General features: G+C 42.0%; 1 protein-coding gene across 2 annotated transcripts; it reads right to left on the bottom strand.

Moving 5' to 3' along the window:
* Nucleotides 1-6,793: 6,793 nt before the first annotated feature.
* CCNYL1 (cyclin Y like 1) lies at nt 6,794-53,168 on the bottom strand. 2 transcript variants are annotated; one of them, XM_017946882.3, is made up of 10 exons: nt 52,561-53,168; nt 38,232-38,306; nt 36,223-36,257; nt 28,390-28,490; nt 25,312-25,347; nt 21,729-21,780; nt 20,881-21,000; nt 16,022-16,188; nt 11,953-12,115; nt 6,794-9,377 (listed from the first exon to the last, which is right to left on the bottom strand). In XM_017946882.3, exons 1-10 carry the CDS (start codon nt 52,778-52,780, stop codon nt 9,267-9,269), a joined length of 1,080 nt encoding a protein of 359 aa, XP_017802371.1. In that variant the 5' UTR covers nt 52,781-53,168; the 3' UTR covers nt 6,794-9,266. The 2 variants fall into 2 exon arrangements, with proteins under 2 accessions (XP_017802371.1, XP_017802372.1); XM_017946883.3 differs by lacking the exons at nt 21,729-21,780; nt 28,390-28,490.
* Nucleotides 53,169-67,149: the final 13,981 nt, after the last annotated feature.

Here is a 67,149-nt window from a genome sequence, read left to right as displayed (position 1 = left end):
ATTGTCTCGTGATTCACTTGATGAAGGGAGATACATGGAAGAACAGAGACTTTGCCTGAGATTGCGTTCTATTTTATAAGCCCTCCATTTATACTGAACCAATTTGATTAGAGATGACGCTGTTTTGTGTGTCTGGTTGGAGGGCAGGAACTCCCAAAACTTTATCATCCAGCAGTGGGATCTGCAACTTGGTATTGCGCTCTAAATACAAGTCAGGGAGCCCAGAAGAGACAGTGAAACTGACTGAGCTGGCTCTTCCCTGATCATCTGGACAGATGCTTAGTGAGCCTGAGATACATTGTCAGACCACCTTCTACTGATGCTGCTTTGGCAAAATGCAGATTAGCCACCAGTCTACCAAACACCACCTCATTTTAATGCGTGGTGTGTCAGTGTTCTCCACCAATGCTCTGAGACATAAGCATGTTGGAGAACATGGGTAATTAGCTTAAAATATTTGTAGGAGACAACGTAAATCCAATAAGAAGTTAGTTAGCAATATGAGAGTGTGTAATTCAACATCAAGGTGAACACTAGGAACGTTATTAGATTGATGCGTAAGGTAGTTAGGAGAGGCAGACTAGAATATATAGCTGAGTTGGCCGGGCACAGTGGCTCACGCCTGTAATTCCAGCACTTTGGAAGGCTGAGGCGGGCGGATCACGAGGTCAAGAGATCAAGACCATCCTGGCCAACATGGTGAAACCCCATCTCTACTAAAAATACAAAAAATTAGCTGGGCGTGGTGGCGTGTGCCTATAGTCCCAGCTACTTGGCTGAGGCAAGAGAATCACTTGAACCTGGGAGGCAGAGGTTGCAGTGAGCTGAGATTGCGCCACTGCACTCCAGCCTGGCGACAGAGCGAGACTCTGTCTCAAAAAAAAAAAAAAAAAGAAAATATAGTTGAGTTGAATCCTAAGAGAAGAGGAACTGTACCTTACATGTCCAGGACACGGTAGTTAGCACATCTTCCCCGTGCTTTCTTGTCATTCATTTTTCCCCATTGGTAAAAGGGACAAAGGGCAAAGTCTCAAGCTGGAACAGAGAGAAGGACTGTTGGGCTTAGAAGGTTGCAGAAATAGGCCGGGCACAATGGCTCACGCCTGTAATCCCAGCACTTTGGGAGGCCAAGGCGGGCAGATCACCTGAGGTCAGGAGTTCGAGACCAACCTGACAAACATGGAGAAACCCTGTCTCTACAATTAGCCAGGCATGGTGGCCCATGCCTGTAATCCCAGGTACTCGGGAGGCTGAGGCAGGAGAATCACTTGAACCTGGGAGTCGGAGGTGGCATTGAGCCAAGATCACGCCATTGCACTCCAGCCTGGGCAATAAGAGTGAAACTCCATCTCAAAAGAAAAAAAAAAAAGAAGGTTGCAGAAATAGGTGGGCCCAGGGTAATATTGGTAACAATGGTTCTTTTAGTGATTTAGTTACACAGCTTGTTCGTTTGTCTGTGGATGGTAACAGGGTTGAGAGGCAGAGTGGTTATGAGCATGGATTTGGGAGCCAGACTTATTAGCAGTTCACATCCCAGCTCCACCACTATGTGTCATGTGATCCTGGACACAATCTCTGGGTATTTCAGTTTTCTCATTTGTGAAAAGGGGGATTTATATTTTAGGGTTAAAAAGATTTAAAGGATTGACTCAGATTAAGGCAAAGTTAAGTAAAACAATGGGGAAGCCGCTGTTCAGACATGGAATGAAAGAGAGATTAGGTTTTCAAATTTGTATTTGCTTAAGGATCATTTGAGGTTCATGTTAAAAATATCAATTCCCAGATCTCAGCCCCAGGAATTGAGATTCAGTAGCTCTGGGGCACAATAAGCTATTTTTTAAAAAAATAAGCTTTTAATTTTGGAATAATTTTAGATTTACCAAAAGTTGTGAAAATCAGTTTCTGTATGCCCCTTACTCATTTCCCAATGTTAACATTTGTTAAAACTAAGCAGTCAATTTTGGCACATTACTGTTAACTGCAGACTTCATCAGATTTTCCACTAATGTTCTTTATCTGTTCCAGGATCCAGTGCAGGACACCACATTGCCTTTAGAGAAGCTTTGTTTTTCACAGGCACTTTCAGCTGATGAGAGGCAGGTGGGTTGGGGACCACATCGTGAGAATCACTGGGACATTTAAAGAACTGGACAACAATTGCTGCATCCCCAAACTGGGGAGATGAATGCAATTTTAAAGCAGAAGGGAATAAAGTAGTGGAGAAGATAGATATAGAAGGTTGATTTTAGAGTTAGAGATGGAATGCTCTCCACTAGATGAGGAGGGTCACTTTAAAGAAAGCATCTAATGCCAGAGGAAATAGTAGATTTTGGAAGGTGCAGATGCCACTTAGTCCGCAGCCTAGATTGAGGATATATGACTAGGGTTGTGAGCAAGTCAGGAAAACGGGTAAGTGCAGTAAGTTGGGAACAGCTGCTTTGGGGAACACAGGTGGGCTCAAATAGGTGATGAAAGGGAATTACAAGAGGCTTGTTAGCCTGTGAGCCTCATGAAACCTGCATGTCCTAGAACCTGATGCTAATGCTTTGGTAGTGGGTCACAGTGACCAACATCAAGCATTGCCACATTGGGTCAGGGTGAGGCTGGGATGATATTGTTGAGGGAGGGTCCTAAGGATCTTCACCTAAAAGTGAAGGAGCAGGTGGAAGACAAGGTGCATAAAACACTTGAAGCTCCGCCTTTGTCGGAGAGTTCTCACACTGAGCAGACACAGGAGCCACCAGCTAGGGGGTGGCAGGTAAACATTTGTAGAATAGAGGTTAAGACGACGAAGCAACAGATTTCCGCCCCCCCCGCCCTTAAAGCTAGCAGTCTAATTTGGGAATCTTCTGAAGTCTTTTGAAGTAGATAATACTGATAGCCCATTGAAGACCTTAGGTTCTGGGACCATTACTGAATTTTCCTAATCACATTCCAATTGCTTTGCTCCCTTACAGCAGTTAATTACCAAACCTGTCCCTTTTATTTTTTTTTTTTTTTGAGACGGAGTTTCGCTCTTGCCTCAGTCTCTTGCGTAGCTGGGATTACAGGCACGTGCCACCACACCAGGCTAATTTTTCTATTTTTAGTAGAGACGGGGTTTCACCATGTTGGCCAGGTTGGTCCCTAACTCTTGACCTTAGGTGATCCACCCACCTCAGTCTCCCAAAGTGCTAGGATTACAGGCGTGAGCTACCGCACCTGGCTAAACCTGTACCTTTTTAAAGACTGTTAACCTTTTTTCAATGGACTCGGGATTCCTCTTAATTTCTTTTTTTTTTTTTTTTTTGAGACCGAGTTTCGCTCTATCGCCCAGGCTGGAGTGCAGTGGCCAGATCTCAGCTCACTACAAGCTCTGCCTCCCGGGTTCACGCCATTCTCCTGCCTCAGCCTCCCAAGTAGCTGGGACTACAGGCGCCCGCCACCTTGCCCGGCTAGTTTTTTTTTTTGTACTTTTTAGTAGAGACGGGGTTTCACCATATTAACCAGGATGGTCTCGATCTCCTGACCTCGTGATCCGCCCGTCTCGGCCTCCCAAAGTGCTGGGATTACAGGCTTGAGCCACCGCGCCCGGCCTCCTCTTAATTTCTATACCATTTCACTTTCACAGTTAGTTGTTCTTCCTGCACCCTAGATATCCTAAACCACAAACATTCTTAAAATTTCACATTTAAGTGCACATTCTCTCCCTTGTCAAATAGATGGAAATTGCCTTAGAAACCAGATTGCTCCTGTATACTAAGGGGAGCAGGCTTCACTGAAGGGCTCCTAGGTATTGCCTGCTGGCACAATGTCAGTCAGCCCCAGCCAGGTCTACCAGATGGGTAAGTAGGCAGAAGTTAGACTTTAAGGTAATACAATCCTTAATCTGTTGAGAGGTGCTAGGTGTAAACTACAGATTCTGCACAGAAACTAGCACTTACCTGGGAGAGTTCTCTGCCAGCTGTCTTTTCCAAGTAGTACTATACTCAATAAGCCTGCTTGAGGCTGGTGTGGTGGCTCGTGCCTGGAATCCCAGCACTTTGGGAGGCCAAGGCGGGCAGATCATGAGGTCAAGAGATTGAGACCATCCCAGCCAACATGGTGAAACCCCGTCTCTACTAAAAATACAAAAATTAGCTGGGGGTTGTGGCGCACGACTGTGATCCCAGCTACCTGGGAGGCTGAGGCAGGAGAATCGCTTGAACCCGGGAGACTGAGGTTGCAGTGAGCCAAGATTGCGCCACTGCACTCCAGCCTGGCAACAGAGCGAGACTCCATCAAAAAAAAAAAAACAAAAAACAAAAAAACAAGAAAACCCCAAAAATTAGCCAGGCATGGTAGCACACACCTGTAATCCCAGCTATTCAGGAGGCTGAGGCAGGAGAAGCGTTTGAACCCGGGAGGTGGAGGTTGTAGTGAGTCGAGATCATGCCACTGCTCTCCAGCCTGGGTGACAGAGCAAGACTCCGTCTCAAAAAAAAAAAAAAAAAAAGCCTGCTTGAGAGTCCGTCATAACTATCTTAAATGTAGTTAGGGAGAAAGGCTGGGTGATGAAAGATTCTAGTTAACCTGAATACTGTGGCTAAACTAGTTCCCAGAAACACTGCAGAGCCTGAACACAGAATCAAGACTGAATTTGTTTTCTGATTAAAATCGGCTTTGGCTTAAAAAAAAAATCAAGCTATACTTAGAAATGCAGGAAAACTAGACCAAGAAATGAACCTTGAGCTGTTATAAAGCCAGGATTTAGTGCTGGATTTCAATAATGTATAGACATATGGATTACATAAAGAGGAAATGTAAAATAAAGGGCCAGTATAAAATTTCTCTTAACCAGAAACACTGAGCCCTTTAGTGGTCATCTTAGGATGAAACACATGAAATTGCCAAAAGGCAACCAAAAGGCCTATAAAAATGACAATTTGGTTCAAATATATCTTTCATTTTTTTAACTCTTCACCCCCAGACTCCTATCAAATATGTTTCAGATATTTTGTGTTTTTCTTGTAATAAAGATGTGAAAGTTCAGTTCACAATATACCAACGTTAGTATTTCATTGGGGTCTGTATTATAGTAGTTAAAAAAAAAACCTACAAATGAAAATAAATTTGAGTCCAGGTAATCAGTCCTTTTTAAAAGTCTCATGTTAGGGAACAAATCTTCCCTAGGTACAGAACTCTTGAGAAAAATGCCATAGTTACCACCCCACTAGCAACTTAGTTTCCATGCCCTATTTGTCAGAGAACCTACCTGCTTTTCAGTGGCATTTATACTTTTCCTCAACTGACCCAATTTCCCATTTATCAAAGTCGCTGTATTGCCTTCTAGAATTAAAAGTCAAAGGAGGAGAGCAACTTTAGTGATACTTATTTTACCAACTTGTTCTTCAAGTCACAGATTCATGTCCAATGTCCCTCTCCCAAACTTTCTTTGGCCACTCAAATATGTCAGCATTTCTGCTTATAACTGGCATATCACAAGGTGCAAACCATCTTATAAAGTGACGTATGATACATTTTTTTTCCAAGTTAAATCAGATCGTTTATCCTAGTCGGCAACTTATCAAGACACAGTGATCAGTTATTTTTTTCTTTTTTTGAGACATAGACTCATGCTGTCGCTCAGGCTAGAGTACAGTGGTGCAATCGCAGCTCACTGCACTCTGCCCGCTGGGTTCAAGCGATTCTTGTGTCAGCCTCCTGAGTAGCTAGGATTACAGGCGTGTGCCACTACACCCCACTAATGTTTTTGTAATTTTATTTTTTTTGAGACGGAGTTGCACTGTTGTCACCCAGGCTGGAGTGCAGTGGTGCCATCTCAGCTCACTGCAACTTCCACCTCCAGAGTTGAGGGATTCTCCTGCCTCAGCCTCCCGAGTAGCTGGGATTACAGGTATGCACCACATCTGGCTAATTTTTTTTTTTTTTTTTTTTTGATAGAGACGAGGTTTTTACCATGTTGGCCAGACTGGTCGTGAACTCCTGACCTCATGTGCTGGGATTACAGGCGTGAGCCACTGCACCCAGTCTTTTTTGTAATTTTAATAGAGACGAGGTTTCACCATGTTGGCCGACTGGTCTCAAACTCTTGGCCTCAAGTGATCCACCCACCTTGGGCTCCCAAAGTGCTGAGATTACAGGCGTAAGCCACCGTGCCTGGCCACGATCATTTACTTAAATATTTGACTTTAGGTAATGAAGAATTAAAGTGGATGGAAATATTGCAATACTGTCAGGATTTAGTGAGAATTGCTAAAGCTGAGTGGCTACTCTTAGTTCTAAAGAAGCCTAATAGTGACTTGGTATATTTTTAACTGAAATGTAAGCTTCAAAATAGCACGTTAAAGTCAAATTATGTGGCTTAAGACACCCTCTCAACAGCAACACAAATTCTAGTTCCTGTCTTTCCATTCTCTTTCCTGTTTAACTGTCTGATAACCTCAAATACCTCTTGTTCTAATTCTACGCTATTCCTGAAATTCTTCTCTCTTTGGTACATTTTACTTAATTTTATATTCTAATGTGCTTTTCCCTCTCAGACACGATAACCAACTACTCAAGATGCCATCTAATACACTATGCCATTAAGTATCGTGGCCAGACAGTGATTTTAAGTATAATAAATTATCTTCACGTTGAAAAGAGCATATGCAAAAGAAATGGATCACTACATCTTAACTAGAGGCATGGATCAAATCAAATTATGGTTGGTTTGAAAATGCTTTAAAGACATATCAGGATTGACTTAAAACTAGGCTGGGCAGAGATGTAACACCATGTGAATAGAAGTGTTACAAACACACTAGCCATATTTTAATTAAAATAGAGTTTATTAGCTTTTAATATAAACATGAGAAATAAAAACCACATAAATTGTAGCATTCTTTTCAAAATAAAACTGCAATCAATACTTGAATCTCCAAGCTCTGAATTCCATAAACATTATATTTGTGTTTTTTTGAGGTGGTAGATTGTAATATTTTTAAGCCATTATTTATCATTTATGTCTCTGTCCTTTAAAAATGATGGAAACTGCAGCACAATATGATGTGAAGCATTGCTATAATAGAGGAAGTATTCCTGGCCCAGAAATGTTTTGTTTATAAGCAAGATTCCTAGGATTAGATTTGAGAAAGTAGGAGAAATAGATTTCACATGGTTGAAAACACTGATCTTTTTACTATTTCAAATTTAGGTGACATTATCGGTCTCCTAAAATTATTTGCTCCTTGCCTTTTAAAGCCTGAAGTAAGAGTTCCTAAGGGTTATGTAAGTTATTTCTTAAGTAGCAGGACTTAATGGGACACCTACAGCTTGGTAGCATGTAGGACGATAAAACAGCTGTTCATATCAGCTGTTCATATCACCTTCTATCATTAGGGTCCAATTCCTTTTATTACATGTTAATTAACACTGCTCTTCAAAATCTTCCTTTAAAGAAACTTCGGTGATCAAAGCATATAGAGCACAACTCTGCAAGTAACTACTTTTAAAAAGAGGAGGGATTATGGAGATACAAGGTATTCCAAAAGTTCAGTGCAATTTTGAGCTTTGATACTTGTAGAAATATAATGCTACAAACCTTTACAAAATCATGTTTGAACATTTTTCTGGTTTTTGAGACAGGGTCTGGATGTCACCCAGGTTAGAGTGCAGTGACATGATCATGGCCCACCGCAGCCTTGACCTCCTGGGCTCTACTGATCCTCCCGCCTCAGCCTCCAGAGTGGCTGGGACTACAGACACATGCCACCATATCAACTATTTTTATTTACTGACTTATTTTTACAGACAGAGTCTCACTATGTTGCCTAGACTGGTCTTGAACTCCTGCACTCAAGCAATCCTCCCACCTCAGCCTCCCAGAGTACTGAGATTATAGGCATGAATCACTATGCCCAGCCCATTTCTTTTGCATTTAATTTTGCATTTTTCTAAGAGATGGGGTCTTCATAACGTTGTCCAGGCTGGAGTGTAGTAGCTATTCTTATAGGCACCATCATGGTACACTGCAGCCTCCAATACTTGACCTCAAGCAATCTTCCAGCCTCAGCCTCCCAAGTAGCTGGGATTATAGGCGTGCACCACCACACCTAGCTTCATGTTGCCAATTCTGAATATAAACCTTTTAATTTTTTGTTTCAGTCAATGTCTGCTATCAAGAGTGACCAAAACAAAAAATTAAAAGCTTAATATTCAGGAGACAAGTGCTAGGTGCACTTTAGTCCCAGCTACTTGTGTGCTGAGGCTAGAAGATGGCTTAAGGCCAGGAAGTTCTAGGCTGCAGTGCATTATGATTGCACCTGTGAACAGCCACTGCACTCCAGCCTGGACAATGCAGTAAGACCCTATCTCTTAAAAAAAAACAAAACAAAAAAACTTTCAAACGATGTTTTTTAAAGGTTTATAGCATTTATACTCATGCTGCAGTGCCCTGGAGGGCCCAAACTATATTAAAGCTTAAAACTGCTTTACTTTTTTTCATCATCACTGAACCACCATGTTGGTTGGCATTATGAAAAAATCTTTTAAGACCTTTATTTAACAAGAGAAAAATTATCAGAAAATGAGAAGCACCATTTAGTTCACAAGAAATGCAACATGGACCCCAATAGAAGTAGATATCAATAACTGATACTTCCTGTTTATGACCCCAAACATGCTAAAATGCTAAAGTAATGCTTGCAAAAAATATGAATGATGAATGTTATCCAGCAGCTTTTTGGTTTAAAATGATTGCCAATGACTAGCAGCTTCAATGGTAACAGAAGGGAGAAAGAACCCTTCAATACCTAACAATGCTGCAGTCTGCTCCTAAGTGGCTTTAGTGAAGAGTCCCATGTTTTAATGGTAATACTGCATTGATTTGAAAGGCATATGCAGCAAAATGGGGGGGAGGAAGAAAAACGGGAAGAAACATAAAAGTTATATGGTTAGTGTCTTTAAAGTCTAAAAATTTAAACTATTGTTTAAAAAACCTTACATAGTTCACAGCTATCGGGCCCACACAGTAAGTAAATATCTGTGTGTGGGATGGGAGCCTTCACTTTGGAGTGGTTTTTGTAACTCTGTTTACATTAAAAAGAACAGAAGTGTGTTCTGTTGCATTGACAAGGTCCCATTCTTTCCTATGGAGTATAATCCTTGTTGTCCATGAGTCTCTTGAATTTGAGATCTTTCCTTTTGATGAAAATACTAATTTTGCTGGTTTTTGAGCAGGAAAGGTGATATTTCTCCAGTCTTTGTAGAAGGTCGCATGACGTTATATCCCCTCATTTCTCCCTTTAAGAGAGGATGGCTTTGGAGCGCTGAATACCGATGAAGTTATCAGCGCTGAAAGACCTTCTCATAGCGGCTCTACACAAGTCTTTGTCTTCACACAATCTAGAAATAGCCTAGGAAAGTCAATCAAATAGAAAACAGGTACAATTTTAAAAAGGGTTTCCACATTTGAAAAAGCACACTGATGAAAGCCACACATGTAGACTCCTTTACATAATTCACAGTTACAGCTAATTGGCTGAGTTTTACACTGCCAGGTTCTGGGGACACTACTTCCTGCCAATTCACCAATGTAATATCCTTTAAGGGCTACGATTAGATTCCCAGAGAATAAAGGGGAATTTATTATATTATTAAAAAGTTGGATTCCCAGTGATGTCAAAGGTATTGTGATAGGCTCCTAACAGCAATAGCATCTGTTACCTGTGCACTTATCCCTTAAATATAACAAACGTACACTTGTGCAAAAAAATAAGTTTATTCAGCTATTCAGATTCTACCCAATCCTTATTAGCTGTTATATACTCAAAGCACATTTTAATGAGGCAGGCATGTGCTGGACTATATTGGAATATATGAGAGGTCTAATGACTGACGCACCAAAAGGTGTTACTTCACATGCACGTTAATTATGGTAGAAATACGTATTATTTCTTTTTTCTTTTTTTTTTTTTTTTTGAGACGGAGTTTCGCTCCTGCTGCCCAGGCTGGAGTGCAATTGCGTGAAACCTCCCAGGTTCAAGAGATTCTCCTGCCTCAGCCTCCCAAGTAGCTGGGATTACAGGCATGTGCCACCATACCTGGCTAATTTTTTTTTTTTTTTTTTTTTTTGAGACTGAGTCTGGCTCTGTCGCCCAGGCTGGAGTGCGGTGGCCAGATCTCAGCTCACTGCAAGCTCCGCCTCCCGGGTTCACGCCATTCTCCTGCCTCAGCCTCCCGAGTAGCTGGGACCACAGGCGCCCGCCACTTCGCCCGGCTAGTTTTTTGTATTTTTTAGTAGAGACGGGGTTTCACCGTGTTAGCCAGGATGGTCTCAATCTCCTGACCTCGTGATCCGCCCGTCTCGGCCTCCCAAAGTGCTGGGATTACAGGCTTGAGCCACCGCACCCGGCCTCCTGGCTAATTTTTTATTTTTAGTAGAGACGGGGTTTCACCATGTTGGCCAGGAGGTGATCCACCTGCCTCGGCCTCCCAAAGTGCTGGGATTACAGGCGTGAGCCACTGAGCCCAGTCTAGAAATACATATTATTCTAAAGTACCACCATGGTACCACAGAAAGTGTCAGTTTAAAGTATGTGTCCACTTCAGTTGTAATTCTGCTGTATACTCACCAAGAGTCATAAGCCATAAATATTACTTTGCCCCATAAAGTTACCATTTCCATTAAAAAACCCATGTACTTCCTACATTATTTGTTTTGTTTTGTTTTGTTTTTGAGACAGGGTCTCGCTCTATCGCCCAGGCTAGAGTGCAGTGGCATGATCTCGGCTCACTGCAGCCTCCGCCTCTCAGGTTCAAGCAATTTTCATGCCTCAGCCTCCTGAGTAACTTGGCGCTGCCACCACACCCGGCTAATTTTTGTATTTTTAGTACAGGCTAGTCTCGAACTCCTGATCTCAAGTGATCCACCTGCCTCAGCCTCCCAAAGTGCTGGAATTACAGGTTTGAGCCACCATACCCAGCACTTACATCCAGCATTTGAAACACTTGCACCCTATATAGTGAAGGGTATAGGTCTCTTGGCTTACCCACTAATCCTTTGTCTAAAAAACTCACAGGACTGCACTGTGATATGTAAACCATGACATGAATTTACAAACAGAATAAGACAGTCAAGAGTGGCAAGTGAATTATGTATGTAGATAAAATTAGGAATATAGTCACAAAGAACATTTTTTTTTTTTTGGAGACACAATCTCACTCTGTCACCCAGGCTAGAGTGCAGTGTTGCGATCTTGGCTCACTGCAACCTCCACCTCCCAGGTTTAAGTGATGCTCATGCCTCAGCCTCCCAAGTAGCTGCGATTACAGGCATGCACTCCCATACCCGAATAATATTTTTTTGTGTGTATATATATATTTTTTTGAGATGGAGTTTCGCTCTTGTTGCCCAGGCTAGAGTGCAATGGCACGATCTCAGCTCACTGCAACCTCCACCTCCCCGGTTCAAGTGATTCTCCTGCCTCAGCCTCCCGAGTAGCTGGGATTACAGGCATGTGCCACCATGCCCAGCTAATTTTGTATTTTTAGTAGAGACGGGGTTTCTCCATGTTGGTCAGGCTGGTCTCGAACTCCCAACCTCAGGTGATCCACCTGCCTCGGCCTCCCAAAGTGCTAGGATTACAGGCATGAACCACAGCGCCCAGCTAAAAAAATTATTCATGTATGGTTATATGAAAGGGTAGAAGTTCAAAAGGAAGCCTCATTAACAACAGATTAAATTTGATTTAAAATATTCTGAATTATGGTCACAGAAGAGTTAATATGTATAATTTTTAAATAATGTTGATCCTTGTCTAAACCATAAAAGACACAGGAAATCTGACGCCAAAGGGCTAATAAGCTCTTCAGTGTGTTAGTTAATTTTAAAGCTTTCCATTTTCCTAATCACTACTTAATATGATTTAGTCACAGATGTTGGCTTTGGTGGCTGATGGAAAACCCCACTTAGTGACTTCACAGCCTTACCTCTAGGTTCTGTGCTCTTTCTTTGCTAAGAGGAGCAAATAGAAAATTCAGGTTGTTGTCATCTGCTAAGGAGCGAAGGTCAAAGTAGTATTTGGCATAAACACTGGCTGGAACATTAATATTAAACTGAAGAAGCTCCAGAAAATGCCTTTCCATTTCATTCCTGGAGGAGGAAGAACACAACAGAACCAGCACAGGACAATGTCAGTCAAGTGGGCTATCTTCAAAAATATCATTCTGAGTGACTAGAATAGCTCTAAACTCTGTTTTAAAATATAGGCTACCCAGTTATATTAACATACTAATGTTCACACAAGGTACAGTTACTTGTGGTCCCTTCTGCATCCCAGCACTCTGGGACTGGGATGAAGGTTGAAGGTTACGGCCTCTGATACACTTGTGCTGCTGACTCGGGCCTCATTCTTCAGAGTTCCATTAGTGCAGCTGTACAATTCATACTTCATGCTCACTCACAAGGCCCCACTATAGTGATCAGATGAAAGGAATGATGTATGCTGTTTATTAGCTCTGAAGAACTTGCAGACATTTTCACCGGGCTGATAACAGGAAGGGGCTTATTGAAGTTGAGAAGCACCAACAAAAGGAGTGGGCATATCACCACGGCAACAAATGGATCCATCGAGAGCCACTGCTATTATCTCTGAGGGGGAAAAACCCTTGAGGCAACAAGGATTCATCTCAAATAAATAAATAAGCAAGCTACATTACAGGGAAGGGAATCCCCTCCCCCTGTCCCAGCGCATGAGGCTATGTCAAAGGGCATAATGCAAGTTTCTGCTCACTTTAATATATTATGAAGGTGAGAAATTGTCACTATGACAGGGTAAAGATACTCTTTAAACTTTGGAAGGCAGAAAGATCAAAGGTGGATGTCTCGGCTAGACTAAACCCATTTTATGATATGCCTCGTGGTAGGTCACTGGACTTAAAAACTCAGTGTTTCTTCTGAGTTAGGAATGAAACCCTGAGGTGCTCAGTATCTACCATCCTGGTCAGAACAGAATGTAGGAGTGAGCTGAATGCAGTGGGAGAGGAAAGGGCTGGGAGTAGTACTCAGCCACATGACCACACAGCTGCCCCTGCCAAATGCTTAAGCAATAAACACAAAACTAGAGAAAATCTTTTTTTTTTTTTTTTTTTTGTATTTTTTTTTAGTAGGACGGGTTTCACTGCGGTTAGCCAGGATGGTCTCTCATCTCCTGACTGATCCACTGCCTCGGCCTCCCAAAGTGCTGGGATTACAGGCTTGAGCCACCGCGCCCGGCCAAAACTAGAGAAAATCTTAACCACTTTCACAGTAATCCCTACAAGTACTTAACTGTATAAAAATGATAAATACCTAAACAACATATTTGGTTTCTTGGGTTTAAAGTTTTAATATTTTATCCACTGGCTAAGTCAACAAATGCTTGATGATCTCCTGTATGGAGAGCAGTTAATATGAGCAGAGATGTGGTTTTCTCATTTGCTGAGCTTAAAAACCCAACTGAACCTACTTCCAAAATTAATTTCCTGTTCATATGTCCATAAGCCTATAGAAATGTAAATCAGATAATGTTTTGATAATCAGCTAATCAGGACTTAATTTACTACAGTAATAAATGCACTTCACAATCCCTTTTATATTTTTTCCACTAATACATTTTAACTGTGTAGAAATACAGTACTTCATAGGATTAACACACGTATTAATAGAGGTTTAATCACTGAAGAAAAGCATTATGCCTACAGAACATGCATCTTCTACGTTTTTTGTTGTTTTTTAAATGGGTAGGTGGCTGAATAGCATACCCTTTACAGGCACAGCAAACCGTCTGAATAGCAGCTGCTCAGTTTAACTTATTCTTTTAAAGGGAAATATATTCTAACAGGACATGTAGATGTTGAAAAATTTTAAGAATAACCTCATAGACACCAATTTAAAATTGTTTCAATTTAGACTCAAATGAGACCACTACAAACAGTCAACAGCAGGGGGATGAGACAAATGTATATTAAACGGTTTGTTGAAATGCTTTCCAAAGATCATAAACGAAAGCTGCCTGGTTGTAGCATAGCTCCTGGTGCTTCCCCGGGCATACACAAACAGCAACTATCTAGAACTGGTCTTCTTGGAGCTGGCCCCTGCCACTGCTGCTCCTGAAGCTTACATCTGTAGAAACCTGCACATTTCCCTGCATGTTCTCTGATCTTGTATCTAGAACGAGAACTTCAGCCAGTTCAGTTGCAGGTTTTGAGAACATTTTAGCTGCCATCGTGGTAGGGCTTAGTGTTCATAATTATAAATTTTGCTTCCTTGAAGAAACCAGTTTGCAGACTAATGACAGCAGTGATCAAAGTCACTTTAGCTTCTGCAACTTCCAAAAGTACTTCCATTTGTTTCAAATTCATTTGCTGTCACACCCTTTGCTAAAATGGCTACCAGCAATATCACTAGGGCTGTTCGGTTTACACCATTAGTAAAGTGGTCAACTTCACCAAAAGCCACTTCAACAGCTACCACAATCACTGGTTCCTTTTTAGTCACAAGCATCCTCACTTCAGTTGTGAATATATGGTATGGTAATTCTGAATGACAGTCATATGGAGTAATGGGCAAAGGCAATAAAAACAAAGTCTTGCCACTGCCTGTCATGACCTTGATCTTCCTCTGTTACTCAACATCATCAAGAAGTGCTCCTTCATATTTTTCTAAATGCCACCCACAAAGCCATTCTCACTGTCCAGTTGGCACCCGAAGAGCTTTGCTGGAAATGCCTCCCTGGCTCACCCTGCCTACCAAGCTCCAAGGCCCTTCCCTTCACAGCAGTCATGAGGCCAGACTGGAAGGAAGACCTGATGAAGCTGCTGTTTCAGGGTCATATTGGTGCCATTTGTGAGGAACTCCATGACTCAGTAAGGCTCCTTGTACTCTCATAGGTAACTCAAGGCCCCCAAAGTGGTGCTGTGGTTGTTGGAGTGAGTACCCAGGGAGCCTCTCAAGTGTGGTGAGTATTGGGTGATGCCCCAGCAGTGTTTCTCAGACTGCCTAAGGGGAACAATGGAGCTTCCTAACTCATCAGACCAATTTCTAAATACAAAAAACACTCCTAATGGGGAGGGGTCAGGGCACAGGGATCTTCATATCTCAAGGCTTCTGTAAAAACAGACCTTCAGATAAAATGTGGAAAGACTAGCAAAAGCAAATATACAATGTGTGACTCAGGTTGAAGCTATGTAACTTCTCAATAGTCCAGAGGCCCTAAGACCTTAATAGTGGCCAAACAATTATTTCAAAGGCCAGACATATGCCCTTTAAGGGCTGTTTATACCCTACTGGTCACATGAAAAAATAAATGAAAGAAAAAGAGCAAAGAGCTTTAACTGGCAGATAACTTTTTAAAAGCCATAAAGGGGCCAGGTGCAGTGGTTCACACCTGTAATCCCAGCTCTTTGGGGGGCGGCCAAGGTGGGCGGATCACAAGGTCAGGAGTTCGAGACCAGCCTGACCAACACAGTGAAACCCTGTCTCTACTAAAAATACAAAAATTAGCCAGGCGTGGTGGCGCATGCCTGTAATCCCACTGTAATTCCAGTTACTCAGGAGGCTGATGCAGGAGAATCACTTGAACCTGGGAAGCAGATGTTGCAGTGAGCCAAGACTGCACCACTGCACTCCAGCCTGGGCACAGAGCGAGACTCCGTCTCAAAAAAAGAAAAAAATAAAATAAAATAAACATATTTACTGTACTATGTTGTTCTGGTAGTATACTTGTAAGATGTTTGCCAAAAACCACCCGAAAAATACTTTTCAATTTATCAAGCAGATTATCACACATCAAAACCTATCAAGTAATGATGGAAAATATATAGTTTTTTTTTTTTTTTTTTTGAGACAGAGTCTTGCTCTGTTGTGAACTGTTATACTAAAGATAGAAATATATAGTCTTATGCCTATTTCCATTATCTGCATAATGTAACCTTTACAAATATTCTTTGTTAACTTTACAGAAACAAATAAGATACTGGAAAATGGTTAGAAAGTTCACCAAAACCTTAAGAAACTCACATGTCCTCAACTGTAATGTCCTTGAGGATCTGGCAGTAGTCCACATTCCATACAGCCTGATCGTCCCAAACCTTTGAGGCAAGAAGAATGGCTCCCAGAACAATCCTTTTCCAGTTAGTGGGACAAATGTCGATTTCAGCATAAGTTAAAAGCCTTTCTAAGTAAACCTGTAAAATAGAACACTGGTCTTTGATTTTAGTTCAGTTTAAATGCTTTGATAAGCTTTTTTTTTTTTTTCGCTCTTGTTACCCAGGCTGGAGTGCAATGGCGTGATCTCAGCTCACCAGAACCTCCACCTCCCAGGTTCAAGCGATTCTCCTACCTTGGCCTCCCGAATAGGTGGGATTACAGGCATGCGCCACCATGCCCAGCTAATTTTTGTATTTTTAGTAGAGACGGGGTTTCTCCATTTTGGTTAGGCTGGTCTCAAACTCCTGATCTCAGGTGATACACCCGATCCTCCCAAAGTGTTGGGATTATAGGCATGAGCCACCGCGCCTGGCCCCTAAATGCTTTGATAAGAATTCATGACTAACAGATTTCTTCTGTTTTTGACCAGAAAATAAGTGCCTTTTATTCTTATGTTCTACAGAGACTTTGCTTAGTCAGCCAAATCACAGTTGTAGGTCAGATATCTGTGCTGCCTACTCTGCCCATATACATTTCCTGCCCGATTTTGGTCACAGGAATGACCGGACATCTCAGCAAAGGGCATCATGAAGAGAGGCACTCTTATCACCTCCACACTCGTAATAGAGTTGTTCAATAAATACTGAGTGCCTACCAGATGCAATGTTAGTAGATAGTAATTTTACAGGTAGTTATATTATGCTCAAATATGAAGTAATACTGAGCACATTTTTACCTTCTCCTTTTCACAGTAACTAACCCTTTTGTGGCACTAGCTTGAAGAACTGCTGGTCAAGAGAGCCACCCAGTGGCTGCTGTGCAGAGCAGCATGATAGGGGCAGGTCTTTAGGGCTATAAAATATTCCCCGTATTCAGTGCCTCCACAAGGAACACACATGGACAAAAGGACGTCTCTGGACTCCTGGTATTTCTCTAAACCTGCCAAGCAGTTTATCAGACAACTTCATGAATTATTTTACATCTACCAAACATCCTTCAAAGAATTGAGCAAAGTGAACAGCTAAGTAAAGATTACAGAGGTAAGCTGTAATTTGCCGTCACCTCAAAGGGTTCTCTGTGGAAGAATATGTCTGTATGCTACTTGAACTCTGTATCGAGACAAGAAGAAATCTTTTTAGGCTGGAGTGCAGTGATGCAATCTTGGCTCATTGCAACCTCCGCCCCCTGGGTTCAAGCGATTCTCCTGCCTCAGACTCCTGAGTAGCTGGGCACCCGCCAGCACGACTGGCTAATTTTTGTATTTTTAGTAGAGACGGGGTTTCACCACGTTGGCCAGGCTGGTCTCAAACTCCTGGCCTCGAGTGATCTGCCCACCTCAGCCTTCCTAAGTGCTGGGATTACAGGAATGAGCCACTGTGCCGAGCCTGAAAAAAGTTCATTTTAACAGAGCTTATTTATTGTCTGAAGGTTATCAGATAGGCAGCTGAGATCTGGCAGTACTCTCCAAACTCAACTGTGTTTTCAAAAATAGGTATTGAACATGACATGTTCTTAAGACAGATTCTGTTCCTTTTCCCCCAAAATTCTGCACTGGCAGTATCCTAAGAATGAACCTCTTTCACAGGGTTCAACTCTCAATGGGAATAATTAGACCACAGGGAAACAACATAGACAATCTCTCAACTTCCTGTTGCCTTTACTGGTAAGCTGATGATGTGCTGATGCTCACTGATACCACTTGCCCTCCTGTGTCAGTGAGTTCTTTTCTTCCCACTAGTGCAGTTGATCCCATTCCACTTGTGCAGAACACTGTCCCCATAATTGCATCTTTCTGAAGGCTTTCTCCTTCTCTGCCAGAGATTCTCCCCAATGTGTTTCCTTTGTTCCCATCCCCCTCCCCACAGTTCCCCAGATGTGTCCTCTCATCTGCTCAAAGCATCATGCCCTGGTATCAGCTTTTCATCTCTCATCTCTCCTTAACCCACTCCTATTTGTCCCTTGCTGCTGTCACTCTCCTGAGACTCCTCTTGCCAACGTCCCCAGAGTCTTCACACTTACAAGCCAGAGCTCTTCATCCCACTGCTCCACTCCCCAAGTCTTCCCTAATATTGTACAGGCCATTTCCATTCACCTAGTTGCTGAGGCCAAATACCTACGCTCAAGTTACCCCACTCCAGACTGTGCGCAATTCCTGCTATGTCCACCTTCACTGGTAGGCTGCTCGCCATTTGTCACTGCTCACCTACATCACCCTAGTCGCTTCTTGACTCTCTTCTCTGCCTCTATTCTGCCAATTACGGTCTACTCTCTTCAAGCCATCAGCATAACCTCTTAAATTAAGAGCACTTCACTCCCCTGCTCAAAATCTACCAAAAGTACCCATCAAACTGGAATAAAAACTTCTTCCTGGCCAGGCACAGTGGCTCACACTTGTAATCCCAACACTTCGGGAGGCCAAGGTAGGCGGATCACTTGAGGTCAGGAGTTCAACACCAGATTGGCCAACATGGCAAAACCCCATCTCTACTTTAAAAAAAAAAGAAAAAAAGAAAAAACAAATTAGACAGGCGTGGTGACGGGCGCTGGTAAGTTCAGGTACTCAGGAGGCTGAGGCAGTAAGAATTGCTTGAACCTGGGAGGTGGAGGTTGCAGTGAGCCAAGATCGCACCACTGCACTCCAGCCTGGGTGACACAGCAAGACTCCATTTCAAAAACAAAACAAAAAACAAAACCTTCCTGTGGCCTGCAAGCCAAAAGGCCCTATGAGTTGTATGTGGCATTGCCCATGTGACCTCACCTCCTCCACTTTTTCCAACTCACTCCAACCACACTGGACACCTTGCTGTTTGTTCCTTGAACACACACACACACACACACACACACACACAAAAATGTTCCTGTCTAGTCTTGGCACTTGTCTGACTGCCTGTAATGCCGGCACTCCTTACCTTCCTACTTTGATCAGGTCACTGCACAAACGTCACCTCTAGAGAGGTTCTTCCTGATCATTCTATCTAAAATAGTGAGCCCCTCCTGTCACTCTGTATCCCTTTTTGCTGCTTCATCTTCTTGCTACTTACCACTACCTGAAAAAATGTCCTCCTCACTAGAACATAAGCTCGTAAAGGCAAGAATTTTGTTCAATCCTCTCCTCTACTCTAGCACTTGGTAGCTCACGTCTGTAATCCCAACACTCTGGCAGGATCACCTGAGGTCAGTTCTGAGACCAGCCTGGGCAACATAGCTAGACTCTAGCTCTACTAAAAAATTAAAACAAACAACAACAACAAAAACAAAATACAAGAATAGTGGCACAGAGTAGGCACCCAGTGAATATTTACAGAATCAGAAACTTCTTGGCAGCATTTAACACTGGGACCACAGCCTCTCTTATCTTGAACTCTTTGTTCTTTTATAACCTTCTCCTGGGTTTCCTCCTTCCACTCCATCTGGGGGCTTGTCCCTCAAATGCTAACAGTCTTTAGAGATCTACTTCTATCCACTTTCTTTTCTTTTTTTAGAGATGGGGGTCTTGCTATGTTGCCCAAGCTGGACTCAAACTACTGCACTCAAGCAATCCTCCCACCTCAGCCTCCCCAGTAACAGGGACTACAGGTGTGCACTACCATGCCTAGCTTGTCCACTTTCATTCTGCACCCTTTCTCTGTATTTGAACAGCTACTCTAACTCTTCATTCCTTACCTCTAAGCTCAGATTCATGCTCCAGTCCAGTATATTCAAATGATTACTGGACACTGCCACTCTGCTACCTCACAGGCACATAGAGCTTAAACCATCTATAATGAACTCCCCCTCTTCCTATACAGCTTTCCCTCCTGTATCACCTGTCTCTCTACCTCTGGAAGCACCACTCCTGCTTCCCTACAGTATGTCCTAAGTGTTCCAAATGGCTTACAGCTCCATGAAAACGCCTAAGTCTGATCCAGTACCCACTGAGGGGTTTCTATTCAAGTGCACAGCAGAAGCCTTCTCTCCTAAATTCCAGATGGATGCTAACGGAGTAGGTACTGACCTAAGTATTCTTTCCCTCCAGGCCATGCAGTTGACCTTCCTCTATAGGTTTGCTGTGGGGAAGAGTAAAACAATCCTAACCACTTGAATAGGATTTATTATTCAATGACAAAATCTTACCATAGGAATTCTGTATGGAGGACATAAAGTTAAGGACACAGTTATAGCTTAGTAAGCTAATCAGCAAAGCCTTTGTCCAAGTATTACTTGTACCATATTGCTGGGCAACATCACAAGCAGGCACAAGAGGTAGGCAGAGATGATTAAAACCCATCATCCAAGGAACAAAGAATTTAGAGCAATAGTTCTCAATCACAACACACATCGGAAATACCTGGGGAATAGGGCCTGGGACTTGGCTTAGACCTACACTGGAATCAGTATCTGGCTCTGAACCACATGGTTTTGTTACCACTCTCCATAACCCCCAGCCCTGCCACCATGCCTTGTATGTGTACACACTGAATGTGTACATGTGCATTGATGGGTAGGGGGAGAAACCAGAAATCTCCCTGGCTGCCTTTTGGAGCAACTGTTCTGTGATGAGAAAAGCAATGGAAACATGTTCAACCATAATGATGATTAAATGTGAAGGTACATATTTACGTTCCTTTGATAGGTTTCTCTTAAAAGTTCTGATGATAATTTCAGGAACCTATTTTTATTTGAAAAATAGGACCATACCCTGTATACAAGACTAATTTCTAAAGACGCTTTATAAATGAGAAATATCTTACCAAAGTTACTATTGCACATTCAGCTGTTAGCTGTGCAGCACTAAAAAGAGTACGAACAAATCTGTAAATAAATTTGTGCTCAGGATCATGCTTAAAGTATTCCTCTGGAACTTTTTCTCGCTGAAAGAAGAAAAGATGCAATGTTAGTATCCACTGAAGAAAAAAAAATTTTTTTTTTTTTGAGACGGAGTTTCACTCTTATTGCCCAGGCTGGAGTGCAATGGCATGATCTTGGCTCACTGCAACCTCTACCTCCCGGGTTCAAGTGAGCCACTACACCCGGTCAGCCTAAGTACTCTTAAGACCAGCAGTGTTGACGTTTGAGCCCATGTACCCCTTAAAATAATTCTGGTTGAGTGACATGACTTTCAGTTTTTAAAATATAAACAATTGCATCTTAAAATATCATAATGATTCAAAACTCATCACCATTTATCATTAAGGAAAAATACAGGCACAACTCAGAAAATTTTTATGTTCCTTTCCACTTTCCCTCCACAGAACTCTATCAAAATGTAAACTACTTGTAGGCTCGAAAGTCTTACTAATCGCAGCATGTCATGATCCTCTTAAATAAACTTTGAAAAAATAGTTTTAGTTTCCTGTAACCATAAGGCTCAAAGGCTTCATTGTCCAATACAATAGTTATTAGTCACAAGCGGCTATCATATACCTGAGGAAGTGAATTCTTAAATGTTCACACCATTTTAATTGATTTAAATTTAAATTGTTTTCTAATAATCTTCATAGAGATCACATTTATTTGTTAGGACTATTTATAAATATCAGCATGAAATAAACATAACTCTATGAGAGAAAAATACTACCTCAAAAAAAGTGACACTTACTGTAAGTGGATGTGATCTCTCATCAAAAATATCCAAGGATCTATTTGCATCTCTATAAAATAAGAATATGCATTGAAGAAGTTAATTCAGGAACTGTTAATACTGAGTAAAATGTCTGCTGGGGGTGGCAGGAGATGCCTCCTGTTTGCTTTGGTGTTTGCTTCACCAAAGCAAACAGTTGTACAAATTCTTCTCCTGGATCCCAGCCTTTAGAGGATTTCCTGACCTGTTTTTACTCAGCACATGAGGTTCTGTACTGTGAAGTCTTTTCTACAATGACAATTCAGAATTGCCTTTAAGTGTTGGCCCTCCCTAACAGGCAATGGTAATAAAGTGTATTTTCACTCTTCTAACCCCTCATTGGAACTCAAGAACATTTTACAAAGCAGTAGTGGTGGGCAATAAAATCTTCGGAACTTTAATGACTGTGAATGAGATTCAGATTTCCCAGGCTTTTCCTCTCTAGTTCTCTGTATTACATTCTTGACATATATTTGTTTATTTTAAGTAGTTTGATGAGTTAAAAACTGTATTGCCTTTTTACTTTAAAAGAGACAAGCCTTTGATAATCTTTACAAGTTTATAAAACTAATACATTGTGCTCATTTAATAAAACCAGTGGTTCTCCAAGTGTGGTCTGTGGACTTCTGGAGACCCTCTAGATCCTTTTCTAAGAGGTCCTTGAGGTCAAAACTGTTCTTATAAGAATACTTATTCTGGCCGGGTGCGGTGGCTCAAGCCTGTAATCCCAGCACTTTGGGAGGCCAAGACGGGCGGATCATGAGGTCAGGAGATCGAGACCATCCTGGCTAACACAGTGAAACTCCGTCTCTACTAAAAAATAAAAAAAAAAAAAAACTAGCCGGGCGAGGTGGCGGACACCTGTAGTCCCAGCTACTTGGGAGGCTGAGGCAGGAGAATGGCGTAAACCCGGGAGGCGGAGCTTGCAGTGAGCTGAGATCCGGCCACTGCACTCCAGCCTGGGCGACTGAGCGAGACTCCGTCTCAAAAAAAAAAAAAAGAATACTATTCAACCTGAGAAAGCTGATTGAATATTTAGAAATAAAAATAATTAAAAAAAAAAGAATACTAAGATATTGCTTGCTTTTTGACTGTTTGACATTTGTAATAAATGTATAACAGCGAAAGTGGGTAAACTGCTGGCTTCTCAGCATGAAATCAAGGCAGTGCTACCAAATTATACTAGTAGTCATTCTATTCTTTACTGCCTCTTGCAGTTCAAGAAAAACACCTGCTTCACTTACGAATATCCTTGATGAAGCAGTAAAAATTAATGGTATTATTAAATATTGACCTTTCTTTTTACTATTCTGAGTAAGCAGAAAGTAGATATAAAGTAATTCTGCATAACAAGGTATGGCTGTGTTAAGGAAAAGCACTTGTGATTTAATTGTGAGCTAAACAAGCCTTTTTTTCCATAGAATATCATTTTTACTTGAAAATACGACTATCATTCTCAAAAATGAAAGAAGTGGCCAGGTGTGGTGGCTCATGCCTGTAATCCCAGCACTCTGGGAGGCCGAGGCAGGTGGATCAGTTGAGGTCAGGAGTTTGAGACCAGCCTGCCCAACAGGGTGAAACCCCCAACTTTACTAAAAATACAAAAATTAGCCAGGCATCGTGACAGTTACCCATACTCCCGGCTACTCAGGAGGCTGAGGCAGGAGAATCACTTGAACCCGGAAGGCAGAGGTTACAGTGAGCCAAGATGGCACCAGTGCACTCCAGCCTGGGCAACAGAGTGAAACTCAGTCTCAAAAGATAAATAAATAATTTTAAAAAATGAAGTGGGCCCGTCACTTCAAGAAAATAACACTATTTGTTGCAATGATATGATAAAATTCAAGCTTTCAAACTAAAAATCAGGATTTGGAGAAACTTGTACCTTATTATGTAAGTTTAATAGCTTCTCAATACTTAAAAATATTTTAATACAATTGGTGGGGACACTAACAAAAGCGAGCTTTTGACACTGTCAAGAAATGAACCAGGCTGGGTGCGGTGGCTCACGCCTGTAATCCCAGCACTTTGGGAGGCTGAGGCATGCGGATTGCCTGAGCTCAGGAATTCAAGACCAGCCTGGGCAACATGGTGAAACCCTGTCTCTACTAAAAATACAAAAAATTAGCTGGGTGTGGTGGCGTGTACCTGTAATCTCCGCTACTTAGGAGGTTGAAACAGGAGAATCGCTTGAACCCAGGAGGCGGAGGTTGCAGTGAGCTGACATTGCACCACTGCACGCCAGCCTGGGTGACAGAACGAGATTCTGTCTCAAAAAAAGAAAAAAGAAACGTGAACCAGTATTTTCCATATAGCCAATGCATAATATTATAAAAGCAAGTAAGGGGAAATGATACATTTATTGTACAAGACAGATGGGTGAGTACTAACAAAAAATTCATTGATACATGAAATTCCACTGTAACCATTTTAAGAAACTAGCACTTGTGGAGTGCTGGGTAGTATTAAAGAATACTGGCCAGGTGTGGTGGCTCATGCTTGTAATCCCAGCACTTTGGGAGGCTGAGGGGGGTGGATCACCTGAGGTCAGGAGTTCAAGACCAGCCTGGTCAACATGGCGCAACACCATCTCTACTAAAAATGCAAAAATTAGCCAGGCATGGTGGCATGCACCTGTAACCCCAGCTACTCGGGAGCCTGAGGCAGGAGAATCGCTTGAACTCTGGAAGTGGAGGTTGCAGTGAGCTGAGATCGCGCCACTGCACTCCAGCCTGGGCAACAGAGCAAGACTCCATCTCAAAAAAAAAAAAAAAACCAAATAAATAAAAATAAATTAAAAAATAAAGAATACCCACAACCATCTGAAAGCTTTAAAAATATACCTTTTACCAACTATGTATTTGCAAGAGGCTAGGTCATCTTCTTATCACTTCTTCAAAACAAATTACAGCTCACTACCAGGGTGCAATATTAGCCATGTAATACACCTACACATGTACTCACTGTATCTAAAATAAAAGTTGAAATTAAAAAAAAAAAACTAATTACAAAGACAGAGATGAGAATCCAGCTGTTTTCTATTAAGCTGGACACCAGAGTTGCAAAAATATAAATACATGACACACATTTTACTCAACTTTGTTGTTGAAGAGAGTTATTTTTCATGAGAAAATATTATTTGTGTTAACAATATTGTTCTCAGTCAGGGGTTATATTTTTGTTGTCACAACCTGGGACAGCTGTTAAATATCCTACAATGCACAGGACAGTCCCCGAAACAAAGACTTATCTAGCTCAAAATATCAACAGTGCCAAGGTTGAGAAACCAAAACTAAATATAGGTTGTTTTTTTTAAAATTCTCAATTTCAATTTCTAATATAATAAATATCAATATAACCAACACAAACAATTACTCTTTGGGATCCTCAGTAATTTAATAGTTAAAACTGTCTTAGGGACCAGAAAAACCACAAATGATTCAGTTCAATACTGTAATAGCACTCTACAGCTTATGATGTCTATAGTTATGACCTAATACTGAACTTGATATCATGCAAAGTAATTAGCTGGAATAACAAGACAGGTTTTAAAGGAGCTCACCTGTTCTTTATGTGGTAATATATTGCTAAGGTCACACTGTGAAAGGAAAAAAAATTATTTTTAACAACTGATTTAAACATTTGTTAGGCCTGAAGACATTTTTTAAATGAGGGAAGGGAGGAACCTCCTAGTGGCCCTGAAATCCTCTAGTTCAGAACAGTACCATATAGGTACTTTCCCCTTGTTTTAGTTCCTTTCAGCAAAAATACAAGAACCAAAATGCTAAGTAACATGCTGTTAAAATACATGTTTCTGTTGACTATTATAACATATAAATAATTACATATATCCCCATTTGCTCTTCTGCCCATAGAACCTTTCATCTTATGCAAGTTCTACCTATTTGTATACACACTTAAATTTAAACTGTTTGGTTTTTTGGTTATTTTTATTTTTTGCTTTTTAAGTTGTTAGGCTCTGCATTTCAGTTGATTTAATTAACTATCACCTACTCACCCATTTTTCATTATTTCCCCTTAAATAAAAGTGTTTTATACCAAATAAAATCATTTACGATCAATTCTGCATCATTAGTAGAAAATTTATTAGTAAATAAGTGCACACAAAACCAATGATAGGTATAGCTATCCTGAAATAAGCAGTGCTAACAATGCAGCATAAAACTACAAAGTGTAATATTAATGGCAAGTACTTCCACATTGGTTTAAATATTAGTGAACAGACACGACTTTTCAGATATGTTACTGTAGTCCTAAATTACCCACAGATGTTGTGTATCAGGAAACAAGGAGTTGTCTTAGGTAAGCAATATGCTTCCATTTGCCCTCAGTCTCTAAACTGAGGCTCAAAATAATTGAGGGAAGGCAAATCTGAATTTTAAAAGTAAGTCTATACAATGTTAGCACTTTTTTTAAAAAGTCTGTAACATTAGCATCTAAAATGGATACTTCTATAGTGCTTCAAACAGTTTCATGTCCAAATTGATTTTAACATTACAGAATTTCAAGTTATATGCTGAAAAGGACCACAGAACCTTACATGACATTTAATCCAACACCCAGTTTACAGATATGGGAACCAAGGCTTAAAACTGACTTGCCCACGGTCCCACCAAATAGAATTGAGTTCGTCCTCCTACACTCAATTAAGCAGTGGTTCTCAAACTTTCTGCACACTGCAATCACCTGAGGAGCTTTAAAAACTGCCTAACTTCCAACTTGAGACATTCTGATTTAATTGGCATTGGGTATGACTTGGGATATGAGGAGTGTTTTTTTGTGTGTTTTGTTTTGAGACGGAGTCTCGCTCTGTTGCCCAGGCTAGAGTAAAATGGCATGATCTCGACTCACTGCAACCTCCGCCTCCCGGATTCAAGCTATTCTCCTGTCTCAGACTCCCAAGTAGCTGGGATTACAGGTGCACGCCACCACGCCTGGCTAATTTTTTTGTATTTTAGTAGAGATGGGGTTTCACCGTGTTGCCCAGGCTGGTCTTGAACTCCTGAGCTCAGGCAATCTACCCACCTAGGCCTCCCAAAGTGCTAGGATTACAGGTGTGAGCCACCACGCCCAGCCTGAGGGTTGTTTTTAAAGTTCCCCTGGTGATGATTCCTACGTGCTGCAAAGTTTGGGAACGACTGAGTTAGGGTTAAGATCAGAATCATCTGGGATGTGCTTGTCCGTGTAATTATGCCTCACATGCCTTCTTCATTTTCCTAAAAGGCTTGTGACTGCCTAGAGATCAAGGGAAGGTGGAGGTGAGATGAATGTGTTTGTAGACATACATTTTGAAAAAAGTTGCTTAAGTGATTCTGATATGGCTCACCCACCCCATGAGAATAATGCACTATTAAGCCATGATAAATGTTTTTCAAAATCTTTCCTAAAAGTCAATTTGCCCTACTAGTGAAATCTTTATTTAACCAATAGTGAAATATACCAAATGACCATTTCTAAAACTTACTGAGAACAAATTAAAACTTCCTGTACTTCCCAAAGTAGACATCTAAAAATTAAGACTAAAATGGGGGGAAAAAAGCATGAAATCTTTTATACTTGTTTGAGCAAAGTTAATCTTTAAAACTACTTTGAATCTTACAGAAACATCAGAATCTTTTGAATTCAAAAGAAGCCAGGGACTCTAGCCAAAGTGGACTGGTTTTTTAACTCAAGGATTTAGGACCTTGGCTGAATACAAACATTCAATGATTACTCAGTAGGTGTCAAAGCTCAGGACTTTAGACAGAGTCAGAGTCCAGCTCGTGCTGAAACACAATTCGATTTCAACTACTGTTATAAGGGAGAGAGGAAAGTGACATGATTATGAGTGTAAATTTTTTGCTTTTAAAGTAGAAGTTACTGACAATTGAATTAACTAAAAAAAAAAAAAAAAGCTAGTACATTAGAAACAAGTAAGTTTATAAGCTAGTTACGTTTTTAGACTGAAAAGTAAAATTAGGAATAAGGACATTAATATTCTAGTGTAGCACTTCTCAAACTGTGTTCTGAAAATCAACGCTCATAATCGAAGGAGATGTTAATAGTTTCCTCACAACCCCAATGGAGTTGTTTGTTGTTGTTGTTAGTTTTTAAATAAACTTGAAAGGTTCATCTTAGGGTGTTCTGAAAGTGCATCTCAGATTGTGCCCAAGAGGTGCTCATGCACGACAGGGAAAATTTAAATGCAGATACACTGTGGTGCCAGTAGAGGACAAGCTGTTCCTTCTTCCAAGAGTAGTTTCCAAAGCAGTACACATTGTTTTAGGCCTGTAACTCATAACAAACTAATGTTTTTCCAGAAACATCCAATAAAAAGCACCTCTCCTTCTCACATTATGTTCAACACTGTCTTAACATAAATGCATTAAATAAATAGCTACACTTTTCTGGGATTGCTTCTTCACTAACTGGCTTTCCCTTCCACCATGCAGCCTAAGATTAAAACAGGAAATGAAAATTCATATTGAGGTCCTTGAAATCAATATATAGTTGACACCAATTTCTTAAACTGATTGCTGAAAAGGACAATCAAATGGCTGAAATTACCGAGGATGGCGAGGATGCTTTTAGCATATAAGGGGGTCTGTCACTTAGCCCTTGGCAGCCTAGTTGTACTCACCATTTTACTGTGGTTCTAAGATTAGGCTGGCTGACTGTGCTGTCATCTAGAAATATTGTTGAGCATGAGCTATACTTTTTAGTAAGCTGCCCTGGAGATACCTGAAGGGGAAGGGAAATAGAAGAAAATGTCACAGTAAGTTAAACCTATAAAAGTGTGGTTTTTTCCTTGGTTAAAATGTCAAATGATAAAGCATTAAGATATTTCTTACACTCCATGAACTGACTTGAGTGTGGTATCATGTGCAGCTCTATGGGAAACCCAGTGGAGGCTCTCCCACAGACAGTGTTTTGAGGAATGGGTTATAAAATGCTGCTCTTGTGATACCTATAATCAAACCTGGCAAGCATCTGTTATGCATTCCCTATATAAATTAATGGGAAAAGTTTACAATAAGATTTGTATTTCTTTCTTAAGCAATAAAAAGCAGCTGAGATTTTCTATTATTCATTTACTACAGTAAAATGTAATGTCTTAAATCATATTTGCATAAGAGCATTTTATTGCGGTAAATGAAAGCCTAATACTACATTTACTAAGTTACTAATACTAAATGTATTAGTTCAGGAGACAGTATGAGAAACAAGTGTTTCACAGAGGCTCTGTCTGCCAGGGCTGCTCCATCACCCACAGCGAGAGGGGGCCTGTTTTCTTATATGGAGGAGAAAAAGTATCACTTTAATATTCCAAAAAACAGATGACAAAAACAACTTTAGGAATTTACCTTTCACTTCATATTTAAATAAAACTGCCATTACATTACTCAAATGAGAACCTCAGAGAACACTCTCCATTTCAAAATGTTATTAATTTTATTCTATAAGTTATTTGACAGGCATCATGGCACTTGCCTGCCTCACTCATGCTGCTCTGCCTGGAATACCTAGTTCTTCCTCCTTATCCCAATAAGCCTAGCCCCATCTACCTTCTGGGATCCCTTTGCCAGCAGCCACACCAAAAAACATTTCCCTTTTGGTACATTCATCCATCTAATTCACCACTTGTTATATGATACCAATTGCGTGTGGAGTATCCCCTCATAAGAAAGTAAGCTTCTTGCTCCGGGAGTGGTGGCTCATGCCTGTAATCCTAGCACTCTGGGAGACTGATGCGGGCAGATCACAAGGTCAGGAGTTCGAGACCAGCCTGGCCAAGATGGTGAAACCCCATCTCTACTAAAAATACAAAAATTAGCTGGGCGCAGTAGTGCGCACCTGTAATCCCAGCTACTCAGGAGACTGAGGCAGGAGAATTGCTTGAACCTGGGAGGCGGAGGTTGCAGTGAGCCATGATTGCGCCACTGCACTCCAGCCAGGGCGACAGAGTGGGACTCCGTCTCAAAAAAAAAAAAAAAAAGAAGGTAAGCTTCTCCAGGGAAGGAAGGACTCTTCCTCCTCATACCCCTGGCTGCTGAGCACAGAATTGGGGACAAATTTAGGAGTTCAACAAGTGTTCGACAAATTATTTAAATCAGTTACAATTTGGAAGGTAAATGCTACTATAGACACAAATTAGTAGAATTTATCTGCAGTTGTATCAAGGAGGTGACCATGAACTTTTTGAGCCCTCTAAAAAATAAACCATCTTTAAAACACTTTAGAAGTATCCATTTATTTGGGAAGAGTGCAACAGTCAAATACTGAAACAGCCTGAACTATGTTAAGACAATTCTCTTCCTTAAAAATAAGGTCAGTAACCAAATCCCAGTCATGGAATAGCTGAAAGTAACAGTAGCATTTTTTTAAACCACAGAATACTAATAATTTTAACACTTAAAAAAAAAAAAACGACTAATTCAGATGAGCCTTCCTTCTTCCTATTAATATGATAATTTTTACCACGTTGTCACACTCTCTCATCAGTATCCCACACATATACATAAAGACAGGGCAGGGAGAAGGTCTAGTTGTTGCTTTTAAAAGTGCATGCATTTAAAAATTGCCAGTAGCCAATAATCAGAAATATCCATACAGTGTAACACCATTTTGTTTCAGATGTTTTTACTGCAGTCACTTAATTCTTACTAACAAAAAGTCCCAGATATTCTATTTTTAAAAAATATTACTATTTGAAGGACCAAATTCTCCTTCAAGCTAGAAATGTTTTCAACTATATCTAAACTCATGTTTAAGCTATTATATTTAATGTATATAGTTTACATTAACTGTGTGTGTTAATGTATATACTTTTATTGTCTCAAAAAAAAAATACAGTATAAAAAATAACAATTGACTCATTCAAATACTTTCATTCAAAGTGGAAGGTGGGGCCGGGCACGGTGGCTCACATCTGTAATTCCAGCACTTTGGGAGGCCAAGGAGGGTGGATCACCTGAGGTCAGGAGCTCGAGACCAGCCTGGCCAACATGGAGAAACCCTATCTCCACTAAAAATACAAAAATTAGCCAAGTGTAGTGGTGGGCTCCTATAATCCCAGCTACTTGGGAGGCTGAGGCAGGAGAATGGCTTGAACCTGGGAGGCGGAGGTTGTAGTGAGCCAAGATCGCACCACTGCACTCCAGTCTGGGTGATGGAGCGAGACTTGGTCTTTAAAAAAAAAAAAAAGAAACCTCTCTGCTAATCAATATGTAGCATGAGACACAGCACTAACTTTCAACTATCCAAATTTTTTGTTATCAAGAGCATCCCTGTATCTCTTGAGACTAGAGGGTGGCAGAATTAAGCTTCTGAGCAAAGCAATTATAGCTGGCAACAGGTAATTCCCCCATCATCTTGCGGGAAAACTCAACAATTTCCTTTATTTTAGGCTAAAGCCTTACCAATGCTGACTTACAACCTCAACAAACTACCGGCAAACATAATAATATAAAATATAAATACTTAAAAAAAAAAAAATCCAAACAGCAAAACACTACTGCAAGTTTACAGATGTTATTTCAGGTAGTCACAAAATAGGGACAAAGAATTTATCATTCATCTTCATTTAGTCTGCACAAATGACAATCTTTAACAAGAAAGGGAAGGGGTACTGAGTAGACTTAAGGTAGAATAGCAAAGATATAAAATAATCACACTTAGTAGTCTACTGAGTCACAACTGAAACCTTAAAGGTAAACTACCTGTTGAACTCCTATCCCTACCCACTGACTTTTCCCATTGTGCCTAATGCCTCTTATTTTAACCCATTTAAAATAAGAGGTAAATGCTACTACAGACTCCATCTCAGAAAGAAAAAAAAAAAAAAAAAAGAATGACTTTTAATTAACTTAAAAATTTCTGACATTTTGTGCATTAATGAAAACACCTCCATCTATGTTGCACAGTAATGGGACAATATAGCAGGGTGCAGAGTTTGAATACAATTCCTAAGCCCTTAGTAGAAGAGTATAATATGCTTATTATAGGTATAACTAAAAAATGTCTGGATTAGTATCATTATGTTGAATTTAAACTTAGATTTACACTTTAAATAAAGGTTCTAAATTTGGGTTAAACATGGCAGGTTGACCATAAATGTATTTCCTCGCTCTCCTGAAATTTCATTAGAATTAAAGACATAAAATAAAGGTCATACACAGGATCAGGCAACAGGAATGACAGCAGCAACTTTTTCTATTTTATTTTATTTATTCATTTTTGAGAGTTTATTAATTAATTAATTAATTTTTGAGACAGAGTCTTGCTCCGTTGCCCAGGCTAGACTGCAGTGGTGCAATCTTGGCTTACGGCAGCCTCCACCTCCCAGGTTCAAGCGATCCTCCTGCCTCAGCCTCCTGAGCAGCTGGGATTACAGGCACACACCACCACACCCAGCTAATTTTTATATTTTTAGTAGAGATGGAGTTTCACCATGTTGGCCAGGCTGGTCTCAAACTCCTGGCCTCAAGTGATCCGCCTGCCTCAGCCTCCCAAAGTGCTGGGATTACAGGCGTGAGCCACCACACCTGGCCACAGCAGATGATTTTTTTTTTTTTTTTTTTTTTTTGAGACGGAGTCTCGCTCTGTCGCCCAGGCTGGAGTGCAGTGGCCGGATCTCAGCTCACTGCAAGCTCCGCCTCCCAGGTTCACGCCATTCTCCTGCCTCAGCCTCCCGAGTAGCTGGGACTATAGGCGCCCGCCACCACGCCCGGCTAGTTTTTTGTATTTTTTTAGTAGAGACGGGGTTTCACTGTGTTAGCCAGGATGGTCTCGATCTCCTGACCTCGTGATCCGCCCGTCTCGGCCTCCCAAAGTGCTGGGATTACAGGCGTGAGCCACCGCGCCCGGCCTAGCAGATGATTTTTAATAAATCTTGAAAGATGAAAAAGACAATGGAGTGGTAACTGATATGGAAGCACAACTTTTGTGCCTAGAGAGAGTGACTGGAACAGGATCAAGTTAGTTTGTCTTGCAGAACCCAAGGCAGGCTCCAAACTCAAAGACACATGGCACCTTGGAAGGTAGAATGAAACATAAAACAAAACCAGCAAGGTCAGTTGAAAACATGTAGTTAGAGTCCCAGGTCCACCTGTCCTCCCATCTTATAAAGAATATATAAGGTCTGGGCTCAGAAATAGTAGGACTGAAATCTGAGAAATGGGAAAAAAAACTACACACTGAGAAGTAGAACTCTACCTCCCTTTTTCCAATTCTGCTTCTGGAAAACGAGCAGCCATGCTTGTACTCCCCAGGTAGAAAACTGGGAGAGTCTTCTCTGAAAAAACTGAACAGTCTCAGAAAAGATGCACCCAGCAGGGCACAGCGGCTCACACCTGTAATCTCAGCACTTTGGGAGACTGAGGTGGGTGAATTTGAGGCCAGGAGTTCAAGAACAGCTTGGCTAACATGGCAAAACCCTGTCTCTACTAAAAAAAAAAAAAAAATTAGCCGGGCGTGGTGGCACACACCTGTAATCTCTGTCACTCAAGAGACTGAGGCACAAGAATTGCTTGAACCCGGGAGGAAGAGGTTGCATCTTGGCAGAGGGCGCTGAGATCACGCCACTGCACTCCAGCCTGGGTGACAGAATGAGACTCTGTCAGAAAGAAAAGCAAAGGAAAGGACAGAACAGGAGAAAGGAAAGGGGAAAGGAAGGAGGAAAGGAAAGGAAAAAGGAAAGGGGAAAGGAAAAAATAAGAAAAGAGAAAAGATAAGATAAGACCCACCAGGTAACAGACGGAGGTCTCCTAAATTAAAGGCTGGCTTGGCCTCCAATGTCCTTGCAGTAAGAACCATCAGTTAACAAAAGTCCTGCTTGCAATTAGAGAAAGCCAGGGACTATCACACATGTGAGGGAAGCCTCCAACAAGAGAGAGCAAAACAATAGGAAAAAGGAATGCATGGGAGTTGTGAAAATCCAGAAGCAAATGAAAACTTTAAAAAATTCTTAAAACACCCTCAGAAAGATGAAAGATTCAATAGAAGGGTTAGAGCATAAAGTAAAAGAATGCCCAACAGGTAGAACAAAAGACTAACTAGAAAATGGGAGAGTGGGGGGGGGGAGACAATTAAAGATCAATGCAGAAACACTGGTCTAAGAAGCTCAGCATCTAAATACTAAGAATATCAGGAAAAAGAAGGAACAAAGAAACAAGAAAATTCTGTAGAAGACATAGTCTGCAGACTTATTGGTCCCAATAAAAAGAAAAGGTCCAGGCTGGGTGCGGTGGCTCAGACCTGTAATCCCAATCCCAACACTTTGGGAGGCCGAGGCAGGCAGATCACAAGGTCAGGAGATCGAGACCATCCTGGCCAACACGGTGAAATCCCTTCTTCACTAAAAATACAAAAAAATTAGTCGGGCCTGGTGGCGTGCGCCTGTAGTCACAGCTACTTGCGAGGCCGAAGCAGGAGAATCACTTGAACTTGAGAGATGGAGATTGCAGTGAGCTGAGATCACGCCACTGCACTCAAGCCTGGCGACAGAGCAAGACTCCGTCTCAAAAAAAAGAAAAAAGAAAGAAAAGGTACATAGCAAGCCATATTATGAAATTTCAGGATCTCAGGGATAGAGAAGGCACTAAAAAGCTTCCAGAGACATGTAAAAACTGGTTACATGTACTGTATCACACAATGGCAACAGATTCAAGAATACCATAATGAGAACACAATAGAGAAATGTCTTCAGAACTATGAAATTTAGTGTGAACCTAGCATTTTATACTCTAGCATTTTATACTCTTATGAAATAGGAAGCTTTGGCCAGATGCAGTGGCTCACACCTGTAATCCCGACACTTTGAAAGGCTGATGTGGGTGGATGGCTTGAGCCCAGGAGTTTGAGACCAGCCTGAGCAACAGGGCAAAACCCCATCTCGATGGAAAAATACAAAAATTAGCTGCACATAGTGGCACACACCTGTAGTCCCAATTACTCAGAAGGCTGAGATGGGAGGATCACTTGAGCCCAGTAGGTTAAGAATACAGTGAGCCGAGATCACACCACTGTCATCCAGCTTGGGCAACAGAGTGAGACCCTGTCTCAAAAAAAAAAAAAAGGCCAGGCGCAGTGGCTCACGCCTGTAATCCCAACACTTTGGGAGGCCAAGGTGGGCAGATCATCTGAGATCAGGAGTTCGAGACCAGCCTGGTCAACATGGTGAAACTCCGTCTCTACCAAAAATACAAAAATTAGCTGGGTGTGGTGGCAGGCGCCTGTTAATACCAGCTACTCGGGAGGCTGAGGCAGGAGAATTGCTTGAACTCGGGAGGTGGAGGTTGCAGTGAGCTGAGATTGCACCACTGCACTCCAGCCTAGGGGACAAGAGCAAGACTCTCTCTCAAAAAAAAAAAAAAAAAAGAGAGAGAGAAAAAGAAATGAGAGGTTTTCGGACAGGCTAGATCTCTATGCCTGTCTATGGACCCTTTCCCAGGAAAATGTGCTCCAGTACAACTAGGAAGGATAACAAGATAGAGAGAATACAGAATCTAGGATTTAAGGGACCCAAAACAAGAGGAGTTATGTGAGATCCCAGGTGACTTCAGAGAGAGATCCCAGGAAAACAGGCACAGAGCAGGCTTAGGAAAAGCCCGTCTATATTTGAGGAGGATGACAAAAGCCTGAGTAAAGTTGTCTCCAAGAGAAAAATGGAACAGATGTGTTTTAGTAGATGGAAAATACTTTTGATAGGCATGTGGCAAATGCTACAACATTTGGGGGGGAAAATAGCTGTTAGAAAACAGCCAAATGAATATAGTCAGGGAATTAATTCCACAAAAAAAAAAAAAAAAAAAAAAAAAAAGAACATGAAAGCAAGGAGACCAGCCAAGGGATACTCACTGCATTTGGCTGTGTGAGTTAGTGGAGGCTAGGAAAAGAGACATGCAGACATGCTCAGATTTCGGAAATATTTAAGAGAAACAAAGGATGTACAAGGAGGAGAAAGAAAGAATAACATATGACTCAGCAGTGAATAATATCTGTATAATCATAACAATGTAAACATCGATTACTGATTTAATTTAAAATGTGATATATGTGGGGGGAATAGAGGAAAGGAAATAAGGTCACGGTAGAGTGAGGAAGCTAAGCTTTCACCTGCTATGACAGGAAGTCAACATATACTGCTAAAAATGAAGTTAGCTATTATAATTTTGTTACTTGATTTTTAAAAAGATTAAAAAATGTACGCAAAAATATTTAAGGCAGATATTTATACCACAACCAAATTACTGAAATTTAACTTAAATGTCAGAAACCCTGAACAAATGGGCACACTAAGTCAAAGACTTTCCTGCATAAATTTGATTCCTAGGAAAATAGAAATGATTTAGAAAATCCACAAAAAGAGGCCCACACTAACAGTATTCGGTCCCCATTATATTTTTATGGAATCACAGAGAGACATACTTTTAATTCAATTATTAATTTCTTAACTTTCCAACTGTTTACTTACATGGTTTAAATGGTTGCTCTTCCTCTTTTCTCGCACTAAGAATAAAAAAAATTAGCTGATCAATTCTGATATAAATGCCACAGTATAAAAGTAGTTGCTGATCATCTGATTACCAATATACAAAATGAGATAAAAATTCCATTTAAAAAATAATTTCCAACAAAACTCATCATTTAAATCATCTGGCAAGATGAATCCCATAAAATAAAATCTAAAAACTTAGTTTTACTTTTTGACCTAACAGATATTCTACTACATAGAAATGAAAGAATCCTTATGTACAAAAGAAAGGGACAAAACAAATTATGCTTAATGAGAAATTTAGCTAATAGGTTTCCCTGTTGCATATCTGAACCATCATCCAGTAGTATTTTTTAATTCTACATTTAAAGGTCACTTAATTACCAAGATCTAACTGCTGACAGCTCTAAGAACCAGTTTCTGACTAGGTGCCAATCTCTAGCTGCACCACAATCCCTGCAAGCATCCTGAACCACTTACGGGTCATCTACTAATATGTTACTGAAAAAATAAACGGGTCTTTATACAAGTGGAAAGTAAACTACCTTAAATTTAAAAGTTAAAATGAATGTTAACCTAACTGAACATGGTATATTCAGCACATAAAATCATTTTAACAAAAGCCAGAAGAATAAAAGCTCCAAGAGGGACTTGGACCATGCTTTGTTTCCTACACTGCCTCTTCCTTTGATGCTAGACGAGTATCACAAGCACACACTCCTTACCACTGAAGAAAGAGGAGCATGGGATAGCTCTTCTTTTACTGCTTCCACACTCTGCATGTGTGAGAAGCCTGTGGCTCTGAAAGAAACTAAGAAATAAACTATCCTAACCAGAAATGACCAGCTCAAGACAGATGAAAGTCCACACAAGCTTCGAAAATGCAGCTTACAACCCCCCATTCTGTGTTGTGCTGCATTACTTCAAATATTACAGAACCCCTACTTCTTGTATTCTTGTTGAAATAAACTGAAAAACCTAGCTGTGTACGGCTTTTTAGCAAACAAATTAGGATTTAACATAATTTTAAGGAAGATAAACAGGAGTACAGAAAAATACAACAGTTCTGATTCTCATCCTAAAACAAGCAAGGCAAGGAAAATGTACATAAGTTTCGCTTGCTGAGGCTAACCTTCTGGGAAACACCATAGGGCATGTTTACATTTACATTACATTAGGATGGAAAAGTTAATAGCTTAAAAGTTCTGAGTAGCATAAATTTGAATGTGATAGGCTCATGTGGTTAGAGCATTGTATAAAAGGAAGCCAAAATCACAGATTCAATCCCTGTATACAAACTGATTTTTTAAAAAATGTGTTCAAATGAAACCAAGCTGCAGCTTAAATCCTATCGTTCATCTTTAAAATGTACTCTTTTGGACAAGGGAAAGAGGTCAAAGAAGTGTGTAGAAATAAGTATAAATCCATGATACTGGTCGGGCGCGGTGGCTCACGCCTGTAATCCCAGCACTTTGGGAGGCTGAGGGCGGACCACTAGGTCAGGAGTTCGAGACCAGCCTGGCCAACATGGTGAAACCCCGTTTCTAATAAAAATACAAAAATTAGCCGGACGTGGTGGCTCATGTCTGTAGTCCCAGCTACTTGGGAGGCCGAGGCAGGAGAACTGCTTGAACATGGGCGGTGGAGGCTGCAGTGAGCTGAGACAGCGTCACTGCACTCCAGCCTGGGCAATAAAGGCACTCCGGCCTCTTAAAAAAAAAAAAAAAAAAAAATCAATGTTACTAAATCAGGTGGCCATTAATTGTGTTGATAAAAAGGTGACAAAACCTGTAAATAGAAGGTCTACATGTTATTACTAAACAATCACAACTAAAAGAAAGTATATCACATATTAAAATAAGTGAACATATGAAAAGAAAAATTTAAACTAATACATCAGTTCTTCTAAATGCCTTCTATAATACATCCAATAAAATAGAAACAGTTTTCAGTCTTTTCCTTGGAAGGAAAAAACAGTTTTGTCTTACCATCTGTTTGAGATTTGCTCAGGAAAATTGTGCTTGCCCTTGGATGGTCAGAAGGGTTTGACTCCAAAGCTAAATCTATAGAAGAGGAGGAAAAAAATGTGATACTTTAGGTGAGTAGAAAAGATGATTTCTGAAATTAGATACACATCCATTTTAATCACTTTTAACAGTCTTCAGAGAAGTTTTTAGTAATAAATATGACGGAAATAAAGACAACAATACAGAAATACTCCTGGGGAATGCAAAACTGTAGAATCTCTCCACACACGTGGACAAAACCAGGCTGTGTCAGAGACTTTTAATAAAAAATCTGTGCCTAAACAATCTGGTACAAATGTTACATGAATCATATACATACCCTCCCCTCCTTCAACTTATCGAATAGAAATATAACCACACTCTCCTCTCTGCTGCTATTACTAGCACATTTCAAGAACAATCTCAAGTAGCAGGCGATGCTGTGGCCAGTTACCGTTAGGCACTAGCTCAATACATCAAATATGGTTAAAACAAAGAGTTGTTTTTGGCAAATGTTCTTTAGACAATCAAATGGCTAATTCTAACTCCATTCAACAAGTGAACTAATTTAGTTAGCTGTGGTTTTTTGGGGGGCTATTCATCATGGCAGATTTAAGAGGACTGAATAGAAGTTCTGTGTTCTAATATACAGGAACATGTTAGAAAATTATTAACTTTTGCCCTCAATTTCTCATTTCTTCCTTCTAACAGTATGGTTAATTTGGTGTTACATCAAGAGTATGTTTTTTTTTTTTTTTTTTGAGACAGAGTCTGGCTCTGTCGCCCAGGCTGGAGTGCAGTGGCCGGATCTCAGCTCACTGCAAGCTCCGCCTCCCGGGTTTACGCCATTCTCCTGCCTCAGCCTCCCGAGTAGCTGGGACTACAGGCGCCCGCCACCTCGCCCGGCTAGTTTTTTTGTATTTTTTAGTAGAGACGGGGTTTCACCGTGTTAGCCAGGATGGTCTCGATCTCCTGACCTCGTGATCCGCCCGTCTCGGCCTCCCAAAGTGCTGGGATTACAGGCTTGAGCCACCGCGCCCGGCCTAAGAGTATGTTTTGAAGCAGATCTTAGGGCTGTTTCTAAAAAATTTTGCCCCTATCTATGTCATGATAAATCTGCCTGTAGTTCACCATGCACCAAAGTTGGATAATATATTTAGGTAAGACTACAAAACAGACTCTTAAATTTTCATGAAACAAACTTTGCCATTATATGGGATAATAAAAACTGTCATGAGGGGAAAAAATAAAATCTATGGTATTCTTCAGCAAAGTCCTTTTTTTTTTTTTTTTTTTTTGAGATGGAGTCTTACTCTGTCGCCCAGGCTGGAGTGCAGTGGCACAGTCTCGGCTCACTGTAACCTCCACCTCCCGGGTTCAAGCAATTCTTCTCCTGCTTCAGTCCCCCAAATGGCTCGGATTACAGATGCCTCCCACCAGGCCAGCTAATTTTTGTATTTTTAGTAGAGACGAGATTTTACCATGTTGGCCAGGCTGGTCTCAAACTCCTGACCTCAGGTGATCCACCCACCTCAGCCTCCCAAGGTGCTGGGATTACAGAGGTGAGCCACCGGGCCCAGCCCAGCAAGGTCCATTTCAAGCCACTTATCTTAACCAATCTTGTAAGAAACTGGGCCAAGATCCATAGTAACAGTTAAAGCGGTATTTCCCAAAACTACATATTAATATAATTGCTCTACTTTTTAAAAAGCGATTTAGTGGTCAAATGACAATATACTCTTACAAAATCAAAATGCACATTGATATATTAAAAACTAATCAGTCTAGTAGTGATTACTGTCGAATTCAGCATTTCACAAATTTATCTACCTAGAATCCTTTTCTCTCTTCCAAGTAATTTGGTTAGAATCTTACATGAATATAATTTTGGGACTTCCTGGTTAAAAAGAATTATGAATCATCCATTTTAATAGTACTGCCAGATCACTAAAAACTTACATACCTAAACCAATTGCTTTATTCTCCATGGAAATTCCTTGACTGAACTTTATTAAAATGTTTTTGGAGAAAACTATTCTTATGTAAAAGACCCACACAAAAATTATGTTTAAAGTTTTTCCACATCTTTAAAAAATGATGTGACAATGTTAAATTACTTGGAAAAATAAAATCACTTGTGCACAAAATGACAGGCAGAGACTTTCACAACTGCCTCTACCTAAGGCTTCTTCTTCTTTTTTTTTTTTGACAGAGTCTCACTCTGTTGCCCAGGCTGGAGTACAGTGGTGCAATCTTGGCTCACTGCAACCTCCACCTCCTAGGTTCAAGCGATGCTCCTGCCTCAGTCTCCCAACTAGCTGGGACTACAGGCATGCATCACTATGCCCGGCTAATTTTTGTATTTTTAGTAGGGACTGGGTTTCACCATGCTGGCCAGGCTGGTCTCAAACTCCTGACCTTGTGATCTGTCCCCCTTGGCCTCCCAAAGTGCTGGGATTACAGGCGTGAGCCACCACACCCAGCCTCTACCTAAAGCTTCTAAAAGGATTCCTGACTACTTCCTTTCAAAAAGAAAGCAAATATACTACCACCATTTGAATCTAAAAAATAACTAATGTTTACAGAAGAAGCCATATTACGAATCAGTACCCACGTCATGATAAATTTAAACAGGAATTTTCAATGGAAGTCCAGGAAAATTAAGTACCAAAATCAAAGAGGAGGAGGCTTCACACACATACCACTCTACCCACCCCCACCCCCACCAAACCAAGATGTGCTACTATGTAATATGAATTTCTTAAATATAAGAAAACCAAGATGTGCTACTGTGTAAATATAATAAATATCCAAGGCGGCTGGGCATGGTGGCTCATGCCTGTAATCCCAGCACTTTGAGAGGCCAAGGCTGGCGGATCATGAGGTCAGGAGTTCGAGACCAGCCTGATCAATCCAATGAAACCCTATCTCTACTAAAAATACAAAAAAATTAGACAGGCGTGATGGCATGTGCGTCTAGTCCCAGCTACTCGGGAGGCTGTAGCAGAAGAATCGCTTGAACCCAGGAGGCGGAGGTTGCAGTGAGCCAAGATCATGCCACTGCCCTCCAGCCTGGGCGACAGAGTGACACTACATCTTAAAAAAAAAAAAAAAAAAAAAAAATCCAAGGCAGCTAGCATAAAAGAAATGAAAAGATATAGAGAAAAAAGCCAAATTAGCCCAAGAAACAAGCTGGCACTCCCTCAACTCAGGGGTTTTAGGGTGGACATGTGACTTACAGCTGGCCAATCAGTTACATTTCTCTTGGGACTTCCCAGGAACCAGAGGATAAAGGCAGGGCTGTACTCTAGCACTGTTAGACAGCCAGGAGCTGCCACCTGTGGTTCCCTCTGCCATCATGAAGGGTGTCTTTTCAGGAGAGATCAACAGAAGAGCAGAACTGAGACAAGTTCTGAGATCACTTAATTCCCGGGTCAAGTAGTCCCTAATTGACTATGTGAATCCCTGGTTATACAATTTTTTTTTTAATTTTTAACTATTTTGAGATAGATTTTTTGAACTTGCAAGTAAGAGGCCTGGTTTATGAACAATACTGATGTGATCACACTAAAGGTGGGGATAGACAAAAGCTTCTAACTCATTCCTTTAATAACTTATGAACAGAAATTTGCAAGAGTCAAAATAATGCTTCATTTGCAAATTACAAACAAACAAATTACAAATTATAAACTCACAAACATTACTTTAAGTTGCTTTCCTTTTTTTTTTTTTTTTTTGAGACAAAGTCTCGCTCTATCACCCAGGCTGGAGTGTAGTGGCCTGATCTCAGCTCACTGCAACCTCCACCTCCCAGGTTCAATTCTCCTGCCTCAGCCTCCCAAGTAGCTGGGACTCCAGGTGCATGCCAAATGCCAACATATCCGGCTAAGTTTTGTATTTTTAGTAGAGACGGGGTTTCACTATGTTGACCAGGCTGGTCTCGAACTCCTGACCTCATGATCTGCCCGCCTCAGCCTCCCAAAGTGCCAGGATTACAGGCATGAGTCACTGTGCCCAGCCTTAAGTTGCTTTTCTTATGCATGTTAAAAAAATAGCTCTAATCCATATACAACTTACGTCTTATTTTACAAATGATCTCCACTCCAATGGAGAATATTTACTGTGCAATGGATAAATGATGGTCCATCAAGTGTTATTCCTATACTCTACTCAGCCAATCCCATATTGTTGCGGACTTAGGTACTTACAAAGCTCTGCTCTTAGGAGGAAAACCTTCAATTTTATGGTATTTTAAAATTATTTTTAACGCCGGGCGTGGTGGCTCAAGCCTGTAATCCCAGCACTTTGGGAGGCCGAGACGGGTGGATCACCAGGTCAGGAGTTTGAGACCAGCCTGGCTAACACGGTGAAACCCCGTCTCTACTAAAAAATACAAAAAACTAGCCGGGCGAGGTGGCGGGCGCCTGTAGTCCCAGCTACTTGGGAGGCTGAGGCAGGAGAATGGCGTGAACCCGGGAGGCGGAGCTTGCAGTGAGCTGAGATCCAGCCACTGCACTCCAGCCTGGGCGACAGAGCAAGACTCCGTCTCAAAAAAAAAAAAAAAAAATTATTTTTAAAATCTCCTTAGGAAAGATTTTTCACAAAAGTGGGATAATCAGACCAAAAGGTCAGATTGTTTTCATCACTCAGTATATAGTGCTCAGTTGCTTTCTAAAGGAGTTAAGGGTATATTAGGATATAATGCCACCAGTTATATCAGTTTTAGCTTTGGATGTTTAAAAAAAATTCCTATTGATGTGAATGAGGAACATCACCATGGCTGTAACTGGCATTTATTTATTTGATACAATTTCCTATATAACTTGCACTAACAAATACCACACAATGCTATTTTACAGAATGGACATTTAAGCCATTAGGCTGAGGCAGGAGAATTGCTTGAACTCGGGAGGCGGAGGTTGCAGTGAGCCGAGATGGTGCCACTACACTCCAGCTTGGCGACAGAGCAAGACTCCGTCTCAAAACAAAGCAAAACAAAACAAAACAAAACACTCCTAAGAAAGTTTGAAACTAGAAGAAATGGTTTTTGATATCATGGTTAGGGATTATGTCTAAAATTGTATTTTAAGACCCACCATTTTTGTATTATCAATTTAAATTGCAACTTAATTTGAAAGCATGATAGTATGATGGGTGGCAAGTAAGACAAAAAAAATTAAACTCGGGTCTTAATATAAACACCCCTCAGGAGAAGAAATCTGTAAGATCCACTGACATTGAACACTGTTTTTCCTTGAATCTATCAGCCATCTCAATTTCACAGATGTTAATTAAAAATGTAAAAATATGGAACTTAGAATAAATGAAATGCATTACTGAAGGCCAAAAGTGTAAAATTATGCAATTGTAAACTGTAAAGAAATGATTTTTCTTGTCAATATATTAAAGGGAGAGGGCAGCAACCAAGAAAGTAACTGACAGAAGCAGCATATTTCAGAGAAAGAGACTGATTTCAACATACTGATTTCAATATATCCCAATTAAACAGGAGATATCAGCAGTTTCTGGGCCAACTGCTAGGCATCTGTTTGTTTAAAGGCTTACTGCATTTACTGACCCGCTCTATCATAATGCACAATGTATTAGTCTTAGGTCCATAACACAAACATTTCAAACCTCTCAATTATGATGTAAAGTATGAGATTTTATCTAAGTCACACGTTCCACCCATCAGGTAAGTCTTACTTGATGGGTCTTGAGCTGCCCTGCCTCATCTGAGGTCACACAGTACACAGCCAAGCTCCAATCTCATGCTCACTCATGCCTTGTTTCTGCTTTCCCAGCTTCTGACAACCCCAAATCTGGTTTCCAAACCACTTCTCTACCTCCTTCTATGTCAGCGTTCACTCTTGCTTTAACTGACTTTTACTCCTCAATCTATGTTTTAGTGATTGTGACTGAGCTGTGACACTTCATATGCTATAGTATACCTTTCTCCCTTTATGTATTTCTGGGATTACAGATGTACTTCTTAATAGCACTTAACTCCTTTTTTAGACTTTTAAGAACATTTCTGGGTGGAGTGCAGTGGCTCACACCTGTAATCCCAGCACTCTGGGAGGCTGAGGCAGAAGGATCACCTGAGGACAGTTCAAGACCAGCCTGGGCAACACAGTGAGACCCCCATCTCTACAAAAATTTTTTTAAAAGATCAGCTGGGTGTGGAGGCACATGCCTGTAGTCCCAGCTATTTAGGAGGCTGAAGTGGCAGGATAGCTTGAGCCCAGGGATTTGCGGTTACAGTGAGCTCTAAGGGCAGTACTGTGCTCCAGCCTGGGCAACAGACAGAGTTGAGACCCTGTCTCCTCCAGAGAAAAAAAAATAAAAGTCTGGGTTATAAGTACCTCCATTTTTCATTATCCAATGTTACTATTTTAACTCTAAAGCTTTATTAACTGAAAAAAAGGTGGAAAAATGGCAGTATCCAAAGAAGTCCATGAGTCATTCTATAAATTCTAATCCTATATGCCATATATCTGAAATTTACATTCTTGATCTATCAAGCCTTTTTTTTTTTTTTTTTTTTGAGACAGAGTCTCACTCTACCGCCCCCCAGGCTGGAGTGCAATGGTGCTGTCTCAGCTCACTACAACCTCTGCCTCTGGGGTTCAAGCGATTCTCCTGCCTCAGCCTCCCAAGTAGCTAAGACTACACACACGTGCCACCACGCCCAGCTAATTTTTGTATTTTTAGTAGAGACAGGGTTTCACCATGTTGACGAGAATGGTCTCTGTCTCCTGATCTCGTGATCCGCCTGCCTCAGCCTCCCAAAGTGCTGGGATTACAGGCGTGACCCACCACACATGACCATACCAAGTCTTATCTTTTTAAACCTTGGAAAACGTAGTCCCAGCTACTTGGGAGGCTGAAGCAGGAGGATCACTTGAGACCAAGAAGTGGAGGCTGCAGTGAACCATGATCACACCACTGCACTCCAGCATCAGCAACAGATAAAGACCATCTCAAAAACAAAAAACAAACTAAAAAACTTTGGAAAACTCAATTTACACCTCTCAAAGCCTGTCTTCTTATATGTAAAACAAGTATAATTCCTATACTACCTAACTCAAAATATAGTGAGAATAAAATGAAATGCAAGAGCAATTGCGATAGGCCAGGTGCAGTGGCTCACATCTGTAATCCCAGCATTTTGGGAGGCTGAGGTGGGCAGATCACCTGAGGTCAGGAGATCAAGACCAGCCTGGCCAAGATGGTGAAACCTCATCTCTACTAAAAATATACAAATCAGCTGGGCGTGGTGGCACATGCCTGTAGTCCCAGCTACTCAGGAGGCTGAGGCAGGAGAATTGCTGGAACCCAGGAGGTGGAGGTTGCAGTGAGCTGAGATCGTGCCACTGTACTCCAGCCTGGGCAACAGAACTAGACTTCATCTAAAAAAAAAAAAAAAAAAAAAAAGCAATTGCTATATACCACATAATGCACAATAAATTACAAAACAAAGTTTTCACAAATTAAAAGCAAAAGTGAACAGTTAGCATTTATTGGAAAGCCCATACCAAAATAACATCTTGAGGAAATATGCACTTTGGCTACCCCTGAAATTAAGGGAAAAACAGTCTCACACCACCACCAAGAATTCCTTTCAGTGTGGTTGTTTTAAATAAGCAAATACATATTATTCGTTACAGTAATATAAGAAATAAGATTACTGTTCTCCTCCTCGTTTTTTTCATGTAACATATCCTGGATATCTGGGTATCACGCCATAGCCATAGCAGTAAAGAGAGATTTGTTGTTTTTTTTTTTTATAGTTCTCCTCTGTGTGGATATAACAGTTTATTTTACCAGTTTCTAACTAGATATATTATTTCCAATATTTAGCTACTGAAAATAATGCAACAGAGCCTTATGCACATGTTATTTCATATTTATGGGGTATGCCTTCAGGATAAATTCCTTGAAGTAGAATTTCTGGATTAAATGTATTTGCAATGTTTGTGATTATGCCAAATTCCCCTTCACAGACTCAAACCACTTTGCATTTTCACCAGCAATATACGAATGCAACTCTCTTTGCAGCCACACCAAAGAATGTATTGTCAAGTTTTTGGCTCTTCTCCCAACAGCAGAGAAGTCACAGCATAGTTTTCATTTGTATTTCTCTTAAGTGTGAAGCTGTGTTTAAGGATCACCTGCATTTATTTTTCTATTCATCACTTTGTTACCTACTTTTGCAGCTAGTCTGGTTTTTTTTTTTTTTTTTTTTTTGAGACAGTCTCACTGTCACCCAGGCTGGAGGGCAGTGGCGCAATCATAGCTCACTGCAGCCTTGAACTTCCTGGGGTCAGGAGATTGTCCTGCCTCAGCCTCTTGAGTAGCTAGGACTATGGGTGTGTGCCACCACACCTGGCTAATTTACTTTTTGTAGAGGTAGGGTCTCAGTATGTTGTCCAGGCTAGCCCCAGCCCCCTCCGGGGCTCAAGCAATCCTCTTGCCTCAGTTTCCCAAACTGCTGGGATTATAGGCATGAGCCACTGTCTGGTCTTTTTCTTAAACAACTGAAAATATTGGCCGGGTGCGGTGGCTCACACCTGTAATCCCAGCACTTTGGGAGGCCAAGGTAGGCGGATCACGAGGTCAGGAGAGTGAGACTATCCTCACTAACATGGTGAAAACCTGTCTCTACTAAAAAATACAAAAAATTAGCCGGGTGTCGTGGCATGTGCTTGTAGTGCCAGCTACTAGGGAGGCTGAGGCAGGAGAATCGCCTGAACCCGGGAGGCAGAGGTTGCAGTGAGCAGAGATTGAGCCAGCCTGGGCGACAGAGTGAGACTCCATCTCAAAAAAAGAAAGAATTAAAAATATTTCCCAGAATTAAAAAAAATCCTCCAATGGTTTCCTATCAAACTAGAGTCTATATTCTTTGCCAAGGCCCACTATGCATACATGGACTTAACCCACCATAGTCCTGGCATCCTTTTCACTCTTCAGCAGCCACCCTGTATCTTTCTGTCCTTTGCCAAAAACAAGTTTGCTCCCATTCAAGGAACTCCAAAGTAACTATCCATCTGCGTGGACCCCTGGCTCTCGCCAACCATCCTCACAAGGCTCCCTTCTCACTTTTAGGACTGCTCACAGGTCACTTAAGGAGAGCAGCCATCTTTCATCCCCACAACCCCCATGTAACTGTCCTCCTCCCCAATCCATGACCCTATTATACTTTATTCCCCAGCACCTCACCACCTCATTCCTGATTATTCATATATTATCTATCCCTAGCTCCCTCTAGAATGTAAGGATCAGAGTTAGGATGAGGCTCTGTCTTGTATACCACTGTTTTCCCTGAATCTGGAACATAGCCTGGCCACCTAAAGGTACTCAATAAACATGTTTCAGCACCCCCAAAACTAGTCAAGTTTCTCCCAGTTTTCCCACATCTTGTAAGACTTCTTCTAACATTCTCTCGATTTGTCATCTAAGACAGCATCAAATCTTTTAAAGTGGTAGCCATTCAGAATTAAAGATGCAAGATAGGCTACCAAGAAACAAAGATATTAAATGATGAATTCAAATGTCCAGGAAAAAGTCAACGCTAACTCCAATTTGGCATAAAAACATTTAACACTAAAATATCTTAACTACAAAAATGACTCAACCCATAGATTTAACTTCATTCTATAGGGAGGTACAGCCATCAATCATCAAAATGTATTTTGGTACCCCTGAAATCAAATGTAATGAGTCTGTGTATGATGTTACTATAAAAGATGCCCATTCATAAAGGATAGGTAAATGATACTCCAACCATCTGATGGTACACTAAGCAGTTATAAAAAGGCATGCGACAGAGCAGGGTGCCCTGGCATGGAAAGATATACTGGAGCACTCTCTGGATGTCAAGCAGTGGTTCAGGAATTTATGACATTATTTCACTGCTATAAGTTATGAAGCAGCTCATATAGAATGATCTCATTTTTCTAAAATAAAATGTTATATTCATACGCATACAAAAAAATCAAAAAGTCAATACCAAAATATTAATCAAAGTTAACTCAGTATTCTGAGTATAATCAATGACTTTTCTGTATTCTCCGAGTCTTTTACATCAAACATATCATTATTCAAAAAAGCAAAAAAAAAGGGGGGGGGGGCTTAAAATAGCTACTGGAAAGAGGAAAGATCTGTTGCTCAGAGGTTTTTCCACATCACATTGCCAATTCTTTCCCTACCTTCACCCATCAAGGGAAGGGAATAGAAAAGGTCACTTCAGAGAGCGCCTTTAGTCAGCAAATTAGCAAACCTCCTAACATCAGAACATAAAAGGCTCTATGAAAAGTCGAGAGTATTAATAAAATTGGACAATAAGATCTTACTATCTTGTGTTACTGATACTACCGTCAGTTATGTTAGACATACCATTAAATAAAGGCATGGTAGTAGAAAATACTTTTGAGCCTATCTGAAATGTTTAGTAGGTTCCTAGGAGCATCTCTTTGAAACAGCTTGACCAGACCAGGCGTGGTGGCTCACGCCTGTAATTCCAGCACTTCGGGAGGTCGAGACAGGTGGATCACCTGAGATTAGGAGTTCCGGACCAGCCTGGCCAACATGGTGAAACCATCTCTACTAAAAACACAAAAAATTAGCCGGGCATGGTGGCACACACCTGTAATCCCAGCTACTTAGGAGGCCGAAGTAGAGAATCGCTTGAACCCAGGGGGCAGAGGCTACAATGGTGAGCCAAGATCACACCATTCCTCTCCAGCTTGAGCAACAAGAGCAAACTCTTCCAAAAAAAAAGGTTACGCAGCGGCTCACGCGATTCCAGCATTTGGGAGGCCAAGGCTGCTGGATGGAGGTCAGGAGTTCAAGACCAGCCTGCCAACATAATGAAATCTCGAGCTCCTGGCTTGTAACAGCCAGGCCTGCTGGGCATGGTGACACGCCGTAATCCCAGCTACTGGAGGTTTGGCGCAGGAGAATCACTGAACTGGGAAGCCAGAGGTTGCACTGAACTGAGTTTGTGCCACTGCATTCTAGCCTAGGCAAGAGTGAAGCTCTGTCAAAAAAGAAAGAAACAGCTTGAAGAACAAAGCCGAGCAAAATTTATGTATGATTTTTGTTTAAGTAACAAAAATAATTCTTCATTGTAGAAAAGCTAAAATTTTTTTTTTGTTTTTTTTGAGACAGAGTCTTGCTCCATTGCATAAGCTGAGCGCAGTGGCACGATCTCAGCTCACTGCAACCTCTGCCTCCCAGGTTCAAGCGATTCTCCTCCCTTAGCCTGCTGAGTAGCTGGGATTACAGGCGCCCGCCACCACACCCAGCTAATTTTTGTATTTTTAGTAGAGACGGGGTTTCACCATGTTGGCCAGGCTGGTCTCGAACTCCTGACCTCGTGATCCACCCACCTCAGCCTCCCAAAGTGCTGGGATTACAGGCGTGAGCCACCACGCCCAGCCAAATGTTTTACATCTAAGTAAGAATTTCTGTTTCCAGGGAGACTGATATAAAATTGTCTGAAATAAAGATACTAAAAGCAAACTTTCAATGTGTCTATACTTTATATTTGGTGTTCTGGCCATGTTTCTATGGAAACTTATGAATAATAGGCAAATGCCGAAATTGAGATTTCTATTATCACTTTATTGAATGCCACAAAAATAAATTGAGACAAATTGAAATAAAAATGTAACTGTCATACTAATATACAACGGTAAATTCTGTGGTTACAAATTCTCTTTTTTCAACTTTTCTGATTTAGCACTCCTTATCATCATCCTTAATGCTTAATGCCTGGCACCTTACCTTCCTTCTTGCCAGCTTCCCCTAATATCCCTCTGTCCAGGGCATTCTCAGCTTTAATTCACAGGTAGCAGAACAAACTCTTCAAATTTATCAACCTGTTTATTTGATGGGTATATTTAGGCCATTTTGTTACCTCTAACTTTTATTCTTATCCACTGAAATGAATGTATAGACATAAAACGGAGCCAGACAAGATGGCACACACCCGAGGTCCCAGCTATTTAGGAGGCTGAGGTGGGAGGACTGCTTGAGCCCAGGCCAGGAGTTCGAGGCCAGCCTGGTCAACACAGTGAGACTCTTTCTCTTAAAAAAAAAAAAAAAGAGAGAGATGTAAATGTTGCCTCTGAATCGTGTAAAACAAACTTTGAAAGGAACTAATCAAGACCGAAATAAGTTCTCAAATACAGGACTACTTCATGGGTAAAATACATGATGAATTCTGTATTTTTAAAAGTTTTTAAAGAACTGAACTTGGCATATCTCATCTCCATGTCAGCCTGAGAACTGAGAACCTCAGTTCTGTTCAGTGGTCGTCTTACATAGTCATTCCAGATATCTAACGCTTCATTTCTTCATTAGCAACACGGGGAATATACACAGGCCTTATTTTGCAAGGGCTAAATTAAATGTACATGAAAATATGTATTTTCATGTACACTGGGTGAGAGCCTTATTTGTGGCTCTCACCCAACACCATCCATCCATCTACTAACTGGTGTGTAAAAACACTCAGAGGCTTACCTGGCACCTCTCTAAGACAGCATTAAGTTTTCACAAGTACTTACATGCTTTGTATATAAAGGTACAATCAATTAACTCACATAATACATTTGTTCATTCTTTCACAATGTCTGAATATTCCGCAAGGTGAGTACAGTAGTTCCCAGTTACGAAGGCATGTCCATTATGAAGCTTAATTATTATTTTAAAGAAATTAAGAGCCCAAGCAAAGTTTAAATAGAAGAGTTCTAACATTCCCTCTATAGTAATGAAATCTCTGGCATTTAAATGAAACAAAGAGCCCACTGGATTTAAACATCTTTATGATACAATGTTTTTCTACTTCAAAGCAATTAGTTTTTATTCAAGAACCACGCCATTGCCCGGAATTATTTTTACCTAATCTCTTTCCAAAATTCTAGAGGCAAAAAACTAAACGTTTCCTCTCTCCTTACTCCTACCCCAACGGTTTAGACTGACGAACTCCAACATTCTCATCTTTGACCAGGATTCTATTGGCAGGACTGGGAAGAAGGAAGGGGAGCCACGGAAACACTTTTGAGCAGGCAGCGTCTAGCATTTTAACTTCCAAACCATTACATCATAAATTAAAGTCTAAACTTATATTTTGTCTCTTTTGAAACTTTTAACCACGAACCACCCCACCTCTCTTTTAGAACAAGGAGGTAATTAAGTCTGTTAAGTCACCGGAGAATGGCTGGAGATGTATTTGTCACCGTGGGAATTTTAAAGCAATCAGAACTCGGTGGCTAAACTCTGAGTTAAAAACAACCGCTGGGCGCGGTGGCTCACGCCTGTAATCCCAGCACTCTGGGAGGCCGAGGTGGACGGATCACGAGGTCTGGAGTTCGAGACCAGGCTGACCAACATGGTGAAACCCCGTCTCTACTAAAAATTCAAAAATTAACTGGGCGTGGTGGCGCACGCCTGTAATCTCAAGTTACTCAGGAGGCAAAGGCAGAAGAATCGCTTGAAACCTAGAGGCGGAGGTTGCAGTGAGCCGAGATAGCGCCATTGCACTCCAGCCTGGGCCGGGGACGGAGCGAGATTCCGTCTCAAAAAAGCAACTTTTCTGCACCACTGGTAATAACCTCTCACACCCTTCACAGTTATTTTACTCCCCCCACCCATTTCTTTCTTTCTGTGTTCAAATTATAGTTGGAAGGAATAAAGCAGCTTCTTTCAAGCCGACTTAACCTATTAGGAATATCATATAGTGTCTCCTATGGCAACCTCTATTTTGAGTCTAAATAAGAAATTCCCAAACATCTGGGTCTAAACTGTCGCGGGCATCAGCTACCTTCACGGATGGGAGAAAGGAACAATCAGACCCTTACCTGGTTCCTTCACTTAGGTACCATCTGGATGGGTTGAGGGAATGGGATGAGTACTCCGAAGTTGAGGTATTTGAGTTTCCATTGAGAAAAGGAAAACAATATGCCCCAAAAGTCTTAGCAAAGTCCCACCAGACAATGAACAGAGCTACAAACAAGAAGGGCGGCGGACTAGAGGAACCCAAGCCGGCTTGAGAGAATGGAAAGAGGGAGCAATAACTGGGCGTTAGGGTAAGGAGGAGGGAAAGAAACTGGCCAGACGCAGCAGTGAAAGAATAAAGGGTGGGGACGCGAGGCAGAGCCAGCCTTCGTCCCGGAGCCCAGCCCCGGGAAAACCGGCTACCGGCAGGAAGGAGCCCGAGGCGGCAGATGCCTCCCGGGGGACTCTGGGGGAGGCGGCGGGCAGAGGTGAGCCCGAGGGCGGATGGCATCCGCCGCCTCCTTACCTTCGGGCATCTCGCGGTCGCTGATGTGCTGCAGGTGGTGGCCCTCGCCCTCTCCGAAATCCAACTCGGCAGGCTCCACCGCAGCGGGCGCTACCGCCACCGCGTCCCCGGACGCCGCCTCGTAGATGTCGGACGCGCAGTACAGCTCCGTCGACCCCGCGCGCCGGCCCAGCTTGGGGCTGGCATTGGGGGACACGCAACAGGTCAGCGTGTTCCCCATGGGGCGCCTCCGCTCCTCTCCGCCGCCACCGGCGCCTTCGCTCGCCCCCTACTCCGCCGCCCTCAGCAGCCACCCCCTCCCCCAACAATGGCGCGGCCGGCACCGGCAGCCCCGGGCTACGCCGGGGCTGCACCGCGCAAGCAGGCGCCGCCTCGTCCGCGGTTCGCCCGCCCGCCCCGCGGCCCGGCCCCGGGCAGGGCTCGGGCCTCGGCCGCACCCCCGCCGCCGCGCTGCCGCCGCCTCCCTAGAGCTGACTCGTCTGCGAGGGCGGTGACCAGCCCGGCTTATTTAAAAGGGGTGGGGAACACAACAAGCGCTGTGAGGCGCAGCCACTGCCCAGAGAGAGCGCGGCTGGAGCTCCTCCTCCTTCCGCCGCCGCCTACCGACTGAGGGCCGCTGGCCCTGGCCGGTGCCTGCCAACCGGAACGCGACCTGCGGTCACCTGGTTAAGAGGAACCAATCATGCTCAGAGTTCCCCCTCCGGTGCCCGCCTCGAAGCCTGGCACGTGACCCACTGCCCCGCCCCCGCCTGGCAGCTGCCCCGCCCCTCACGCCGCCAGCCCGGACTCCGATTTTCATTCATCGCTGGCTGCTGGGAGCTTTCCGGTCCTACTGGAAGCGCACGGGCATTTGTAACTGGAAGCTGAGTCAATGATCTCTGTAGAAAGCCGTTATTAGTAAAGAGTGCGTTCCATTAGCAACTCTGTTTTTCCGAGTCTGACAACTTTCGTTTGCTCACTGAACTTGGTTACACCCAAATTGTTAACTGTTCTTGTAACTAAATGCTCCGCTCCTGTCTTCCAATGAGCGTTACTTTTCACCTGCAACGTGATCATAGCAACCCTGGAGCCCTGGTCCTACTCTCCATAAAGAGTTGTGGCTGTGGGTCTTGAATGAGACTCGAGGACACGTCACCCTTCCACTTCCTCGTCCATAAAATAGGGACTTAACTCGTCCCTGCCAACTCTGAAATGCTGGGACTCACCAACTCCCTTTTCTTGCCTGTTTCTCCCCTCTAGGCAGGGACTTCCAGATTTCCCTTCTTGTACTAAAAACAGCACATAAAGCACGATTTTCTCACGCAAAACTGAGAATCATGCAGTCGGGTACCACAGTCTTGATTCCGTGAAGATGAATAGTTACCATTTGGCAAGCACTATGTGCCAGTGTTCCAACTGTGGTGTATTTATTTAACCCTTAAAAACAATCCCGGCCGGGCGCGGTGGCTCAAGCCTGTAATCCCAAAACTTTAGGAGGCCGAGGCGGGCGGATCACGAGGTCAGGAGATCCCGACCATCCTGGCTAACATGGTGAAACCCTGTCTCTACTAAAAATACAAAAAATTAGCCGGGCGTGGTGGCGGGCGCCTGCAGTCCCAGCTACTCGGGAGGCTGAGGCAGGAGAATCGCTTGAACACGGGAGGAAGAGGTTGCAGTGAGCCAGATCAGGCCACCGCACTCCAGCCTGGGTGACAGAGCAAGACTCCGTCTCAAAGAAAAAAAAAAAGAAAACTGTCTGAAATCCTAGGAATGTCATTAGATACCATTTTGGATGATCTTGTAGACTTGAGACGATGCTTATTTTAAGGTACAAAATAATGCCTGCATTTAACAACAGACACACACAAAAACAGATATCTATGACCCTGAAAATTCAAGAATTTAAAAGTTGCTAACCAGGAAGATATTGGGAAGCATTGTTATGGAAATAGATTTTAAAACATTTTGAATGAAGGGAATATTGGAGAGAATTAAGAAAAAAAATTCTATTCTATAACAGTGGCAAGTCTGGGAGAGCAAAGGGAGGCAAGTTGGAGGAATGTGCTTTGAATTAAGCAAGAGTTTGATTCTGTCAGAGAAGCTGAGACTTTGCATAGGTCCAGAGTTAACTCATACATTCACTATCCATTCAATACCTGAGCTCTTAGCACATGTCACATAATTTTTAAGTGCTGGGGATGTTGCTTTCACCAAGATGAAAAAAGGCTCCTGTTCTTGCAAAACTTCCAGTAGGGAGTCAACAGACAACATTGGCCATCACCTCCACCTTCACGGCCTAGGATGGCTATTGATCTCCAGCTATTGGATCTTCATTTCAGACAGCAGTGTGGAGGAAGGAAAAAAGAAAGAAAAATTTGGGGGGCCAGGCATGGTGGCTCACACCTGAAATCCCAGCACTTTGGGAGGCTGAGCGGGGTGGATCGTCTGAGGTCAGGAGATCGAGACCAGTCTGGCCAACATGGCAAAACCCTGTCTCCATTAAAAAAACAACAAAAAAAAGGTGGGGCATGGTGGCTTACACCTGTGATCCCAGCACTTTGGGAGGTCCGAGGCAAGCGGATCATGAGGTCAGGAGTTCAAGACCAGCCTGGCAAACATGGAGTCTCTGCTAAAAATACAAAAATTAGCTGGGCATGGTGGTGCCTGCCTGTAATCCCAGCTACTCGGGAGGCTAAGGCAGAAGAATTGCTTGAACCAGGACCATGGAGGTGGAGGTTGCAGTGAGCCAAGATCACACCACTGCACTCCAGCCTGGGTTACATAGTGAAACTCTGTCTCAAAAAAAAAAAAGCAAAAAAATTAGCCAGGCATGGTGGCGCCTATAGTCCCAGCTACTAGGGAGACTGCGGCAGGAGAATTGCTTGAACCCAGGAGGTAGAGGTTGCAGCAAGCCAAGATGGTGCCACTGCACTCCAGCCTGGGCAACAGAGCAAGACTCTGTCTCAAAAAAAAAAAAAAAAAGAAGAAGAAAAAAGAAAAAAATTTGGAAGGCCCACATAGCATAGTGCTTACAAATCATTGGCTTAAAGCCTAGTCACATAGCCATACCTAGCTGCAGGGGAAGCTAAAAATTGCTAAGAGAGTAGATTTTAAGTGTTCTCACCACAAAAAAAAAAAAAAATGAAAAATATGTAGAGGTAATGCATATGTTAATTAACTCGATTTAACCATTCTAGAATGTATTCATATGGTACCTCATAAATATATACAATTGTTATTTGTCAATTAAAAAATAAAATACTTCACAATTTTCACCTGAGTCATACTTTATTACCCAACAAACTAGAACACACTGAATTTTTTTTTTTTTTTTTTTTGCTTGGAGGGACAGGGTCTCACTCTTGTCACCCAGGCTGGAACGCAGTGGCACGATCTTGGCTCACTGCAACCTCTGCCTCCTTGGTTCTAGTGATCCTCCTACCTCAGCCTTCTGAGTAGCTGGGACTACAGGCGTGCACCACCACGCTCAGCTAATTTTTAAAAAACTTTTTGTAGAGACCAGGTCTCACTATGTTGCTGAAGCTGGTCTTGAACTCCTGGACTCAGGCAATCCTTCCACCTCAGCTTCCCGAAGTGCTAGGATTACAGGTGTGAGCCACTGTGCCCGGCCAAATTTTTTTAAACATGTAATGTTTAAGCATTTAGAACATTGCTAAGCATCTTTGTCTATTTATTCACTCATGTATCCTTCCACCTATCGATTAATCCGTTCATTCACCAAGCATCAAATTTCTGAGTTGAAGACACCACTGCCATATAAAACATAATTTGACACAGCCAAACTCATGAAATTCAACTGAAATTATTGTCCAAGTTGTGTTTATTAATTGATGAAAATATAGAGGATAATGCTAAATATTCTATTTAACAGGCGTGTGACATTCCATAAGTTTTGAAGTATTGGTTTTGGATTTTTACCATCAGGGAACAATTACATCATTTTAAAACTTTCTTGATTTGGGGGAGCACAGTGGCTCACACCTGTAATCCTAGCACTTTGGGAGGCTGAGGTGGGCAGACCTGCCTGATCTTGGGAGTTTGAGACCAGCCTGGGCAACATGGTGAAACCCTGTCTCTACTAAAATACAAAAAAGTAGCCAGGCATGGTGGCGTGCTCCTGTAGTCCCAGCTACTCAGGAGGCTGAGGCAGCAGAATTTCTTGAACCCAGGAGGTAGAGGTTGCAGCAAGCCAAGATGGTGCCACGGCACTCTAGCCTGGGCAACAGAGCAAGACTCTGTCTCAAAAAAAAAAAAAGAAGAAGAAGAAAGAAAAAAATTTAGAAGGCCCACATAGCATAGTGCTTACAAATCATTGGCTTAAAGTCTAGTCACATATCCATACCTAGCTACGGGGAAGCTAAAAAGAAAAACATAATCATATAGCTAGGGTGACTAATACAAAAGGAAGAAATGGATATTGGAAGGCAACTAGCAGTCTCTGCCACATTCTGTAAGGAAAAATTAAGAAAGTTTCTGTTTAAAACCAGAGTAATAACAGGCCCGGTGTGGTGGCTCATGCCTGTAATCCCAGCACTTTGGGAGGCCAAGGCAGGTGGATCACAAGGTCAAGAGTTTGAGACCAACCTGGCCAGCATGGTGATACCCCGTCTCTACTAAAAATACAAAAATTAGCCAGGCATGGTGGCACGTGCCTGTAATCCCAGCTACTTGGGAGGCTGAGGCAGCAGAATTTCTTGAACCCGGGAGGCAGAGGTTGCAATAAGCCGAGATCGCACCATTGCACTCCAGCCTGGGCGACAGAGAGAGACTCCGTCTCAAAAAAGAGAGAGAGAGAGAGAGAGAGAGAGAAAGACTAATAGCAATAAAATTTCATAGCCCTTTGCAAGAGTATGTGAAAAACAAGGAATTTGTAATGATCTTTTCTTAAGCTAAGAAGACAGAAAAAGTGCAGAGAGGATTAAACTATAGAATGAGACTTCAGGTTAGATGCAAGAACAATTTTATGACAGTCAAGAGATCAGGGATATACAGTATATTGTGTGTGTGTTGTGACTAATTGGTTCCATCTCAGGTATCATAACTAGTTCTTCTAATATAATAAGATTTTGTGTTTAAGTTATATGTACTTTTTTTCTCGGCAGAGAGTCTACAGTTATCATCATATTCTCAAAGGTAACTCTTAACAAAAATTTTAAGAATTACTGTTATGCCTAATATGATGTGGAACAGCTCAACTTCTCTCATTCCTGATTTCAAAAAATTCCAATCTGGATTTTTCAGTAAATTGGGCATACAATGGTGCTGGTACCTATAATTTAGTAAACTGCCCAATTCTTCTTCCACTTATCTCTTTTTACTCCTTCTGAACTATTCTCCTGCCTTCTCTCTTCTACAGCATGTAGATTTGTTTCTGCCAAGTGAGTCAGTTGAGATGAGAAAGCTAATTTATGTGAAATTATGCTCTGAGGAAAAAAAAAAGGGAATAGTGTTACTTTGCCATATCACCAGGGCAGATAGTGCTCATTGGACAGGTCAGTTCTTGCCCCAAATTTCCACTGTGATTACAGTTCCAAACATCAGGGTATTTTATGAGACAAAATCTAGGAAAGGCTTACAGTTTTAAGAGAGACTAGGAGCTTCCTTTTGCCTTCTTGGGCTCTTTACTCTTCTCCGCCGTATAAACTGGTGTATTTGCTTCCAGTTTCATTTCCTAGGTGTTGCAAAAGGTCTAAAATCTTACTCAGCCTTTTCAGCCCACTGCTAGACTTCCTCAGATCACCTCCCAGTGGCGGTGGAAGATCCTTTTTTTTTTTTTTTTTTTTTTCCGGAAGTGTCTGTTCAGGCTCCTGGTTTTCTAAAGCAAATGCCTGCTCTACTCCTAGTTCCAATGACTATAACAACATGTTGTTTCAGTTAACTAGTTTTATAAGAGAGCTGCCATCTACACTTGCTCAGGAAATAAACTTACTACAAAATTAATCTTGGAACAACACAAGTATAAATAAATAAACTAGCCAGGTCTGGTGGCTTATGCCTGTAATCCCAGCACTTTGGGAGGCCAAGGTGGGCAGACCACTGGAAGTCAGGAGTTCGAGACGAGCCTGGCCATCATGGAGAAACCCTGTCTCTACTAAAAATACAGAAATTAGCCGGGCATGGTGGCAGACGCCTGTAATTCCAGCTGAGGCAGGAGAATCTCTTAAACCCAGGAGGCGGAGGTTACAGTGAGCCAAGATAGCACCACTGTACTTTAGCCTGGGTGACAAAGCGAGAATTTTTTTTAGAGACAGGGTTTCGCTCTTGTTACCCAGGCTGGAGTGCAATGAATAGCACGATCTTGGCTCACTGCAAACTCCACCTTCCGGGTTCAAGCAATTCTCCTGCCTCAGCCTCCCAAGCAGCTGGGATTATAGGTGCCTGCCACCATGCCTGGCTATTTTTTTGTATTTTTTAAGTAGGGATGGGGTTTCACCATGTTGGCCAGCCTGGTCTTGAACCCCTGACCTCAGGTGATCCACCCACCTCGGCCTCCCAAAGTGCTGGGATTACAGGCGTGGGCCACTGTGCCCAGCCAGCTGGAACCATTTTCTTGCAATGGCTTAACACATTCCCTCCAGATTATTCTAGTAGCCTTTTTGACAGCTACCTTCTCAAATCAATCTGACATTAGAAAGGCAAAACTGGAGGAGGAGGAGGAATTGCATTAAACTTGACAGCAGGGAAAAGTTTGAAGAAGTCTTTTGAACCAGATTTGTCCCCTAGAAACAAAGCTCATGGATCTTAGGACGTCATCTTTTACTCGTGATGGCTCTGTTGCCCTATTGTTAAGACAACTCTATTTTTATCCTCACAGCATGCAGTCTACCCTTAAGTGCCTCTAGAAATTTTCTATCAGAAGGCATTAGGACAGCAACCTGGATGGATATAGGGCCCAGGAAACTTGTCTTAAGCGATATGTTTGTATAGAAAACACATTAAAACAAATGAACAAACAAAATACCTACTTAGATTGAATTTTATTGGGAATAGGTCCTTGTCTCCTCTGCTGAGCAGACCTTGCTTCTGTAAGGTGCTTGTTTGATGAGTCTACATTGAATAATGCCACACACTCCATGAGCTGTTTCTTTTCAACACACAGATGAAATAGAATACTTTTTTTTTTTCTTTTAGATGGAGTCTCACTCTGTTGCCCAGGCTGGAGTACAATGGCACAACCTTGGCTCACTGCAACCTCTGCCTCCTGGGTTCAAGCGATTCTCTTGCCTCAGCCTTCCTGAGTAGCTGGGACCACAGGTGTGCGCCACCACACCCAGCTAACTTTTTTGTACTTTTTAGTAGAGACGGGGTTTCACCATATTGGTCAGGCTGCTCTGGAACTCCTGACTTCAAATGATCCACCCACCTCTGCCTCCCAAAGTGCTGGAATTACAGGCACGAGCCACGGCACCCGGCCGTGAATACTCTTATATAAAAAAAATTCTGGCTATGTAATCATTGCTTTGCGCAGGAAAGGAAAAGAAAAACTCTGAGCTCACAGGAGCAGTTGAAGCCAGAGTGTCCAAACTGGGCCTGTCCTGTTCTTTGCAGCCATAGTGTTAGCTCCAAGATCCAAAGAGTTGGGAACTCAGTAGCTGCCCTGTTCTGGCCATCCAATAAACCTCTACTCAGTCTGTGAGCCTCAGAGCTCCTATGAATTTCTTTGATTCTTTCAAGACTGTGAGATTCTGCATCTTCAAAGCAATCAGTTCCTTCTCCAAACCCTTACAATAAAGCAACATTGTATTACAGTGTATGCTAATTGTTTACTTGTCTGACACCCCCATTAAACTAGGAACTTGCTGAGATCAGAGCTAATTTAGTCATTTTTTAGTATCTCCCACACTAACTAGCTTGTAGTACTCTGAACAAATTTTTCCTGAATGAATGGATAAATAGATGAAAAAGTTGAATTGACAGTACTAACAATCACAATTTGAGAACTGTGTGCAATGATTCCTTATTTTGTTCAGTATTTCCTATTCTTTTTTTTTTTTTTGAGATAGAGTGTCATTCTGTCGCCCAGGCTGGAGTGCAGTGGCCGGATCTCAGCTCACTGCAAGCTCCGCCTCCCAGGTTTACAGCATTCTCCTGCCTCAGCCTTCCGAGTAGCTGGGACTACAGGTGCCCGCCACCTCGTCCGGCTAATTTTTTGTATTTTTTAGTAGAAACGGGGTTTCACCATGTTAGCCAGGATGGTCTCGATCTCCTGACCTCATGATCCGCCCGTCTCGGCCTCCCAAAGTGCTGGGATCACAGGCTTGAGCCACCGCGCCCGGCCTTTTCCTATTCTTTTTTATGCCTCTGCTTCTAATTTCTATTCTCCTGTAGCATTTTTAAAAACAACAACCATTGTATAAAGCTCAAGAGTTCGGGTCAGGAAATTAGGCAGACCACTGCAGGGGCTATTCATCCCTGCTCCGGGATGACTGGGGCCTCAGCTGGAGTGGATCTAACGATTGGACCTGACTGAGACTGCTCTCCTGGGGCTATATGTCTGGAGTGTTCGCTCTAGCTGTCAGTGGGATTCTTCCACTCTTCTCCAGATCACATCCCCGAGACTGAAAGTTTATGATGACTTGCAAATCACGTGACTAGCCTGTGAAGGCTGGCACATGTGGGACTGGTTGCACATTCCCCACAGCATGGTAATCTCAGAACAGTCAGACTTCTTTTTTTTTTTTTTTTTTTTTTTTTGAGACGGAGTCTCGCTCTGTCGCCCAGGCTGGAGTGCAGTGGCCAGATCTCAGCTCACTGCAAGCTCCGCCTCCCGGGTTCATGCCATTCTCCTGCCTCAGCCTCCCGAGTAGCTGGGACTACAGGCGCCCGCCACCTCGCCCTGCTAGTTTTTTGTATTTTTTTTAGTAGAGACGGGGTTTCACCGTGTTAGCCAGGATGGTCTCGATCTCCCGACCTCGTGATCCGCCCGTCTCGGCCTCCCAAAGTGCTGGGATTACAGGCTTGAGCCACCGCGCCCGGCCAGAACAGTCAGACTTCTTACAGAATACAGCTATCTAATCTCAGTGTGTTTCACCTCTCCAGGAAACATTAATCTAAAAACATGAGGCAAGTAGAAGAGATGTGGTGAGCAACATTCCTTCCAGTGAAGGGGAAAAAAAACCCAAATCTCAAAACCAGTTTCTTCACTATTGTGAAGTTCATCCAGATCATCACCTTACAATGGATTATGCTAAAATCACTGTAACCAAATCTAAATCTTATGCACTATCTGGCATCCAAAGAATCCCATTTTTCTCCTTGCCTCTGAGTTTTTTAAGAGTTACAAAGAACGCAGCTTTCTGCAGGTGCTTTCAGAAACAAATTTGCTATGAATTAAGTCTATTTTATCATGTCAACTTATATTTTCAATATATATTCAACTTACATTTTTTTAAAAACAACACACACACATACATTTAATCAAACTAAAAAGAGTAATAGGCCAAATTTCCTAAAATTTACACATTAAGAACATCATATTTTTCTTTCTTTCTTTTTTTTTTTCTTTTTTTGAGACAGTCTCACTCACCTGCCTAGGCTAGAGTGCAGTGGCATGATCTAGGCTCACTGCAACTACCGTCTCCCAGGTTCAAGCAAGTCTTCCATCTCAGCCTCCCAAGTAGCAGGGGTTACAAGCACCCACAACCATGCCTGGCTACGTTTTTTTTTTGAAACGGAGTCTCACTCTGTCTCCAGGCTGGAGTGCAGTGGTGCAATCTCGGCTCACCGCAACCTTCGCCTTCCGGGTTCAAGTGATTCTCCTGCCTCAGCCTCCCAAGTAGCTGGGACTACAGGCGCCTGCCACCACGTCCGGCTAATTTTTTGTGTTTTTATTAGAGACAGGGTTTCACCGTGTTAGCCAGGATAGTCTCAATCTCCTGACCTTGTGATCCGCCCTCCTTGGCATCCCAAAGCGCTGGGATTACAGGTGTGAGCCACCGCACCCAGCCATAAGACAAGATTTAAAATGTGATTGTTATTGTTACTTTTTTTTTTTAAGAGTCTCGCTGTGTCACCCAGGCTGGAGTGCAGTGGCACAATCTCAGCTCACTGCAACCTCTACCTCCTGGGTTCAAGCCATTCTCCTGCCTCAGCCTCCCAAGTATCTGGGACAACAGGCATGTGCCACCACGCCCGGCTAATTTTTTTGTATTTTTTGCAGAGACAGGGTTTCACCATATTGGTCACGCTGGTCTCGTACCCCTGACCTCAGGTGATCTGTCCGCCTTGGCCTCCCGAAGTGCTGGGATTACAGGAATGAGCCACAGCACGGGCCTATCATTGCTACTTTTAACTAGCAATTACCATGTGAATATGTACAGGGTATTGCTTTACATGATTAACTAATATCCAAAAAAATCCCAGGATACGGTAATATGAAAGTCCCTCAGGAAACCCTCCACCAAGACCAAAGACCTGCCTAACTCCATCACATAAGAATTTCCCTTCTCTTTGGAAGTGGATGGAATGAGCAGACTGTGTGCTATGGCCTGTTTTTGAAGCAAGGTATGCCCAGGTCTGGGTGCCCTTCGCCAGAAGTATCTGCAACATCTGTAAACTCTGCTTAGTGCTCTTTTGGGTAGAAATCATACTCTGCTAGCATTTTATGTTTCTATAAAAGAATAAGAAGCAACCTGCCCTTCAGAGTTCTCAGTGAGGTAGAAGGGCCACAATTAGGTAGCAATTATGATTAGGTATCTATATAGAGGAAAGGAACAAACAGGGTCAGAAAAATAAATATTCCCTATTGATATCCTAACAAGGCCTTGACTGAAAGCAAAATAAACACAGAACAAGCAATGCAGCTTCTGAGACTCAAGACAATTTGGATAATTAATTATAATTAAGAAGTAATTAATAATGATTTGGATAATTGATGGTCTGCTCCCTTCAGGCTGTGGGCTGGAAGCAGTGCTTAACTCATCCATAACGGAGCCCGAGGCAAAGAAAAAATTATTAATACTTACCGTGTCTTTATCAAAATTATTGCTATCTTGTTCATTGTAAATTTTTATAATTTTATGTTTTAAAATATTGCATTAACACATTATTTATGATGAGTACCAAGTGGTTTTGGTGCACCTTAGCAATGGTGCCTGTGGCAAGCACCTTACTACTTCACCCTAGCTCAGGCCCTGTACCCAGAAGCAACGTGAGCAGTATCTGGACATTGCTTGGCTTGCCCTTGAAGGGGAATAAAAGGAGAACCAAACCCTTGGACTAGTCTCTGACCCTCGGTGTCTTGATATTTCCAAATCACTGAGATCAAAAGAATAAAATTCCAGCCTGGGCCAGAGACTACAGGCAGCTCTATGTCCTGTAAGTACAATATTACTCCATTTGACAGATGAAGAACCAGGACACTATGAGTGACAGACATGCCTGAGATGATGGATCTAGAAAGTGGCAAGTTAGGACGTGAATCCAGATGGGATGGATTGTGCAGGCTATGTCCCCAGCTGCTGGGTTTGGAGACATCACCCACTCTGTGCTTCCCACCATTCCCACTGAAAAGAAAAACAGCGTCTTTTTTCTTTCTTAACCTAACAGCCAGTTAAAAGTATGACAACATATCTTCTATTAACCATTCATAACTTCTACTGTTTTTTCTCTCTTACAGAATTTATATTCACTACAGAGAAATCAGAAAATACACATCAATGAGAGAAAAATAATCAAAATCTCAAGAGCCAGCCAGGTGTGGTGGTTCACGCCTGTAATCCCAGCACTTTGGGAGGCCAAGATCACCTGAGGTCAGGAGTTTGAGCCCAGCCTGGCCAACATGGTGAAACCCTGTCTCTACTGAAAATACAAAAACTTAGCTGGGCGTGGTAGTGGGCGCCTGTAATTCCAGCTACTTGGGAGGGTGAAGGAGGAGAATCGCTTGAACCCGGGAGGCAGAGGTTGCAGTGAGCCGAGATCACACCATTGTACTCCAGCCTGGGCGACAGTGCAAGACTCTGTCTTGAAAAAAAAAAAAGAAGAGGAAGTTTGGACATAGACATGTGGAGGGAAGGCCGTGTGAAGACTGAGGGAGGGAATGGTCATCTACAAGCCAAGGAGACAGGCCCGGAACAAATGCCTTCCTCACTGCCCTCAGAGGAACCCAATCCTGCCAGCACCTTGATCCCAGACTTCTAGCTTCCAGAACTGTGAGAAGATAAATTTTTTAAGTCACTCATCTGTGGTACTCTGTTATGGCAGCACAAGCAGACTAACAAGGGGCATAGAAAACAGCCTGGATGAAGTGAGAGGGTACAAGCTCTATGAGTATTTGGGGAATAGCCTGAAAGCAGAGCCCTAGGGGAAAGTCAAGGGGCCAGGTACCTGGAAGAGGGGTTGGGGGAAAATGGAAGATGTGGTTCGAAGAGGCAGCAAGGTACCACTAGGTCCTAAAGTGCCTGCAGGCCTTAGACGGGGTTTTAGAGTGTATTCTGGGGGAAATGGGAAGCCACTGGAGAGCCACTGAACCTGACATATTTTATAGGGGCTCCTTGGCTCCTGAATGAAGCCCAGACTACATATATCAAAAAGTTTGTAGCCTTCATATTAATTATTTAGTAGCACAGCTTGAAGGTTTGGGGCAAGACAGAAAGAGGCGCTTCTAAGGCATTGACCCTAAGTCCAAATCCCTCTTTGTACCCCTGCCATCCCACTTGGCCATCCTATACCCCAATCTGATAAACTGGATAAGCTATCATTTGAAATCAGCCTGACTTTTTCATGAGTCCTCTCCACAGGGTCATTCAGTGAAAAAAAGCACGCCTGTAGTCCCAACTACTCGGGAGGCTGAGGCAGGGGAATCGCTTGAACCTGGTGGGCAGAGATTGCAGTGAGCCAAGATTGCACCACTGCACTCCAGCCAGGCAACAGAGCAAGACTCCATCTCAAAAAAAAAAAAAAAAAGGTAGGGCTGGGCATGGTGGCCCACACTTGTAATGCCAGCACTTGGAGAGGCTGAGGTGGGAGGATAGCTTGAACCCTGGAGATTGAGGCAGCAGTAAGCAATGATCATGCCACTGCACTCCAGCCTGGGTGATGGAGCAAGACTCTGCCTAAAAAAAGAAAAGCTAGGCAGTGGTGCCTATGTGTATAAGCTGGATATTTCCAAGAGCAAACGTCTTGAGACTGAAAATGGGACATCAGGAGGCCACTAGCTCCAGGCCTCACTATCATCAAGGGCCTTGGTGCCACCAGGTCACAGCCATAGTTAAATAGAAGCACTGGCAGATTTGAAGAAAGAAGATGGCATCAACCAACTTTAGCTTTCTGTCTCATTACTGTCTCATCTCTCATGAACTATGAACCAATATTTTAAATAAATCCCCTAATAACCCCCCAATCACTTTGGGAATATAATAATTATACTGAACTGAATGTGTGTGTGCATGTGGGTGTCAGAATTGCTTACTTGTTAAATACCGATATTTAAAATACGCCACAAATCTTATAACCCTATTTTGGCAAATCTTTTCTTCTTCTTTTTGGTTTTTGTTTAATATGGAAGTGGCCAATGCCTCTCTTGACCTCTGGAAGGCCCTATGAAAACCTGAAACCGAGGCAAGGTGACAAAGTCTGGTCATTCAGCACTAAGGGCCTCCTCAGATTACTTCTTTACTTAGAAAAACAAAATGTTGTTGCAGAAGATTCAGAGTCACAAATATTCTTCCCGGGCCTGTCAGTGTCTGAATTCTTAGATTTTCCATTTAATTTAGCCATCAGGGAATTTCTGAGACTAGAAATATCTAGGCAGAACCCAAACAAAATCTCAAGCATGAGCCCATATCTTCAAGGTTGGTGAGAATCAGATATGCCTCTGGGCTGAAGTGAGCAAGGGAACTGATTTTTACCCCATGCAGTCACCTCAGGATCAGATAGAAGGTGAATGAGAGGTTGCACGTGTCTCAGTGTGTATCTTGCCAGATTCTCATGCTTCTTTTCTTGAGCAATCCTAAATAATTTGTTTAGAATGTTTGCAAAACTATAGTTTAGTCTTTGTAACTGCCACTGTTAACCAGAAACTAGAATGCCCATATGTTCAGTATAGAAATGACAACGTAAAGCTTTTTAACAACGCTTGTCCTCTGTAATAGTACTGTCGCCTTGAGTTTGAGGGATCATGACACTGTCTGTATGTAGTTTTAAATTCGCCAGTGATGCCAAATATATTTGTGTCAACAGATACTGTTCCAAAATACCGGAGTTCAATTTAGCTGAATACCAAGGTACTGACTCAAATTACTTTGAAGGAAATAAACATATTTTTACCGAACTCATATGACAACATGTAGAAAACTCAGAAAATTTGTATTATAAAAAGTCAGAAAGTAGTAAAGTAGGAAATTTCCAAAAAGGCTAATAAGTTGTATGCTTTAATTATATTAGTGTAACCCTTTTCAATTCACATTTTTAGCAGCCATATGTGAAAATGCTGATTTTACTAACTAGTGATAATATTTAATTAATTACTAATACTAAATAATTATTGTTAGAAATATAGAGAGCTGTCTTATACTACAGAACTTTTCAATATAGTGAACTAATAATCATAATAATAATAATCACCAAGTTAATACCTAATTTTGAAGACTT

The sequence above is a fragment of the Papio anubis genome, chromosome 10, assembly GCF_008728515.1.
Source record: "Papio anubis isolate 15944 chromosome 10, Panubis1.0, whole genome shotgun sequence".
NCBI lineage: Eukaryota > Metazoa > Chordata > Mammalia > Primates > Cercopithecidae > Papio > Papio anubis.
This window is presented reverse-complemented; position numbering and strand designations above follow the sequence as displayed.

Coding starts and splice junctions, on each gene's coding strand:
- CCNYL1 (XM_017946882.3), bottom strand. CDS start 52,780: ATGGGGAACACGCTGACCTGTTGCGTGTCCCCCAATGCCAGCCCCAAG. Junction 38,307..52,560: donor CGACCGCGAGATGCCCGAAG/GTAAGGAGGCGG, acceptor CCTCTTCTATAG/ATTTAGCTTTGGAGTCAAAC. Junction 25,348..28,389: donor CTTAGAACCACAGTAAAATG/GTGAGTACAACT, acceptor TTCCTTTCACAG/TGTGACCTTAGCAATATATT.